General features: G+C 35.1%; 2 protein-coding genes across 3 annotated transcripts; both read left to right on the plus strand.

The window, feature by feature from the left end:
• The first annotated feature begins 15,450 nt into the window (after positions 1-15,450).
• Positions 15,451-18,514, plus strand: LOC131155600 (uncharacterized). Of its 2 annotated transcripts, none has more exons than XM_058108844.1 (2): positions 15,451-15,902; positions 18,254-18,514. In XM_058108844.1, exon 1 carries the CDS (start codon positions 15,655-15,657, stop codon positions 15,892-15,894), a length of 240 nt encoding a protein of 79 aa, XP_057964827.1. In that variant the 5' UTR covers positions 15,451-15,654; the 3' UTR covers positions 15,895-15,902; positions 18,254-18,514. The 2 variants fall into 2 exon arrangements, with proteins under 2 accessions (XP_057964827.1, XP_057964826.1); XM_058108843.1 differs by having other exon boundaries at positions 15,451-15,897.
• A 23,040-nt stretch (positions 18,515-41,554) lies between these two features.
• On the plus strand, positions 41,555-44,039 carry LOC131156413 (pentatricopeptide repeat-containing protein At2g15630, mitochondrial-like). The gene has a single exon (XM_058110084.1). It carries the CDS (start codon positions 41,796-41,798, stop codon positions 43,713-43,715), a length of 1,920 nt encoding a protein of 639 aa, XP_057966067.1. The 5' UTR covers positions 41,555-41,795; the 3' UTR covers positions 43,716-44,039.
• Positions 44,040-72,089: the final 28,050 nt, after the last annotated feature.

The raw sequence follows: 72,089 nt of genomic DNA on the forward strand, positions 1-72,089 counted from the left end.
GGTCATTAATTAAATGATTTTAGTCTTGTGATTTGCTACTGAAAGGGGGGATTATAGGATAGATCTTGGATAATTCAGCGTAGGTAAATATAGAGATAGAAAGACTTGTATGAACCTACGTAGTATTAAAAATTGAGGGTCTTATTGCGTTCTTGCGTTATTAATTTGCATACTCTTATGTTAAATAATAAACAAGAATAGGTTCTGATTGACTATCAAAAGTGGCTTTTGGAAAAATTGGGGATTTGCTAACAAATAGAGAAAACGAAATCGAATTAGCTAAATGAGTAAAGCATAGTGAGAAACTAGGTGAAATCGGTTTCCCAGAAGTTTTCACCATCATTAATTTGACACTCGGTATCCCATTAAAATTCTCTTGATTAGGTTATTTAAAGTAGCTTGTTTAAATTTCGCAGTCTAAAATTATCAATTTTTCTAAATAAAATCAAGGTTATTATAAATTCAGTACTTGGTAAAAGTAAGACATTAATCCCTAAGGACGATACTCTACACATCATTATATTATAAAACTACGATACTGTGCACTTGCAGTTTGCACCGGTCACTCTAACCTGGAATAGTTTTAAAGAAATCTTCTTCGATTGATACTTCACCGCTAACCAGAGATGCCAAGGCGAAGGAGTTTTGGAACTTGACCTAGGGGCACTTGACTGTTCAGCAGCATGCAGCCAAATTTGTTTAGTTGTCTCGCTTCACCCTATATATGGTTCTAGACGAGTCAAAGAAGGTGTGGAGGTTTGAGAAAGGCCTAAGACAAGGGATCTACCAGTAGGTAGTGACATTTCAGGTTCATAACTTCTCAGAGTTGGTGGATAAAGTCACGGTATTGGAAACGAGTCTACAAAGAAGTGTAAGGGTACATAATCAGAGAAAGAGGCCCATGACTCCTAGTTTTCACGTAGGTACAGGTCAAGGTCCATGGAGGAGAAATAGCAACAATGTGGACTAGAGACCGAAAATGGGGAATTGAGCTGAACAGGGAAATCCATTATGCCCTTCTTGTACTAGGTGTTATAAGAGACATTCAGGAGAATGTCAAATTCGTGCGTGCGCTCCTCACCACAAATTATGTCCTCTATTCAGGTAAAGAGGCTACTCCTATAGGGATGTCAGGGATACCTAACATGTGTGAAAGAAGCACTAATGAAAGAACTAAAGCTGGAGGATATCCCAGTAGTAAGGGAGTTCTCAAATGTTTTTCTAGAGGACTTACTTGGGTTGCCTCCCGACTGTGAAATCGAGTTTGCCATTGACCTACTTCCAGGGACGACACCAATACATAAGACTTCATATAGAATGGCTCCAATATAGTTGAAAGAATTAAAAGAATAGTTACAGGAGTTTCTGGATAAAGGATTCATTAGACCCAGTGTGTCACCATGGGAAGCACCGGTTCTATTTGTGAAAAAGAAAGACAGATCGATGAGAATGTGTATCGATTATCGGGAAATAAATAAGGTGATAGTTGTATTTTTGGGTTTTAATGTTTATTTTAGGGAAATAGGTTAAGGAATATTATTAGGAAGTGTTATGGGATTGAGATGATTGGTTTGAAATTTATGGATATAGGGGCTTTTGCACGGACGCCACAGAAGCGGTGTAGGGTCCCTGTGGGTTTATTTTCGAGGGTCGAGTAAGGGGGAATAAAATTATATCAATATTTTATTAAAGTGAACTGGTTATTTATGAGCATATAAAAACTAGTATTTATCTATATGATTTTTAGAATAGCCTGAGTATTGGAAAATGATGGTTTTGTTTAAGGTTATGTTTGGGATAATTGCTTATGACATTAAATTCATGTGGCATGAGAACAATTTTTCATAATAAATTGAATATGAATTTCTGTGGTGTTTGGGCTTGCATGTGGGGATGTTTGGAATGATTATGACATAATGAATGAATTATTATGTTTGACTCCTGTGTGGAAATGTATTGATCTATTGGATTCTTGAGTGGAAATGCATTTATGCGTCTGCGTGAATTAACTGGTGTGGTTATTCGTATACATCTCAATATAACGTTGGCATGAGGAGATTGTTATATTCCCTAGATATAAATCATGATATAACGTCAGCAGGTCGAGGAGCTCATCATATTGTCATTTATATGGGGTAGGACATTGACAGGTCGAGGAATTTGTTCTACTGATGTACTACGGGTAGGTTATGGGGATTAGATACTAGTGAATAGTGGTGCTTGTGTGGGCCATGTGTCGCGGAAGCCGAAGTGGTGCCTGTGTGGGCCACATTATACCCTGTGTGGATAATGGTGCCTGTGTGGGCCATGTTATGTATCCTGTGTGGATGGTGGCGCTTGTGTGGGTCATGTTATCTACCCTATGTGGATAATGGTGCATGTGTGGCCCACGTGTAAATAAGAAGTACGTAGGTGTTTGTATGGGCCACGTACTGATATGTACGCAGTTGCTCTGTGTGGGCCTAGTACTGAGGATTGAAAGACGAAGTATAAGTTGCATGATTCTTGTGTGGATGTGTTGTGCACGTGAATTTAATTAAAACATAGTAATAATGTTATATCATATTATGAATGCATGTGTGTGCATGTGGAGAGGTAAACATACCGTCGGGAGCTTACTGAGAAAGGCAAGTGCTCTGTTTCTTGGTATCAGTGTAAAGGGATGCTACTTGTATAGGTGGGTAGACATCCCGATCTTCAGAAACCTTCACCTTTAAAAAATATATAAAGATGTGTATACTAGCGGCGAGGTAATTATTCATGTAAGGGCTTACTGAGTAAGGTGAGTACGCTGGTAGGTATCTTTTAGGTACCAGAGCAGAGGAAAGCTACTTGTATGGACGGGTAATCTTCTTCATCCTTGGGGACTTATGCTTGTATAAAAATTATGTACTTGTGCATATTGGATGTGTGTATGATATCAGATATTGGTGATGTTATTAATGATGTGTTTTCTCAGCTGTTATTGATATTATATGAGAAACAGTTTAAATATATATAAATATATATATATATATATATATATATATATATATATATAATAAAACTCATTTTCTACGCACTGTTATAATTTACTTCCACCCATACTCAGAAGTGTCTCACCCTAGTGGATTAATAACTTTTCAGGTTCTTTTGGAGATCGGGCTTGAAGGCTTGGGCTGGGACTATTTTTTATAGTTTTCTTTTTTGGGTATTGTGAGATACTGGTAAATATACAGATATATTTGTACGAGATTATGTTTTTAATGCTGGTTGTAGATACAGAGATCTGGATGTTGTAGTGTTAAATTTTGGGATGTGATATAGAACTATGGTATTTATTTGAGGTTATTTATTTATATTCTGTTGCGTGTATGTTAATTACGGTATCAGAGATACGGATTGAACAGTGTGGCACTTGGGTCCCACATGGAGGGCTCGGGGCATCGCACCGGGCCCCACCGGGTTCGAGGCGCTCCACCTAGTGCAAGACATTACATGATTCAACTACTTTAATTTTTTTATAATACAATCCAAAAGATAAAGTTGACAGTTCTTCTAAAATTTGTTTCTTCCCATAAACAATAAAAATAATAAAAATACATTATTATAATTGACCATGGTAATAAAAAATATGATAGTTTATTCATTTAAATCTAAATTTTGATTACTTTATATCTTAAAATATTACATCACTATTTTCTTTTTTATTTGTATCAGCAAAATTTATTTATACTTCTTTACTATTTTCCTTTTTATTTATTGAGGCTTGGTATAGATCTACCAAGTGCCCAGGCATACGACATGTATGCAGATGGGGATCAACATGTCTTTTTCCTTTCTTTTACAGACGCTGTGACACATGGACGGCCTCCCGATGTCCACTCATTTGCTGACATGGTGACACGTGGACGACCTCTGGATGTCCACTTTAATTCATAACTATTTTTCAGGAATCCATGAATTGATGTGCAGAGTTCTCTATCAAAAACTTCCCATCTTCAAAAAGTTTGAACACAAAAGTTGTGGGAAATTTTGTTAGCTTTCTTTTGATATCAAGATTGCCCTATTTGGAGTTCTCTAATAAAAGTTATGTCCCAAATATTGAAAGGTGTTCGTGGTTGAAATTGTCCATCCATCAGTAGCTCGCAGGTTTTCTGGAGAGTCTTGACCAGGGCGCGACTAGGACACCATAAGGTGTGACCAGGTCTCCTGCACACTGAAGAATTCCAAAGAACTTCAACTATAAGTGTTACTAGGAGCCTTAGGGGTGCGACCTAGTCAAAAATACTGTCATCTGAGCACTAAAATAAGCAAGTTCGAGGCCCATGTGGACCTTACAAGCTATTGTGGACCCCATATGAATTAAGCTTCCTTTTGACTTCTATTTAATGTGTAATATTGTAAGACAACTTGCTTGCAAGCTTGTGTTTGTTCCTAGTAAGTTGTTCTTGGTAAGTTGTGTTGAAGTCTTTAATATGTCTAGTAAGTTGTTATAGTTATTAGCTTGTCTCCCATGCTTGTATGGGGAGTGTTAGCCAATTAAATTCTTGTCCCCCATGTAGCTTAGCTAGCATGGGCCCCCTTTCCCCTTGCTAAGTCTATATATGTCTTGTATCATTCTAAAAATGCAGCTAAGTTTGAATATTGATATTGAAAGGATTTTCCTTTGTTGAAACTTGTTATAACTTTGTCGAATTTTTGTGATTGTGCAGTGAGAGGCTACATCGTTCTCTCCGGAGATCAGATGGTGAAAGACCACTACCCTATCTAGCAACTCCATCTCCATATCCTCCCTTTGTAATGACCCAAAGAATAATAATATTTAAATAATAAAGAGAAAGAGAAATGGGAAATAGAAATAGAAGGAGGCAGCAGGCTAGTGTTCGTCGACGACGTGGCACTATGAGCTCGTCGACGAAGGTGCATTTCGTTGATGAGAAAATACAGAGAGATGTTTTGGTTGATTCTAAATTTCATCGACGAAGGTGAGAGTTCGTCGATGAATTGCCTCTTGACCTCGTCGACGAGATGACGTGGCTCGTCGATGAAGCCCATATTATAAATAGTCCAAACCTCGGATTTTACGTAGAAAATTGGCAGAAAATCTCTCTCTCTCCTCCCTACGGTTTCTCTCTCCTCTCTCTTCGATTTCGGTTCCTTCATTCACCAGATCGATGATCTGAGGCCACCACGACGCTCCTAGGAAATTTTTTTCCAAATCTACCGAAATGAATCGTTGGTGGGGCATAATTGAAATTCGTCCCTAGTTTTAGGTAAAGCTTTTTAACCCAAATTTGGTCTTACCGTAGTTATAGGAAATGTTATTCACGAGAAAATACTGAAGTTTAGTTATGAAAATTGTTGAATTCAGGGTGTTGAGCGAGGAACCCTATGGGTGCAGGACGAGCACATTTTAGGGGGGTTTCTTTTCAGTGTCGGGTAAGGGAATAAACTAAAGCAGCTATTTTCCATGCAAATTATCATTATTTATCAGCAGATTAATTTTTAGGAAAATATGTATTATATTTGTATATTGTTGAGAAAATGCATGTTTGGGAAAATACTGTTGTTATACATGAAATACGATTTTAGAATGAAATGTATGATTTTATTCAGCATTGTGTGGCATGAATATTAGTTTACATGATAAATATTATGTTATGGTAATTTTATGAATGAAGTATGATTTTCAAAATACATGATAAATGGATTATTTATTTAGAATGATATGTATGGAATGTTCGGCGCAAGGCCATGATTGATAGCCGGCGCGAGGCCATGTATATGTATGATTTTGGCGCAAGGCCACAGATATGAAAGTAAACGGCGCAAGGTCATATGTATTTACATTATTACAGAAAATGCTATCAATCTATTTACGTTAAACTGTATATTATCATGTATTGTGTATTATGTATTATCAGAACCCGTATGATAGTTCAATTCAGTTATAGGAGCACGGTACCGTAGCTATACAGATTAGATTACTATGTTCAGATTTGTGCTAACCGCCCCACGAGGGGGTGGGAGATGGATAGTCGATGTGGCTTTCAGTGTAGAGTTGTAGACGTCCACCTGGCAGTCCGAACCAAGGCGTGGCGGGTCCATCGAACTTACTGACATTTTTGACTCGGCAGTGGTCGGCCAGCCATTGTTGGGTCCCGCCTTCAGGCTGCACAACTCGTCATGGGGGGTAATACATGACATCAGTTAGTTATACATCTTGGGCAAATTTTCAGTATTATCAACTATATCAGACATTTTATGAACTGTATGATTTATTAGAAAATACGAAAGTATATGGTTATTCAGTATGTTATGATGAATGTTTTCAGGTATATGAAATGTATTGTATATATATATAATTGCATCAAATATTCATATCGACACACAGCTGTATTTAGTTTATTTTCCCTTACTGAGAAGTGTCTCACCCCCGAACTTAAATAATTTTTAGGAAACCCAGAAAGACTGGCGGATCGAGGCCGCTGTTGAGTCTGTTAAGTTACCCCGCTAGGAGGGTAAGTTTGAACTAGGATAAGGAGATTCTGATGTGGGATCCTAGTAATATTTTTGTATTTTTGGGAGATTGTATATAAATACAATGTTTTAGAATATAGTTGACTCTAGTATTATATATTTTGTGGTTATGAGAATGATGATTTACATTTACTGCTGCCTAGGTTTTCGCTGTGTATGACAGGTGTCCCTGTTACCCACGAGTTCGGGTTTACTATTTTATTTATTATGTTTTATTATATAATAAGTTAAGCAGGTCGTTACACCCTCCCTCACTCTCACGACCACCACTAAAGTTACATCCACATGGCCAGCACTTTCATATCACCACACGACCACCATAAATCCTTTGCATTGCTCACTACAAAAAATCAGGGTATTAGTGAAGGATCAAATCCGTCATTAATACTTATAAATTCGTCACTAATACTATTAATGACGAATTTATAAGTATTAGTGACGGTTTTAAATTAGTTGTTATATCTGCCGTTACTACTAACTATTAGTGATGAATTTAAAATCCGTCACTAAAACCCTAATACTGTCACTATAAATTCTATATCGGCTTTACTCAAATTCGTTACTTATAGTAGGGTATTAGTGACGAATTATAAATTCGTTACTAATAGTACAATGTTAGTGAAGGATAAAAATTTGTCACTAATAATGCAATATTAGTGAAGGATTTAAATTCGTCACTAATAACCTACTATTAGTGACGAATTTGAAAACTGTCACTAATACTCTACTATTAGTAACGATTTTGAATCCTTCACTAATAGTTCACTATTAGTAACGATTTTTTAATTTGTCACTAATACCCTACTATTAGTGACGAATTTGAATCCTTCACTAATAATTAAAAAATTTTAAAAAAATTTAATACTAATTTTTTTTATCATCAATTCCTGTAAAAATCTGTAATTATATTTTCGCATACATAACTTGAAACCATAATTACTACAAAATTCATAAATTATTCAAAATTTTGAATTCAAATACAAATTTAATTAAAATAAAGAAATAACATCTGTTCAAATAACAAAAAAAATTCAAAAAATTCAAAATACAAATACAGATACATTTACAAATTCAAATTAAAATACATAAATTCCATTTGTTCAAATAACAATAAAAATTACAAAGAAATAATCAAAAGTTGCATTCGACGACTGTAGTGCATGCATGACATCATGCTAATGTTATGACAACCGCGAACCCTACAAATTAAGAATCATAAAAAAAAAAATTAGTATACAAATGGAGAGCTAGCGCTCAGTATAATCAGGAAGAAAAATATAGAGTGTGTCGTACAATAATTTTCAACTCTAAACGAATAACTGAAATGAATGTGAATAATGTACGTATGAATATATACAGTTGCATGCATCAAACCACGCACGTAAACACTTTAACTTGTTCTCAAAACATAATATCCATGGTGGTGGGTACATGATAATGCTTATCCATAATTAAAAGCAAATGATATGCAGTGTATGTTAATAGATGCAAATTTAGGGTTTAATGAAATGACTTTTCGTTTAACACTTGTCCTTTCAAAAATATTTTAAAATTCATTTTATCATAATTATCTTAGTACATGGTTTTTTTTTAAAAAAATTGTAACAAATTTTAGGCAGCATGCCGTTTGTAAATTGGACATTTTTCCAAAAAACATGTACCTGAAACATGGTTGTTTTCAATAAATAAAACATTTCAAGCATGCAACAACCTAAATCCACTACTAGCATGCAATTCACAATATACTGCATCAACCATGCGGTTGGGGTTCAACACAAGCATGTATTCTAGTAATTCAACATACAACTCATATAATATAATACCATCCATCAAGAAAATATTACCAAGAAAAAGTTAAAACACAATTCAACTAACCTTGAACCTTATCAACAAAGTCGTATCATCTTCTAGGCATAAATCACCCTAGCCTCTAATTCCACAAATCGCTTCTTCCAAGCCTCAACCCTTGCCTATGCTCTAGCCTTCGTGAGAACTCCGAATCGTTCAGCTTATTCTTCACATAAGCAACAACCTCCTTCTCACCTTCACGAGTTACTTCTTCGACGAACTCTTCGCGTTCGTCGACGAGGACCTACTGTGACCCCTTTATAATTTCCTTTTTCTCCTCCTTTTATTATTTAAATACTATAATTCTTCGGGTGATAGATGAAGAAATGCAGTCTCTTCATCAGAATTAGACTTGGGAGCTAGCCTAGCTACCCAAGGGTAAGAAAGCAATTGGTTGCAAATGGGTTTATGTAAAGAAAGAAGAATTTCCAGATGCACATTAAATCAAAAGTTTGAGATGAAAGATCTTGGCAAAACAAAGAAGATACTTGGCATGGAGATTCGCAAAGACAAAATGAGAGGAAGAGTTAGTTTGTCTCAGAAACAGTATTTGAAGAAGGTAGTACAGAGTTTTGGCATGTCTGAGTAGTCAAAACCAGAAAGCACTCCTCTTGCTCCTCATTTCAAACTTAGTGCATCTTTATCTCCTAAATTAGATGAGGAACGTAAGTATATGTCACAGGTTCCTTATGCAAGTGCTGTTGGTAGTCTGATGTATGCAATGGTTTTACTAGACCTGATATTTCACAAGTTGTTAGTATGGTGAGTAGGTATATGCATGATGTCACGCCCCAAACCCGTAGGTGGGCCCCAGGTGTGAGTTTAGTAACCTAACTTGTCTCTGTATCAATTAAAATATACATGATACAACACAAAAGAGGGTTCGACCCTATGGGGTGAACAGATGCTTCATATACATACACATAAACATCCATACTCATCTAAAATATGCAGTAGAATACGGTCTTTCCATACATATACAATATCATACCAGAGTCTATACAAACTAGGATATACATTCCCATAATACCAAACGTACCCCAGGTGTCTACAAAACCATCCCGACAACCTGGGTACCAAAACTCGTACCTAATAAGTACTAGTAGTAGCTAATGACACCCCCACCTCCAGATGCAAGGATGTTAAATACGGCTACCAAAAGGACCTGAAAAACATTGTACGTACATTCGGGGTGAGACACCTCTCAGTAAGGAAGAAAGCAGGTTATATCAATGTGTGGCATACCGGTATTATTTTACATACTTCATAACACTATACAATATGATACAGTTCAAAACATTTACATACAGTTTCATACATATCCATACATTTCCATATAATTCCAGTATTTTCACAAAACCATTCTAGTACATGTGATACCCAAAACATACGGTCAGTGTCGTCACACTAATTTGCAACTACACAAGGTCACCTCGTCTCATAGCGGTTACATTGCTACATTACCAACTACGCTGCGACGACTCAGGCCCATAGTGATTACATTGCTCCATACGCAACTACACAAGGTCATCTAGTCTCATAGCGATTACATTGCCACACACGCAACTACGCTACGACGACTCAGGCCCACAATGATTACATTGCCACATACGCAACTACACAAGGTCACCTAGTCTCACAATGATTACATTGCTACATACGCAACTACGATGCGACAACTCAAGCCCACAGTGATTACATTGCTGCAAACGGTGCAGAACACACCCTTCGGTGACCAGCCGGAACATACTAGTGATATTTCACACCCTGGATATAGAGCCGGCCACTCTCGCCTATTGTAGTTAACCGATACATGGCTATTTTACAAATCCCTGGAATCATTTTGGAACTCACGTCCCTTATACATTTCAGCGTACGGTAATTAGCCATCACATAGCCATTTTACAAATACCTAGAACAAATACATACAACCATACATACCACACTTATTTGGTTTACGGCAAATCATATCGTTTACAAATTCAAGTATACAGTTTATGCAAATATGGATTACGGTCACCTCAATAATACAGTTTCAATGTAACTAACAGTTTTCCAAACCAAGTAGAGATGATACCCGAAATCTCCAATTTTCCTAAAAACTGTAACCCAAAAGTCCTACATTTTTACCCGATAGATTTTCCCAAATAAGTTACCAAAACATACATACAATCGTAGCCTACTATTGGAAGTCCCAACCCGGAGTATATAGTCTAGAGGGGGGGTGAATAGACTCTTTTCATGGAATACGTATTTTTCTACAAAATAAAAAACTCTTGGCAAGATACAAGAAATTATATCGTAATATAAATATAAATCATGCACAAGATATAAAATAAAGAGTGTAAGGGAGAGAAAGAACAACACCAGTATTTTTACGTGGTTCGGCACCAAGCCTACGTCCACGCCTTAGCACCAAGCCAAGGATTCCACAATACACTAAAGATACTTTTTCACCGGCAGAGAAGCCTTACAACTCGAAAACAAATCCCTACACTCGGGAACAAACCCCTACCGCGCTCAGCAAGAGCCTTCGCTTTGGTTCACAAAGAACCTTACAAGAGATTGGAAATACAATTTAATGCTCCTTAAATGAGCCAATATGAAACACAACCAAATCCTCACTCTATTCTCTCAAGGAATGAATCTTACAAGATAAGTGAGCAAGAGAGGATTGAGCACTTGTGAAGAATAACTAAAATGCAAAGTGCAAAGTGTTTGAATTTTGGATAAAATGATATTTTTCACAAATATGATAAACAATGCTCAAAACCATGTTAATACAAGTCTAATAGCTTGTATTTATAGCCCAAGAGCCAAAGGAGCCATTAACTAGCCGTTGGGGGGAAGAAAAACTATTTTATTTGGTAAACTAGCTGTTTTTCGCTTGTTGGAGCGGTTCTGCCCATTGAATTCGTTGACTAAGTCCTGCACTCGTCGACTAACCATACACTACACTCTTCAACGAATCCCCTGTATTCGTCAATGAGATCCCTGAATCAGAAAAAGTGATCAACATGAAAGTTGTGGAATTTTGTCTTAGCTTTCTAGGGACACCAAGATCGTCCCATTTGGAATTTTTTAGAAAAAGTTAAGCTCAAAATACCAAAAGATGTTTAGGACTCAAGGTTACACTACGATAGTGACGATTGCTTTGTTTTTTCTTGTCAAAAAGCATTTTAATGACTTCAAACATTCTTGGACAAAAGTATATGAAATATATTGAGTCTAATGAAGATTAAAACTTGTCCAAGTGAGTTTCCCTATAAATATAAGATATTTTGTTTTATGAAAACATATTTGAAAACTTGTTTCGATATCTTATATGCTTAGTATGTCCTTTATTAAAAATATGCTTGACTTTTGGGACTTTAGGACGTAGAGCTAGTTTTGTAAAACCAGGACCAAGTTTTGAAAATGTTTATAACTCATATATTACTTAACACTTGTCCCATTTTGAAAACTTAATTGAGTATAGGATTATTTTGACAAACTCTTTATTTTTACTTTGAAAACTATGAATTGTGAGTTTGTTATTTTTGTGCAAATCCTATATGCTCATGTATCCTAGTATGCTTATGCAATGGCTCAAATCTTACTCAGAAATCATGCAAGACACCCACCACAAGATTTACAATACGCACTCACTGACACAACCCTTATTACAATTAATTTATACACAATAAAAACTTCGGGATGTGCTTTAGTGCTTCTAAGTATGTGTCCTTCTGATTTTTCTATTTGATGTCTACTCGGCCCGATCTTTGCTTCTGATTTGGTACCTCCTGTACTAGATAAGATCTGCAAGGAAGTAAAATACTAGAAACAACAAATAGGTTAATATCATCAAAACATATAAACCAAGATAGTGTAACTGATAGGGCTAACACTTACAAGCTTATCGATCCTGATTTCAAAAATAAACTGATATAAATAGAATCCCCTTACCTTAACCTGAATTTCAACTACGAACTTTACGGTCCCCAAAACTATGAACCGAGACTCCAAAAACTATAAACCACAGTACATTACATACTTACAATTTGTACTACTACACATATACTGAATCAGAAATGAAAATCGAGCCTTACCTCGATTTTAGCCCGAAACCCAAAAACACTCAAAACGGAATTCTGATCCGCTAGAAACGTAAAGAATCCTTCACTGATCCTTGCAGTAACTTTGGATTCCCAATTCCATCAACGATCGGCTAAGGAATCTAGAGGGAGAGAGAGAGAGTTTAGGGAAACTTAGTCCCAAAGCAACCAAAAATATCCTTTATAGGACCTTTGACCCGGCCCAACTCATCGATGAAATGGGGTTCTCATCGATGAATCCTTCACTGCCTTCGTAGACGAATTGGTGGCCTCGTCGATGAATCTGGGATCTTCAGTTTTTCCGAGACTACTCGGCTTCTCCTCGTCGACGAGTCTCTGAATTTCGTCGATGAGAAATGCATGGCCTTCGTCGACGAACTCTGGCTTCATCGATGAAGCCTATTCAAATACCACTTTGCCCCTCTCTTATTTATTTAACCCATTTATCACGGTTCAGGTTCTTACACATGATCCGGGTAAAAAACATTGGCAAGCTGTGAAATGGATTTTGAGATATATTATGAATACGATTGATATTGGTATAGTATTTGAGAAAAATAATACTATTGATCAACGTGTTGTTGGATATGTGGATTTTGATTTTGCAGGTGATTTGGAGAAACTTCGATCAACTACTGGATATGTTTTTACGTTTGCTAATGGTTCAGTGAGTTAGAGGTCTACCTTACAGTCTACCATTGCCTTGTCGACAACAGAAGCAGAGTACATGACCGTTTTAGATGCTATTAAGGAAGCTATTTGGTTGCACGGTTTACTTGAAAATTTAGGAGTTGTTCAACAGTACATTGTTGTATTTTGTGTAGCCAGAGTGCTATTCATTTGGCAAAGAACCAAGTCTATCATGTACGAACGAAGCACATCGACGTTCAGTTTTATTTTATGCGAGATATTATTGATGGAGGCAAGATACTTCTTCAGAAGATTGCTACAACTGAAAATCCTGCAGATATGTTGACCAAGATTGTGACAACAATTAAGTTCAAACATTGTTTGGACTTGATCAATATCTTGTAAGTCTGAATATTTTTTGAAGGCACCGATGATGTGGAACTCCAGAAAATGTTGGTGACTGAAAAATTTGTTGAATTTATCGTCAAGGTGGAGATTTGTTGTTTTTTATCCTACATTGGTAGAATAGTTCCATATTAGTATAAAAAGTTGTTTTGAATTTTTTCTATTATTTGTCCCACATTGGAGAGAAGTGTTTTTTGGACTTGAAGTTAAAGTTATATAAAGAGCTCAACTCTTTATTTGTAAAACATACCTCAAAGTTATACTTTATCAATAAGTAGTGGATTGATCGTCGGCGCCCAAGGACGTAGGTAATTCTATATCGAACCGCATTAATTTCTTGTCTTATTCTTTTTACTATTTTATTATTAGTTTTTGCATTACTTTAGTTTCTTATATATTCAATAGTAATAGTTGTAGTATTGGTGTTTGACACAGGTGGGGTGTCCAACACAACAATACTTGCATAAGGAGAGTAAGAGTTAAAAATCTAGAAATTAATGAAAAAAATAAATTTTGATAAAAATAGAAAATAAGTACATTTTTTAAATTTTAAAATCTATGAGGCCCCTATTATCTTCTGAAAAGTAAAAAAGTTGCTACCATGTCTGTTAAAATTAGCAACTTTGGGAGATTGACCATCTACAAATAATAATTCTATTTAAATTTTGATTTCAATATGGTCACAAATTCATTCCTATATTAATTCAATTTACAAGACATAGGACATGCATTCATATATAAAACAAAAATTATAATCAATTTTCTCGAATAAAATGACAAGATGAGTGTTTTATTAAAAAAAGATTCACAATTTTAATATTCAACTTGTCACAAAATAAAGAGATCATAATCTTTTATCTTGAGCTCTAATTAAGACAAGGCTTCCAAACACATGCTATCCTAAGAGTAGTCAAAAGTTATTCAATCATGTCATAACCTAACAGACTATTGAGATCATAATCTTTTATCTTGAATGGATCGACATTCTCTTTTAAACCCTGAACTTATAATTAATATAAGCTCTTATTTGGAAAAAAAATTAACGAACAAAACATGCTGGAGCCCCCTCAAGGGCTTTGATTGTGTTCAACAAGATGTTAGAATTTCTAAAATGTCGTTTATATATTTCACTATTAAGTTCCACCTTTACAAATAATATGTAAATTTGACAATCTTATAATTTTACAATCAATTATTAAAATATATTTTAATAAGTTATAAATCACATTTAAGAAAATTAACAATGAGCATGCGTTCGTGTTTTTTTATATTTTTTTGTTTATTTATTTTGGAACAACAATTACAATGAAAATAATTAGTAGTTAAAGATATTTAAATTTCTTTAAAAAAGCAATTATAATTAATTATAAAGGTATTTTAGGATATTTATTGATAGTTACCGAAATATTTTGGATAGATATATGAAATTCAGTGAGGAATTTTTTTAATATTTAAATCATTGATTATTAGTTTTTAAAACAAGAAAAATTACTTATGTAAGGTAAATTTGTCATTTGTAAAAAACACATCAAAAAAAATTTCCCTTGAGAGTTTATATAATCAATATTGTGAAAATTATAAATTATATTTTAATAATTTTAATATGATTTGTATGCTTTAGTTAAATTAACAAAATATTATTCAATTAAAATAATTTGTATTTATTTGTAATTTCTTATTATTGCATTTTTTTATGCATAGACGAGGGCATGAGAGTATCATAATTTTTTCAAAAAAAAGATAAATTCAAAATTTTACTATTTATTACATTCATAAATAATTAATTTTTAATTAATTATAAATAACATTTATTTACGCACTATTTATTGTAAAAATATTTATTAAGTAATAAGTAAATAAGTATTTATTTTAAGTGTTCTGTGCTAAATATTTATTTAAAATTATTTTTCAAAACAACTCATTCGGATTTTGTTATCGACAAAACTTTCGAAACGATTCCGTCTATTCCTGCGCCGACTCATAGACGGAAAAACCGCCGCTCTCCTCTCCTCATCTGGATGCTAAATACCATAGCGTAAATGCGTCTCTGTAGATCGCGAAAAAACCCTAGCCACCGTCTTCCTTCATCGCCTGATAATTCTTTCAGTCCCAGCTCTCCAACTTGTTGACGTTGAGACCGAAGGTAGTGGCGATGTCGTACGATGACGTGGAGATCGAAGACATGGAGTGGAACGAGGAGCTCAAAGCCTACACGTACCCGTGCCCGTGCGGCGACCTCTTCCAGATCACGAAGGAGGAGCTGGCCCTCGGCGAAGAGATCGCTCGGTGCCCTAGTTGCTCTCTCTACATCACAGTCATCTACAATCTCGAAGATTTCAAGCGAGAGAACTTTCTGGACCCTTCAAAGCAACAGCCGATTGTTGTTTCCTGAAATGTCAGGTTCTTGTAAATTTCATTATAAATTTTCGTGCTCTTTCTTTTATTTGTGTTTGTCGTTGGCCTTTTGTAATTAGTAGTCTGTTGATTCTAATGGCGTGTGTAATCAGGAAATTGTGTGATTGCCTTGTGATGCTTTTTATTGTTTCAAGTTTGCCGTACGAATGTTTATTTAACACTTGAATGATTGTTACGCTATCTGTTTTGAAGTGGTTCTGTCAGATTATTGTATTTTCTTTTTACTGATAAGAGGATGGGAAATTGAGATGAATGGGAAAAGGAAACGTGAGAGGAGACGGAGAACTTTTGTGTGAATATAATCAGCGGACAAAACTAAGATATTGGCATATTTGCCTCGTGATTCTACACCAAATAGTTGCCAAATAGAATTTTGTTGTCATTGATGTGAATCCATGTATTTCAGAATGTCATTTAGGTTGTATTAAGGATACATTCCATGTTTGTTGAGGTCCTGGAAGTGGAACGAGAACCTATGTAGTTATGTGTAAATTGAAGAAAACCAAATATATATATATATATATATAAAGTCAATCACGGAGCAAATTACATTCAAAATAAATAAGGCAACAGCAGAACCCCATATTTAACATGCACAATCTCCCCTCAATCTGGAAACAAAAATACTCCATTATGCAAATAATGGAGACACAAATATTATACTCTCTACTTTGCTCAAACTTGAGGTACAGACAAGTAAACAACTAGGAAAGTACAGGCTACTAGTAAGCACATCTCACCACAAACAATATGATCCCCACAACTTGGGGGATATCCAACTCGTGGCAAAGTCTCTGTGCTAATGCCAAAATAGTGAATAGTGGTAGACTCGCAAAGCTGCAAGCTTGAAAAAATTGTGTTCTTGGAGTAGCTAGCATGCTGCAAGCAGAACAACTGTTCCTTCCTCTGTTCTCTTCTGCACTCAAGTGTGGCGCGCTTAACTCGTTGTATGTTACAACTATTCTTTTTTTCCCATGTTAAATATTTATGGTCTGGCTGTGGGTTGGCTTCTCCAACAAGGAAACAAGCCATTAACCCCCTTGTCCAACAACTCTCTCTCTTTTTGGCTTGGATTGTGCGAGCTGAATCCCACAAAAAGAGTTTACAGCAGCATTTCTGAATTTAAAAACTTTATTCAAAATTTTGCATTGTAAATCCATGTGGGACTGGTGGAATACTAGATCTTCTGTAGTGGGTTTACAAATCGTTTGTTTTATCGTGAATCCATATGCTTGTGGTAAAGATCAAGCTAGTCCTGAAAATAAATACAGCAAGGTGCTTGTTTCTTCTTACTAACAAGGAAGCTATGATGCAGTTGCTGAATACCCGTTGACATATTATTTGTAAGGGAAGAGCTTATACCAATGCAATTTCATAGTATTGGAAGTTCTTTGCTTGGAACAACTGGGGATTATTTCATTTCAACAAGTTACGTACTTGCAGTTTGCTGGAGGGTGTTTTGGATAGGGGAGCAGCTTGATTCACAAAGCCCCCCCACCTATGTGGGTCTTGGGATGGGGCAGACCATGATGGGTATATATAATGCACAACCTTACTTTGCATTTTGGTAAGAGACCGCTTCCATGACTCGAACCCGAGACCTCTAAGTCAAAAGGCAACAACTCTACCACTACGCCAAGGCTCCCCTGCAAGGGGGTGTTTTGGATGGCTAGTGGAAATAACCTATTTAACTTATATAAAAAAAAATGGCACCCTTGGGCCACAAGGCTCTTTGCTTTGTGAGGGTAGGAGGATCGTCACAGTGTACACAGCCTTACCCTTACATTTTATGTAGAGATGCTATTTCTTTGGACTTGAACCTGTGACCAATCAGTCTTAAAGGAGCAACCTTGTCATTGATCCAAAGCCTGCCCTCAGAACAACTTATTTAACTTATGGCTACTTTTCTTGAACAACTCAAATAAGAAAAAGTAACTTATTTGAGTTTGAAAGTCACTTATCACTTTAGAAGTCATACCAAACACCACCCAATTTCAAACCTTGTCTTGTTCTGCATTTTCCTTTAGCCACACCCCAGTGGTGATGATGCTCATTCATGAGAAATCAAAAGTGAGAAACTAAAGGACTAATTAATCCTTTAGGACTATTTATTTTTCCATCAGTCAATTTGTTTCACCTTTTTTTTTGGTCTGTACGGAACAATGTATTAATAAATTTAGACAGCATTCTCATTGATACAATTAGCAATCCTAACATCAGCTTGTGAAAAGAGAAGTTTATCTTTATTGGAGTTTGGTATATGAATCTATCAGCTGCATCTTATATTTGGATTTTTGCACATTTCACCTAATATCGAAACAATTTTTGCCATGCAGATGGATGGACCAGAGACGTAATGTTGAAAATGGCATTTTCAGTGTAATTTTGGAAGAAATTTTCCAAGTAGAATCAGCATTATTTGCTGTAGCATTGTAGCAGTGGTTGCTGGGGATGAATGACAAGAGTTACAGATTTAGGATGCCATTTTTGTCACAATCATAAAGGTCTATATAAGTTGGAGGAAATTTTGTGTTATGTAATCCTCCAATATCATAAACCATAACCTCAAAGCATTACCTATTTGATTTTGGGTTTTTTCCATGAACTTTTTAGGACTGTGTTGGTATGGGTTTGACGATGAGATGCGCTGTTGGCTTAAGTCGAAAGCAATTTGTGTGTGTGAGAGAGGGAGAGAGAGATGGTGAGTTCGTCAAACATGCAGTTGTTCAATAGTGAACTAGCATTAGAATTTTAACAAACAAGGCTAAACAGTAAGATGTGACATACACTACTATGAACTTGTGACATGTTTGTTCAATATTTCTTTTGCGCGCTCGCACAATCACAGTTGCAGTTTGGACTTCTAGGGCGAAGAAAATCACGAGATTGCGATGGGGGTAAAAGTCTGGTTGCATGAATTTCCATCACTTTCTTTAATATGTAACCCTGGCTGGGTTAAATATGCATCCATCACTTTCTTTAATAATGAATTTTCTATTAAGCACATAGAAAAATGTGCTTGATTGAGAATATGTGTTTTTACTAATAATATTTAAATTGAATTATTACCGAGTTTCTAAGAAAATGTAAGGAGTTTTTAATTTTTTTTTTTATTTTTTGAGAATGTGATAGCATTTAGGGCTTTTTCAATACCAAGCTGATTCATAACGAGCCACACCCTTCTATTTACCCCTATCTACTCTATGTAGTGTAAATGTGGACGAAACTGCGCCATTCTTACCAAGGGAGAACTGAGTCTAGTAATTCATCATTTGCTGTGCTTTCTTATCATTGACCTTTCCACCAAAATTTGAATGTCTTGCGTGTATAGCTTTACCTGCTGGATAATCAAGAGAAGAGTCCACGTTATAAGTAGCTACTCATTTTTCAGTTCAGGCACTTTTCATTGGCCTCATCTTTCAAAACGATAGGGTCCTTTCCCTGCTGATGAACAGAATGAATAGTGAGTTTCAAATAGCTCCCTTGCGAATGAAAGATTCATGATATGTATAAGCATACAAAGGCAGACCTTTTTGGCAGGATCTTTCTTCGGTCCTCCTCTTCTTATCGTTATTACAGTTATGGATGGAAGTATCGGTAATTTTGGTAGGTCCTTACTAGGAAGAGCAAGGGCTAACTTACATTCAGGAGCAACATATAGGAATACTCTCTAATGATGCATATATAAAACATCCCACTAAAGCAAGTATGTAGATGTGTATTTGGGACTTGGGTCATTGGTGTGTATTTCTTGCTCATCTGTTTCCATTGCAGTGCTATTTTTTCTTGATATTTGTAGACACCCTATGTTATCTGGGGCTTATAAAAATAAAATTTGGGCAAAGTTTTTATTCCATAAAATGAGAAAATACTGGAAAAACTTTTGAATGCACGGAAAATGAATATTTACATTGAAAATAAAAAAAATGGAAAAGAAAAAAAGATATAAAAAGAAGTAGGCCAGCATCTTCAACTTCAAACCTGCAAAAGAAAATCCAATATGTGAAAAATGTGAAATAAATTTGATTGATTAAATTGGATGCTAATTGATCTAATCAGTATTAAATTGAATGAATCTCCAAGCCTATAAATAAAGGATTTCTGAGAATGAAAAGGTACAGACAAACACATAGATGGACACTGAAATTGAAACACAGAGTCAGAAGCTGAGACACAGACAGTGACTGAGAGTAAAGAAAATGGATTGTTCATTGAGAATTTTGAGAAATAATTCTGAGGGTTAAGAAGAGAGGTATGAAGATTTGAAGATTCCGAGACTTGAATTTGCAGGAGTAGCGAAGAGGCAATTATGGAAGAAGACTTGGATAATAAGAAGAATTACAGAATGGGGAGTTCAAAACAGGTTAGTAGTTAATTTTGTACCGTTTTCTTTCAATTTTTAGAAAATATTGAGTTTCAAATTCTATAGTTAGTGTTTTAATAGAATAGAGAGTAATTTCTGTTCTTAGAGTGTATCAAAATAAGGTTCGGGAATTTGACCCGAATTTAAAATACTTAGACCCGAAATGTTGACCCAGATCCGAGAAACCATACTTGATTACCCAAAATTCGATTTAGGACCCGAGTAAACTTGACTAGGGTCCTAGTTAGTTGATCGAAGAACCAAGACCCTAGGTCCAACTTGGACTTGGGTCCATTGACCTTTGACCCAACCCAACCCATTTAAATTTAGATCCAACTAGTTAACTACTTAAACCAACCTAAATCTCTAAAAAAAAAGCCCAGTTCATTGTTAATTTCAATCCCACGACCCAACTAGGTTTGGTCAATTCAAGCATAGCCCAAATCTACGCTTTTGGCCCAACTCACCTAAGCCCAACTGACCAAACCCAATCGATTCAACCTAACTCTAACCTTAAACTAAACCCTAGGTCAATTAATACCCCACACCCTGTTTGGACCCTGAGAAAATGTAGGAAAATTCAAGGAAATTCATACATAATAATAAGAAAAGAACAAATGAAGGGAACTTATCTTAGGGTTTTAGGTTGATTAGATTGTTCTTTGTTTCTTTTATAGATTAAACCTGCAAATTTAAAAAAAAAAAAAAAAGAGTCAGATTCAAAAGAAAGAAAATAGAAAAAGAGAGAGAGATCTATGTGAGGAAAAAAGAAAAAGAGAGGATTTGTATGAAGAAGAAAGGAAAGAAAGAAAAAAAAATAGAGACAAAAGAAGAAGAAATCGGAGGGAGAAAGAAAGAGAAGAAACAGAAGAAGGTAGAAAGAAAAGAAGAAGAAATCAAAGAGAAAAATAAGAAACAAAAGAAGGGAGAAAGAAAAGAAGAAATTAGAGAGAGAAAGAAATAGAGAGATGGGAGAAGAGATTGAAGAGAGAAAGGAGGAGAGAGAAGAGATACGAGCGCATGAAAAAGAGAGAGAACGGAGAAGGAAAAGAAAAGAGAGAGAAAAAAAGGGTTTTATATATAAATCAGTGGGACACATGTTATAATGCGAATGTTGACACGTGGCACGATTAGGGCCGCGTATTCGGAAGGCAACGTGGCGCAATCCTGGTCGTTCAATATGTGTTTTCTCTAGACATCTGAATCGCTGTAAAAAATAAATAAATAAATATGAAAACAAAAAAATAGTGCTAGGTGTCTCCATGCTGGCTGACACGTGGCCAACCACTTTGTCCAAACAGACCGGTTGAATCAGTCTGCACAGGTTTGAACCGCGGGTTCATTTATTTACTTTAAAAATTGATTTTTAATTTTTAAAAATTGGAAAAAATAGTAAAAAATCAGAAAAAATAAATGAAAATTATTTAAGTTATCTTATCTTAGATAAAAAAAAAAATGGAAAAGGACCAAAAATAGAGAAAATGTCTTTTAAAATCTCATAAAATTGTCAAAAAATGTTGAAAAATTTTCAGAAAATTATATATATTTTTTTTGTGCATGTATTTTATTTTTTTGTGTGTGCGTTCCAATGATTAAACAAAGGGTAAAAAGGTATTTCATACCTCACCTATATTAGTTATGAGGGGGGGTTCATCTAATAAGATCCCCTCCTTTGGAGGTGTAACACCCCGAAAATTCTGTTATATTATTTTTTTCCACATAATAATAATAATAATAATAATAATAATAATAATAATAATAATAATAATAATAATAATAATAATAATGATAATGATAATAACTCTAATACCATAAAACATAAACTAAATCAACTTGGACCCCAAAGGAAATCGGAGATATACTTGTCCATACATAAATGACATCTATGCAGCAAAAACCATGATTTATTCAACCATATATATATAATACCAGAGTGTTTGTGACGACTTGCTTAATTTTCACATTTTTTTTTTCGTATTACAAAATCACAAATCTCAACTCAGAAGATCATAATCCACTTGAACTCGTGGGTACTAGGAATACATCAGAACACATAACAGAAGCCTAAGCAGCATGAAACATACAATCATATACATCTCATTATACCATACATCACAATACCAGAGTTACTACAATCACTGTATATATATATATATACACAATACTCAACCCAAAAAGATGTCTTAGGACCATTTGTACAAAATACATCCGACCCTATCAAAATACTTACCCTTCTAGAAGGACAGATCTACCGTACTAGATCAGCGTGGCTTTACCCGCTCTTCTATCAGGGGCTTTTGAGAAGTTTATAAAATTTTGGGGTGAGACACCTCTCAGTAAGAGAAATAAACTAATACCAGTGTGTGGTAACACGAGTATTCCGTGTTATACATATACCATACAGAACATATTCAGTAACTGTTTTGTCAATTATGGGAGAACATATATGTCATCAAAACATGGCAGAACATACTGCATTTCATAAGCATATTTCATATCATATAATAATAATAATACAAAAATATTCGTGGTGGGTTAATTGGCTGTTGTTATGTATTAGCCCCACATGATTGGGTTGTGTGGCCCGAAAGCGGGACCTGACAATGGTTGGCTGACCATTGCCAAGTCAAAAGTACAGTCTGTAAGTCTGATGGGTCTACTAGACCTGGTTCATACACCAGAAGCGCTCACACACTCCTTAAAAACCACATCGACCATCCAATCTCACACCACTTCGTATAGCGGCGTTAACACAAATATCATGATCAAGAAGACCATGGACGCATAGCAACGGTACCGTGCATGTGTTAGTCTAGACCAAGCCAACCAGGTGCTGATATCATATAATATATACTAAAACTGTGATACATGGATATTTCATATCATTAATTATCAAATCAATCATGTCATTTTGCATATATACGTATATCACGAAAATCATCGGCCCATATGCCGGCATTAAACATTTTACCATAGCTCGGCTCGTACGCCAGAAAATCATAGCATAACATGTACGTTGGCAAGTCACATCCATAGCTCGGTCCGTACGTCGACAAATCATATTATAGCACAGCCCGTACGCTGGCAAATCACATCCATAGCTCGCCCTGTACGCTGGCAAATCATATACATAGCTCGGCCTGTACGCCAGCAAATATATCAAAATCTCAGCCCATACGCCGGTTTTCCATTATAAAAATTTGTATCATTCACACATTCCCAGAAAGCAGTATTTCATAGCAATTTTTACTCATGCCACACTAACAAGTTTTTCGCATATTCAACATACTATCATTTTCAATAGTATTTTCCCAAATATAAATCATATATAAATATATTTATTTTCCTGAAATCAAATGCTTTAACAATATATATATTTTTCGTAAAATACAGGTTTAGTTTATCCCCTTACCTGATTCCTAAAAGCCCCTAAGAAAATCTGTCCCACACCCGCAGGATTCCCCGTTCAACACCTTGGAAATAGCATCCCCCATAACTAAAGTTCAATATTTCTACATGTATATCACTTCCTACAATTGATAATTAACCAAATATTGAGTAGAAAACCTTACGCTAGATTTGGGATGGTTTCCACCTTAGTCCCACCGACTATCCGCTCTAGTAGACTTGCAGAGAACTTTCCCAGGAACGTCGTGGTGGCTTTAGATCATCGATCCGACAACTGACGGGGTCGAAATCGAAGAGAGAAGGGGGAAGGGCCATAGGAGAGAGAGAGAGAAGAGGGTTGCGGCCGATTTTTCTGCAATTAAAATCAGTTTAGGGCTATTTATACTGCGGGATTCATCAATGAGCCACGTCATCTCGTTGACGAGTCCTTAAGTAACTTCATCGACGAACCTTACCCTTCGTCCATGAAATTCATAGTAGCCCAAATTCTTCTCTCGGTATTTTCTCGTCGACGAATCCTATCCTCGTCGATGAGCTCTTGTTATACCCTCATTGACGAGTCCCCTGTATTCATCAACGAGGAGCCGAAAATTTCTCGGGATTTTCCTTTCCAAAATGCAACGTCGTCGACAAACGCCGGCTTCCATTTTCCTTTCTTTTTATTATTTAAATACCATTATTCTTCAGGTCGTTACAGTGTTACTGTAACCAAAATACACAAATACATCCTAAAAAGGACTATAAATACCCTAAGGTCATACCCTCAAAAATCCATCCGGATTTCAACCCAACTACTTACTCTTCAGCCAGGGTAGCACAATCAACCTCCTCTATCTTGGAGCTCAGTCCGCTTGTCTATCTGGGTTTCCTGAAATGTTTGTATTGCTGGGGTGAAACATCTTTCAGTAAGGGAGATAGACTAATATCAGTGTGTGACAACATGGGTATTATTGTGTTATATACATATACTGTTCGTGATAAACTGTATGTGATAAGTAAGGAAAATTTGTACATAGTTTAACTGCATTTGACAAATATGGTAAAATTGTTCTGTATAAATATGAATAAATCGTAAATCAACATAACATACTGTATCATACTAATTTTTTGTATACATATAAATCATCTACTATATATCTATGTATTACTGAATTTATACCTTGGATGGAAGACTGATACATGAATTACCCCGCATGATCGAGTTGTGCGGCCCGAGGGTTGCACTTAACCATGGCAGGCTTACCAGGTTAAGTCAATCATAACATAACTACGCACGGTTGCCCACCCAATCTGGTTTGCCCATCCTACTCGCTGCAACACTTCTCGAGTCAGCACATAGTGGACATCCTACTCACCGCAACACTTCGGGGCTAATCGGCCTCCGACCCAACACTTTCTTAATAGTGTGGTTGCACTGTCAGCTAAACATCCAACCTGGTCTGCCCATCCTACTCGCCGCAACACTTCTCAGGTCGACACATAAGGGTTACACTGTCTGATCTAGCTAGCTAGCTATGGTACCGTGCTTATAACATACTTAGTCCATTAGGTTTCTGCTATCATATAGTATATTTCATTAATAACTGTAATAATACTATTTCATGATTCTGTGTAAAATTTATCATAATTATAATATTTCTAAATATCTGTTATAAATATATCTAGTCACAGCATCTGAACCGTTGAAATATCACGACATCTGTGCCGGCTGAATACCACGGCATCTACGCCGGCTGAATATCATAATATACTGAAAATATAATTTCTATACTGTTTATAGTTTTTCTAAAACTAACGTCAAACCATGCTTGTTTTTTGAAAATATAAAATATTTTGACATACCATTATTTACAGTAAAATTTATACTCATGCCACACACAAGTGAGTACTACTGTGTAATATATTATTTGATTTGGGAAAACATATTTTGCTGACAAAATAATATTACATCTATTTTCAAGGTTTCCTCAGTTCAATATTAGTTTCCCAAAAACTATAGTAATTCATATATACCTTTCTAAATCAAATACTGTATATTCAATGATTAATTTATTGAAAATACCTGACTTAATCTATCCCCTTTCTTGTTTCTCGAGAGGCTTACTAAAAACCCTAAATCCACGCCTACGGCATTTGGAGCTCCAAAACCTAAAATCACATTTTCCCAATTTAATCAGTTCAACCCAGAATTACAATTATCTTAATATTCCTAGGCTCACACGCTTCTATTAACCGGTTAAATTCTAAAAACGCGGGTTTGATCCACTTCTCATATTTAAATTTAATTTCTAACATATTTAAAAACACCAATATGATCAAATCCCTGCAGTTTAATCTAATTTCACGATATTCTCAGAAATCTAATTTAATCAAATCCCTAGAATTTAACGTAATTCCAAAATACTCCCCAAAAATTCTATTTAATCAAATCCCTAGAGTTTAACTTAACCCAATAATATCTCCAAAAATATAATATAATTCAATCCTACAGTTTAATTTAATCTCAGGAATATCTTCAAAAATCATGTAATCCAATACTACAATTTAATAATTAAATACTATAATTTAATCGGTTAACTTTTTTTTTTTTTTAAAAAAACAACAAACACAATTTGTACTCCTTACCTTAGCCTTGGAGTGGTGCCTAAGATCCACAAATCAAAAATTCGTTACGATTAACTTGCTCAGAATCGAAGCTGAGATCCTGTGGTGGTGTCCGATCGTCAATTTGGATGAAGATATGAGGATAAATTGAAGAGAGAGAGTGAGTTTACTTTATCCATGGAGTGGTGCTTATGACGACCCTACGACAAATCCACTCTAATTAAAATGTTTGTGGCTGAATTTAGAACTCAGGGTTACTTCCCATTTTTCAATCGGTGCACGTTTCGCCGAGAAAATTAAGGAGAAAGAGAGAGAGGTTGAGAAGAGAGAAAATGGAGAGAGAGAGAGAGAGAGGAGTGAGCGCTCAATTGGTGCTTTCCTAAATGTTAAAAGCTTCAGGAATCTTAAGTTTATATATATACACTTATATTATAATAATATTATATTATATACTTATATATATATATATATATATATCACTTATCCTTATATATTTATATATATAACCATCATATTACTTAATTTAATTAATTTAATTTAATAATGTTTAATCAATTAATTAATTAATTAATAATTAATTAATTTTTTTAACACTTCTATGCATATAATTTTCCGGGGCATTACATTCTCCACTCGTTATAAAAATTTTGTTCTCGAAATTTGCTAACTTACACTTTTACCAATAGAATCCTTTTTGTGCGTAACTCCTGTTTCTTCCAATTTAGGATCTGCACTGACACCTATTGATACGACAGAGTATCCTTAAGCTCCAGTGCCTCATAACTAATCACATGAGAGGGATCTGGGACGTATTTTCTCAACATAGAAATGTGAAATACGTCGTGGATTCGAGATAAGACCAGTGGTAAGGCTAACCTGTAGGCAAATGGACTCACTCTCTTAAGAATCTCGAATGGTCCAATATACTTAGGGCTCAGCTTAACCTTCATCCCAAATATCATAACCCCTTTCATTGGTGCCACTTTCAGGAATACATGATCTCCTACATCAAACTCTAACTCTCGTCAGCGAGTTTCTACATAGCTCTTTTGCCGACTCTATACTGCCCTTATTCTATCTCTAATAAGTCTGACTTTATCATAAGTTTGCTGTACCAGCTCTGGCCCCAAAATCTATCTTTCCCCAATCTCATTCCAGTATAATGGGGATTGGCATTTCCTGCCATATAACGCCTCATACGGTGTCATCCCAATGCTGGCATGATAGCTGTTATTATAAGCAAACTCGACCAGTGCCATAAACTGTATCCAACTGCCCCTGAAGTCCAGCACACATGCTCGTAGCATATCCTCTAGAACTTGTATCGTCCTCCCTGTCTACCCATCTGTCTGAGGATGAAAAGCTGTGTTGAACGTCAACTGAGAACCCATGGCCCTCTACAAAATCCTCTAAAACTGAGATCTAAGTTGTGGGTCTCGGTCTAAAACTATGGACATTGACATGCCATGGAGTCTAACTATCTCCTGTATATACAACTCTGTCAGTCTGCTCATGGAGTAGTTAACTCTGATAGGAAAGAAATAGACGATCTTCGTTAGTCTATCAACGACCACAAAGATGGCGTCTTGTCCATGCTATGCCGGCAGTAACCCCGATATGAAATCCATAGAAATATGCTCTTACTTCCATTCTGGAATGTGAAGTGGTTGCAATGGACCCCTGGTCTTTGATGATCAACCTTCACCTGCTAACATGTCAAACACTGCTTTAGGTATTCTAAACTGTCAGACCCATTAACTAGATTGATCAAGAAGGGATTAAGGGAGTGAAGTTCAAGTGGTCTCACAAATATGAACAGAGCTTCTAGGAGTTGAAGCAGCAACTCATCACTGTGCTTGTGTTGATGATTCCTTCAGGAGAAAAAGGATTCGTAATTTACAATGATGCGTCCTATAAAGGGCTTAGATGCGTGTTGATGCAGCGGGGGAGAGTTATAGCCTATGCCTTATAACAACTGAAAGAATATGAGAAGAACTACCCTACCCATGATCTGGAGTTAGCAGTAGTTGTCTGTGCGTTGAAGATGTTGACTTTTTGAGTCTGATCCCTATTTTGATGCTGACAAAGTACCAGTATCTTATGTGTGCATTTAGTGTATGAACATGTTTTCATTTTAGCACGAATGTAAGATACCAAAAAATAGATGCCAGCAAGAACATAAAGCTCACACTCTCCTAGCATTTTCCATGAAGATTTAAGAGCAAAGAAGATAAAGAAGACATTTGTTTTTGCTTGTATATGCATTTATTTTTATATTTGGTCTGTAATAATGCATACATCTTGCATGATATGTTTTAAATCTTCAGATGACTGTAGAATGACCATAGGGACCGAATGACCTTAGGGCTCCCTTAGACTGCCCTTAGGACCTTGAATATTGCATAAAAATGTCCGCCATAGTCTTGAAAATAAATATCATATAATTAGGGACAACATTATAAAGAGAAAATGACCGAAAATGCCCAAATTGGCATGTTCGGTTAACTGAACTCAGTTACACTGAGATCTTCGGTTGATCGAAGTCCCACCGAGTCAATAGGTTGACTTTTTGGTTGACCGACCAAATATATACATGCAAGACCTGGTTGACCGAACCTTCTCCGGTCAACAAGTTGACCTCCCGGTTGATCGACCAGAATTATATGGGCAACGCCCTAGTCGACCGAACTCCCACGTGGGAAATGCCAACCTCTCGGTTAACCGAACCTTGTAGTTCAAATTGACCTGATCGACCGAATTGCGCGAATTTGGAAAATGGCCTTTAAAACTCTCAAGTCCGGTCGACCATACTTTCAGTTCAAATTTCTCCCAGTTGACCGAACCCAGCCACTTGGTCAACCAAACCTTAAGTTCGGTCGACCGATGCTCTCGGGTTGGCGAGAATTACTGAGGTTAAAACGCAGTTAAAATTTTTTAACTTCAGTTAATCTTTTTCAAAAATGACTAATATGTCCCTAACGGTCAGATTTTCTAAAAATTCTATAAATACCCCCTCCATAACTCAGATTAGCAACTTTGATTAACTCTAAATTTCTCTCTAATCTTTTGTTAATCAAAGTTCCCCTAAACCATTTTTATTGCAAAAATTTCTTCTTTGGGGCAAAATTTTTCAAACTAAACTCTCCAACTCTCTTTCCATCCATTCATTTCAAAATCATTTTGTGAGAGAGTGTATTTATTTTGGGCAATTATTTTTGTATTCACATGTTATACTCTCACATACTATTTATTTTTGAAAATTATTTTTGAGAATATAGCTTGGGTTTCTCTTGACTATTTTCATGATAAATATTTTTCAAGAGAAATTATTTATTGCGCAAACATTTTCTTGGACTTAAAATCCTAAATTCTCCAAACACTTTTTTTGAAAAAATCTTTATTGGAGAACATATTTCTCATTATATATATATATATATATATATATATTCATATATATTATTTGTGCAAAAAATAGTGAAAGAGTAAAACCCTAGGTTCTCCTATAGTATTATTGAAATATCTTTTTGGAGAAAACTTTTTATTAGGGTTTAAATATAGTTAAGCACCCTTACTTTATTGAGCATATTTCATATCATATTAGAGTGCATGTATTTTGAGATTTATTGTGTACATTTCTGATTATATTTTAGAAGCATTATTATATGTACAAAAATGTTTTTAATGAAATGGTTGGGTTCAGCCCGGAATTAAACTGGGGAGTCTCAGTCCCGTAAGTGAGACTGGTTTAGTTTAGCCCAGAAATTGAACTGGAGAGTCTCAGCCCAGTAAGTGAGACCGGTTCGGTTCAGCCCAAAATTTAAACTGGGGTTTTCCTCACCCTGTAAGGAGAGGATGTAAAAAGTTTCTACTCCGCTCGTTTAAGTGAGCAGGGTTAGTGGAATCTTTGAGGGGTATGATCAAGGCGGGAACATAGGCAATATTGGCCGAACCTCGTTAACAAATCTGTGTGTCATTCTCTTTCCATCTTATTTAAATTCATGCACTTAAATTTCAACATGTGTATGAATGTTTGTTTAATGTCATAATTATTTGCATACACGCATTTGAATAAGATATACTGCACACGTGTATGTTTAATTTCACTGTTAAAATTATTTTACATACATGCGTGTACATTGAATGAGACATTATATGTGGTAAATTGGCGTAAATGTTTAATTTAGTCGAAAAGTTTTTAAAACCCAATTCACCTTCCTCTTGGGATCACACCAATTCCAACATAAGCTTTGGAGACACTATCTTTATGGGGGTAGGTGTGAGATTTTCACTGACCATAAGAGTTTAAAATATATTTTCACATAGAAGGAGTTAAACATGAGGCAAAGAAGATGACTGGGGCTGATAAAGGATTGCGACTGCACTATCGGCTACCACCCAGGAAAGGCTAATGTGGTCGCTGATGTTTTGAGCCAAAAATTAGTAGATTCATCTATATGTGTAGTGGAGATTCAGCATCCAATCCAGATAGATCTAGAGAGACTCAATGTGGAGCTGGTAGAGAGTAATCACCAGACATTTATTGCTAACCTGGTTTTGCAGCCAACTTTATAGGAGATAATTAAAGCAGTTCAGAGGAATGCTGCAGAACTAGTAGAGCTTATCGAGAAGGTACAGGATAGTCAGGAGATAGAGTCCAGCATCTCAGATGATGGAGCCTTGAGGTTCCATACTAGATTGTGTATTCCTATCAACCCCGAGATCAAGAGGGTTATTTTGGAGGAAGCACATCGGTTTCTGTATATTGTACATCTGGGTAGCACTAAAATGTACAGTGATCTTTGAGAGTCTTTCTGGTGGAGCAATATGAAGAGAGAGATAGCCCAGTAAGTGGATCAGTGTTTGACATGCTAGCAGGTGAAAGCTGAGCATCAAAGACTGGTGGGATCATTGCATCCACTCTCCACATTCCTGCGTGGAAGTGAGAGCATATAGTGATGGATTTCGTCACAGGATTACTGCCAGCGTTGCATGGACATGACGCTATTTGGGTAGTTGTGGATCGACTGACGAAGATTGTCCACTTTTTGCTAATCAGAATTAACTACTCCATAGACAAATTGGCTGAGTTATATGTTAAGGAGATAGTTAGGCTCCACGGCATCCCAGTGTCCATAGTTTCAGTCAGAGACCCATGGTTCACATCTCATTTTTGGAGGAGTTTGTAAGGGGCCATGGGTTCTCAGTTGCACAACTTTTCATCCTCAGATAGATGGACAGACAAAGAGGATGATACATGTTAGGTTTGATGTATTCCCATGAGGGGGGGGGGGGTGAATTGGGTATTTAAAAAATTTTCTCCTAGGTTCAACTAATCTAGCAACAGTATTACTCAACCTAGGGTCTGTTTATGCAATTGTATACCCAATCATTCACAATAGTAAAATAAAAACATTCATGTGTTGGAATTTAAAATGCTAAAATTAAAAGTACGCACAAGAAATGTTATCAGGGTTCGGCCAATTGTGCCTACATCCTCGCCTCTAAATCGCAAGTTCGAGGATTCCACTAAAGCTCACTTAACTGGTGGAGCGGCATTAGTTACAACTAGGTCAATTAACGGGGTTGACCTCAACCAACACGCCTTACCATGATGGCGCATCTAGCTTTCCTAATCGGGTCTAAGCCAGTCCGAGACTATTCAACAGGGCTAGTTTGTAATGACCTCAAAAAAATCTTAATATAAAATGTAATATAATAAATAAAAAAGTCAACTTGAACCCGTGGGTAATGGGGACACCTGTCAATCACAGCGGAAACCTAAATAGCAGTAAATATAAATCACATTCTCAAAACCATAGAATACATAATACCATAGTCTACTATAATCTTATAATACTGTGTTTATATACAATCTCCAAAAGTGCCAAAATAAACCTAGGATCCTACAACAAAAATCTCCTGATCCTAGTATAAGACTTACCCTCCTAGCGAGGTAACTCGATAAACTCAACGGTAGCCATGACCCGCCGGTTTCTTAGAATCTCCTGAAAAATTAATTAAGTTTGGGGGTGAGACACTTCTCAGTAAGGGAAAATAAACTAAATACAGTTGTGTGGCAACATGAACATTTAATGCAAATATACATATACAGTATATTCCATATATCTATAAACATTAATCATAATATACTATACTTTCATATTTGCTAATAAATCATATCGTACATAAAACATCTGTTATAACTAATAATACTGAAAACATACCCAGGATGAATAGTTAGCTGATGTCATGTGTTGCCCCCATGACGGGTTGTGCAGCCCAAAGGCGGGACTCGACAATGGCTGGCCAACCACTACTGAGTCAAAAATTTCTGTAAGTACGATGAGCCCGCCACAATCTGGTTCGGATTGTTAGGTGGACGTCCACACTCTACTGAAAGCCACATCGACGATCCATCTCCCACCCCCTCTTGGGGTGGTTAGCGTCAATCTGATTATATATATATGATCTATAAGCTACGGTACCGAGCTCCTAAACTGAACTAAACTAACATCCAGGTTCTGATAACATATAACATATGATAATATAGCATATTTCATAATTTCATAAATTCAGCCTTACGCTGAACATTTCGTAAATACGGCCTCGTGCCGATCGTTTCATAAATATGGCCTCGCGCTGAACATTTCATAAAAACAACCTCGTGCCGAAATCATACATAAATACGACCTCGCGCCGAAATCATTTCGTATATGTATATCATTCTGAAATAATCAATTTATCATGTATTTTCAACTACATAATGTACTGTATTCTTTCATAATTTCTTAAAACATACTTCATTCATATCATTGTCATATCATGATATTTTTCCACGTAAAATAATATTCATGCCACACATTTGCTGTATAAAATCATACATTGTATTCTAAAATCATAGTTTTTGACATCTCATATATACATATTCATTTCAACATATTGGCAGTATTTTCCCAAATGTGCAATTCCTTTGTAATATACAGATATAATACATGCTTTTCTGAAAATAATTTTACTCATACATAATAATAATTTGCATGAAAAATAATTGCTTTAGTTTATTCCCTTACCTGACTATTGAGAAAACCCCTAAAATATCCTGGTCTAATACCCATAGGATTTCCTGATCAATACCCTGAAAATGAAAACTCCTAGTATTAAACTTCAGTATTTTCATGTGTATATCATTTCCTATAACTACCGTAAGACCAAATTCGGCATAAAAAGTCTTACCTCAACTCACAGATGATTTTCAACGGAGTTCCACCAACGATCCACTTTGACAGATATGCAGAGAACTTCTTTAGGAGTGTCGTGGTGGCCTCAGATTGTCGATCTAGCGAGCGACGGAGCCGGAATCAAAGAGAGAGGAGAGAGAATCCAAAGGGAGGGAGAGAGAGTGAGTTTTTTTTGTCAAAATTTGATGTTTAAATCCGGATTTTTGATATTTATAGGATTGGATTCGTCGATGAGCCACGTCATCTCTTTGACGAGTCCTTTAATAATTTCATCGACAAAACCCACTCCTCGTCGACGAAATTTAGACTGCTCAAAACCTCTCTCGATATTTCCTTGTCAACGAATCTTATCTTCGTCGATGAGGCCCTCTTATACCTTCGTCGACGAATCCCCTGTGTTCGTAGACGAGGCCCTGATAATTTCCCATCCTCTTTATTTAAATTACATTATTATTATTCGGGTCGCCACATAGTCTCCTTCTTTAGGCCTATGCCTGAAATACAACAAACGTGAAATATAATTTTTGCGTACAAGGAAATGCTTCTTACCCAAGCTGATATGTACCAATATAATCAACACACTACCAAAGATATGATAAGCTCAGTGTGGAGTGTCTACTATCAAAATTAATGCCAATAATGCAATTAGTACGTGAGAGTGTAAGTGATAGGATCTTTGTGTCAAAATAATATTCTCAATCACAATGCACTAGCAAAGATTACAAGTATACTTCAAATATCTCAACAGAAGTTTTTATCAAAATAAACCACAGGAGATATTCAATAATGGTTTGTAAAATAGTTATTTGATCTTTGTATTAAAATGATAATCTCAATCAAAGGTATAGCAACAAAGATCTTTTAGCACTCAAACAAATATCTCAAAATATATATTTCTAAAATATAAGCACAAGAGATATTTTGAAAATGATTTGTAAAATATTTTAGCAATCAAAATCCAATGTGAACTCCTTGAGTATTGTAATGATAATGCAAAACTCAGAGGCTCAATGAAGTATTCCTAGGGAAGACTTATCAACAAAGTCTCTTAGGGAAACTTCAAGTTTAGCTCTCTAATAGAATAATCTCAATTAATAAGAACAAGAGAGAGCTTAAGCCTAATGAGAAGAACACTCAAACACACTTACAAAGAGATTTAAGCAATAAAATTTGGTAAGAATGAGTGTAGGAGGCTAAAAAATGAGTATAGGAGATTTTTGAATTTCAGAGGTTTTTTCCTAATTAAGATTGCTTATTGAATGCCAATCTTTTCAAATTAGGGGGTATATATAAACTATCCCATAATTATAATTGTCTAGGACACACAGGGTATTATTAGCATTGTTTTAAAACACATTAGAAAAATTAACCCTATTTAAAACTTTAATCGCGGTAAGAAATAATGTCCAACTTGAGAGCACCGATCGGCCGAACGTGAGGTTTCGTTGACCAAGTGACCAAGTTCAATCGACCGGACTTAGTGTCCTAAGGGCGATTTTCCATTTCCACGCGGTTCAGTTGACTAGGTGATTTTGAACTATGAAGTTTGGTAGACCAGGGAATTGGATTCTCCCATGTGGGGGTTCGGTCGACCAGGGCGTTGCCCATTTAAATTTGGTCAGTCAACCGAACAGTCAAAGGTTGACTCGGTGGGAGTACGGTCGACCAAGTCATATGAACTTGGTACAGTACGGTCGACCGAGCTATGGTCAAATTGTTGACCGCTTGACCTGTTCGGTCGACTGAATGATTTACACTGTGAAAGTTCGGTCAACCAAACATGCAGTTTTAATACATTTCGGTTCCAACTCTCTTATACATTCACCCTATTCATATAAGCATATATGTTTATGCATGCATGTGAATCCTATGGTCATTCTAGGTCTTTTTGAGGACACCGAAAAAGTTCGGCGTCGGTTGATCGCCCTACAGTCATTTGGTTTCCCTATGGTCATTTGAGCTTATCTATCCTATCATACATGTAAAGCATTGATTATTACATACCATTTTTCCTAATTATTATTACATACCCAAATTGAATAATAATGAATTACAACACAAAATGATCTTTAAGGTCTTCATGCTCATCTTCATGTGCCATCAAAGTATCTGTGAATATAGACTTGCACACAAACTTGATAGCCATCAATTACCAGTATTTGTCATTATCAAAACCGGGATATGACCCATAGGATCAACAATACATATTCTGGAGGATATGCTGCGAGCATGTGCGCTGGACTTTGGAGGTCGTTAGATGCAATATTTGCCATTGGTCAAGTTTGCGTATAACAACAGCTACCAGGCCAGTATTGAGATGGCACCGCATAAGGCATTATATGGCTAGAGGTGCCGATCCCCGTTATACTAGGAGGAGATTGGGAAAAGATAGATTTTGGGGCCAGAGCTGATACAATAGACTTGGGATAAAGTCAGACTCATCAGAGATAGGATCAGGACAGCATAGAGCCGATAGAAGAGTTATGCAAATACTCGTCGGCGAGAGGGAGCAATGTAGGAGATCACGTATTTCTAAAAGTAGCACCACTGAAAAGGGTTATGAGGTTCGGGAGGAAGGGTAAGCTGAGCCCTAGGTATATTGGACCATTCGAAATTCTTAAAAGAGTGGGTCCAGTTGCCTGTAGGTTGGCATTGCCATTGGTCCTATCTAGGATCCATGACGTATTACACGTTTCTATGCTGAGGAAATACGTCTCAAGCCCTTCTCATGTGATCAGTTATGAAGCACTGGAGCTGGGTGATACCTTAACTTATGAAAAGGTGCCAATACATGTTTTAGACTAGAAGGAATAGGAGTTACGCATGAAGAAGATTCCATTGGTAAAGGTGCTATGATGCAATCATGCAGTAGAAGAAGATTCGTGGGAATTAGAAGAACAGATGCGCCAGAGGTATCCACATCTATTTAGTGGAACTGAGACTTGAGTCAGTCAGAATAAAAGTGAATAATAATGTTGTATTTTGATTTGTATAGTGTAGTATAGTATAAATAGAGTTCTAGTTTTGGGGTGTAAATGACTTTGGGAGAATTTTGAATAGTTGTAATCTCCTAGAACCCTCTTTGCAACCATAGTGTTCCTCTGCCATAAGTGAGGGTAATTAATAAAATTAGAAGTGTTTTCTCTAAGGATGAGAAACATATGAATAAAGCGTATGAATAGCAAATTTCAAGAACGAAATTTGTATAAGAAGGAGAGAATGTAACGTCCTAAAAAATGATATACTTGGAAATGTAAATAATAATAATAATAATAGTAAATAAAAAAATAAATAAATTAAATAATAATAATAAATAAATAATTAAATAATTAAATAATTAATTAAAGTATATAATAAAGTAATGTATAATATTATATATATATATATATATATATTTTATATACGTTAGTAAACTTCCTCAAGAAATCAGAATCTGAGAAATAGAGAGGTAATCTGCGCTCACTCTCTCGTCTCCTCGTTCTCTCCCCCACTCTCTCCAATTTCTCAACTGATTTTCACCTGATCGAAAATCATAAAATACCATTGGACTCCATTCTCCACCACCGACATTTATACTAGAGCGGATTTGTCGTAGGAGTAACGTAGGCATATTCCTTGGGGAAAGCTAAATTCTCACTCTTACCTCAATTTTTCGTAAATCTTAAGCTTAATTGACGATCAGACACCACCATGAGAATCTATGGATGATTCTCTACAAGTCTAGTGGAGCGGATTTCTGGTGGGATCGCCTTATGCATAACCCCAAAATTAGGATAAGAAGGTTATTGAGGGGCTAATTATTATTTAATTAATGTAGATTTAGAAATGTTAGAATATTGGGCATTCTGAGGTTGAACTAGGGTTATTGAATTCAGGGTTCAAGTAAGCGCCACGGGTGTCATTTCGGGACTCTGTAGGCATAATTCAGGAAACCAGGTAAGAGTATTAAATATTAGTTTAATGTTAATTTGGAGTATATGGAGCCTAGGGAAGGTTGTATGAGTATTATTTTTGGAAATGAGTTAATTAATCTGGGGAAAACGCGAATTGTAGGATTTGAGTTTCAAGCATCGGGGGCGTAGGAGTTGGCTTTTAACGAGACTCTCAATAAGTCAGGTAAGGGGAATAAATTATAGTAGTATTTTTGATATTATTGATTGAATGAATATGTGAAAAATGAAGTTATGATATTTTTCCCTATGAAATTAGTATATTATAAATATTAGATGAAAATTGTGTGGCTTATGATGTATTTTGAAAAATGTAAAATTTGATGATGAGTATTTTCTGAGAAAATGATGAAATGAGAACTATCGATATGTTTGTTGGAAATGATGAAAATGATATATAAATACGTGTATAGAAATGATTTTTATGATAATGGGAAAGTATGAATACTGATTTGAGTATGTTGAGAAGTATTGAAATACGTGAAATGAGTTATATGCTAACATGAGAATGAAATGAATGTGAAAAGAGACATATATATATATATATATATATATATATATATATATATATATATTACTATGAAATGAATTTTGAAATATGGGAATATTGCAATGTAAATTCTGCAATATGAACATTGAAATGTGGGAGTTGAAATATGAGTATTGAAATGTAAATATTGAAATGAGTATGCTGGGAAATGTAAACATTGCAAAGTGTGAAAGTTGCAATGGGATCATTGGAAATATGATTGATGAAATGCCAATACCGCATAATTATTGTAGGTATGTGGTAATGATAACTCTAATGGATAAATATGGAAACCCTAATGATGAGTTGTGATATTGAGCATGGTACCGTTACTAGTGGTGTTAGTATAACCACACGAACTCATGGAGCGTGTGGCGTGACAGTCGACTGAGCTGTATAGTAGAGTTGTTGTGCCCCCTGAGTTCGGATTAGGGCTATAGGCTGGCCAGTTGCACTACAGATGCGGGATATGTGATATGATATTTTGATCTAACCGAGTCGGCCAACTATGGTTTTATTCAGCCTTCGGGTCGCACAACCCTGACCATGGGGGGAAGCATGGTGTAGTAAATATCCTTAGGGCAGCCATGAGTTACATACACCAGTATATTGGTTATCAGGGACACTCATGAGTTAGATGAAAATGGAAATGCAATGAAAATGGAAATGCAATGAAAGAAAATGAGGGAAGAAATAGTGAGTCAATAATATAAATAAATGAGGCGAAGTAAAACTTTCCGCTCGAGGGCTTACTGAGTAAGGTGAGTGCCCTGATAATTATCAGCTACAGCTGAACCCGAGTAATCGGGTAAGGTTACAAATGATATCAGGGCAGAGGGAAGCTGCTTGTATGGGCGAGTAAGCTTCCCTATTCTCAGGAATCTTGCTGGTAAACATGAGTTGTGTACAAATGGTTTTGGAAACGAAATTAAAAGTTTTTAAAAGCTTGTGATGTATATCTATATGAATATGAAAATGAACTTGTATACTTTCTCAGATGGAAATCATTTTAATGAGTATTTTGATATAATTGAACTCATATTGTTACGCATTGTAAATAATTTATTCCGTCTTACTGAGATGTGTCTTACCCAAATTATTTAAACTTTTTAGGGAACAGAGACAGATCAGGTCATAGGGCTCCGAGATAGTGTGGAGCGGATACCTTGATATACAGGGTGAGTGTTGGACTAGGGATGTGTAATTCTCCTAGGGTTGTGTTGTTTTTGGGTATGATAGAAATGTATATGTTTATGTATAATGATACTCTCGGTATTGTATTCTTGATAGTTTGTATTTTATGACTTCCGCTATTAGGTTAGTATAAATGAAATACTTGTTTACCCGGTGCCCAATGCGAGTCAGGCCAAGTGAGTGGTATCAGAGGTGTTGACGTGACAGATATATGATTGTTTAATATTGTTTATAAAAAAAATGGTACAAAAAATCGGGGTGTCACATGCAGAGTAAGCAGACTGAAGAAAAAAAGGGAGTTGGTTTGAAGAATAACCGTAGACTATTTTACTAGGTACATCGACAGTTTCAGTGAGAAGCCAAATTAGGAAGGGAAGAAAACCGTGGACGGTTTGATGTAGGTACATTGACGGTTTCCTCCAATGAAGGAAAACTGTCAATGGATTGATGAAACCGTTGATGGTTTTGTTCGGCACTATTTTTGAAATTTGAACTGGGAAGATCAATAGGTTGGGGATACGAAGGCAAATCCTCAGGGGATTGATACAAGGGTAATTGGAAAATTTTCTAATTCCTCTGTACGTGTAGGGTTATCATTAATACAATGTTGTAAACTTAGTTTTTATAGATAGTAAATTTTAACAGCAGCTTGCTCCCGTGGACATAGGCATTTTGTCGAACCACATTAAATCTTTGTGTCCATTGTCTGTATGTGTTTCCGTATTGTTCAACATATTTGCTGCATTGCATGATCGTCATTTATTTTCCGCAACAACAACAGATGGGATCTGAGAGGTTTGAGAGAATATATGGCTAGAGGTTGAAGAAGTGCTGTGAGGGCGACAGAGCTCAACTGGGTCTTGGAGGAAACTTCAGCAGGGGAGGAGAGGAAGCAACGACCAGCCACTGAGCTGTATAGGAGGCTAGTTCAGTCCAGTCCTTGCATTAAACTTTTATTAATACAAATTGCTTTGGGAAAAAGAGAACATGAAAATTTGAAGTCATTGATTTGGGAAGGGGCCCCTGTTGGTCGCTTCCATTGTTTTGCCAAAGTATTGGGAGAAGGGATGGGCTTAAAAACATCAGATATGAACACTTCACAAAAATTAAAGTTAGAAATTGTATCGATGCAAACCAAATATCGGCACCTGATCTGTCTGTCTTTGACTGGCTTATCAAAACAGATTCGACACACTGACTTCATGTTGGTAATTGCATAGCATAAAATAGAGTCAAATTTGTCATTCTTCATCTTCTATATCCAAAAATTTCATTTCATTTCATTCTATTCTGTTTCTTTGGACAAACAAAACACGACCTATATCATGACTCTCCTGTAATATTAGATTTGTTGTTTACAATTAAGACACAGAAATCTAATTTTCAAATGACAATAGTTCTTATAAATGTATGTGGTTGTGAACTTATAAAACTAAACAATTATAATTGTAGTTGGTTTGTTGGTCTTTTGTTTTGCTAGTCTCATTCAAGTGGCAGTCTATTGCGGCACTACTTTTAATATCAATAATTCACTTGTGATGATTAAGATTTTGCGCATTGCAATTTTTTAATAAAAAAATAAATAAAATTGTCTCTTAAATTTTCTAAATATTAAAAGAACAGCCATGAAAATAGAGATGCACTAGTTGGTTAAAATTTCAGAATTTGATAAAATAGGTTACTAGTTTTTGGTACCAAAGAGTGCTATTATAATGTGTAAATGTGGATGTAAAAATTTATGTTATTCCATCCAAATTATGAGAATAATAAATATTCTCATGGTAAATCTTAAGATGAAATATATCTCTTTTTATATGTTATTAATCATTATATTATGATTATTTTATTCTTAAAAATAGACATTTTATAAATTAATGTTACGTTTGGTTTCCAGAATGCTTATTCTTAGGAATAAATTAATTTTACTAGGCTAGTTACGATTGCTACTGTAAAACAAATAAAAATATGAAATATTTAATAAGCCATTATAAGAAATAATAAAAAATAATTAGTTTTAAATTTCATCATAGAGATGTCCATTTCATTCTTATTGCATGTTGAGTGAAATAATTAAAAATATATAAGGGATAACTATTTTTCGATTCCTAAATTTAAATTGTATTTCATCTTATTCGAATGAATAGCTATTTAAACGAGCCAAATAAGGCGTAAATGTAATTTGCTCCTAATAATTTTGCATAAATAATGAGTTCTTCTAAAAATATAATTTTTTTAATTAACAAAATAGAAATTAAGAACCAATCAAAATATACTCCTGTTAATTAGCCAATCTTGTTACCTTTGCACATGGCTACAAAATTCTTTTATGAAGGAAATTACATGTTAAATTAATCCAATATGAATTTAGAAGTCGCATCCGCTGCTAAGCGGGCGGATCCATTCTTCTAAAGTTTCAGTCTTGCATCTTCCACAATCGTTTCAACAGCGGACTAGCAGTGACGGCACCGCCGCACTGGCACCAGAGCACCACCACGCACTTCAGCGGTTCAGCCGATCGGACTCCCTCCTCTCCCGCTTTCTCTCTCTGCGAATCTGCACAACAAATCAGAGGCTTAGAGCTCCCGCCGGAACATGAGAACTCGGAGGCCCATCACTTTTCGCCCATTCAATCACACAACTTTCTCGCCCACAAACCAAGCTCACTTGTCTTGCCTTCCTTTTTCAACTTCTCCCTCAGAGCGCCTGCAACAGACCCAGAATCCACTTCCGGGTCTTCCTACAAATTCTCCACCAATCACGGAACAATTCCTTGAGAAATCAATATTGTCTTCGCAGTGGCATTTAATCGAACACGTTTCACCTAATCTCAGCCCTTCCTTAATCTCCGCCGTTCTGTTCAATCTACGGTCCACGCCAGAACCCATTGTAAGTTTCATCGATCAATGCGACTTTCACGAACTTGATATCAAGTGCTTTTGCCTTGCAATAGTTATAATCTCTCGCCTTCCATCTCCTAAACCTGCCGTGGAAGTCCTTAAGCGGGTCATCAATAGTCGTACTGCGACGAACCGTGAGGTTTTTGATGAGCTGGCACGTGCCCGTGGTTGCTTGAATGTATCGAGTTCTATTGTTTTTGATTTGCTGATAAAAGGGTATTGTGAATTGAAGAGAGCTGATGAGGCTTTCGAGTGTTTCTATATGATGAAGGATAGGGGTATTGTTCCAAAAATTGAAACTTGTAATTATATGTTGAGTTTATTTCTTAAGCTGAATCAGGCTGAGACAGCGTGGGTTTTATTCGCAGAGATGTTTAGATGGAGGATCAATTCTAGTTCTTATACTTTTAATATAATGATTAATGTGCTGTGCAAGGAAGGGAAACTGAAAAAAGCAAAGAATTTCATTGGCTTTATGGAGCGATTGGGATTTAAGCCTAATGTTGTTACTTACAATACAATAATTCACGGGTATTGCTTGAAAGGGAAAATTGAAGGGGCTCGTGAGATTTTTAATGCAATGAGACGGAAAGGCCTAGAGCCTGATTTGTACACGTATGGTTCACTCATCACTGGAATGTGCAAGGGGGGAAGACTTGAGGAAGCAACTGAACTATTTGGTAAAATGGAGGAGAATGGGTTGGTTCCTACAGCTCTAACATACAATGCTTTGATTGATGGATATTGTAACAAAGGCAGTTTAGATATGGCTTTTAGCTACAGGGATGAAATGATTAAGAAGGGCATAATGCCCACTGTTTCCACTTATAATTTGCTGATTCATGCACTTTTTATGGAAGGTAGGATGGCTGAAGCTGATGATATGATAGAAGATATGCGAGAAAAGGCCATACTACCTGATGTCATCACGTTTAACATTCTGATCAATGGGTATTGCAGGTGTGGGAATGCAAAGAAAGCCTTCATGCTTCATGATGAAATGTTATATAGAGGGATTCAGCCCACGCGGGTAACTTATACATCCCTTATTTATGTTTTGAGCAAAAAGAGTCGAATGAAAGAGGCGGACAATTTATTTGAGAGGATGCTCAGTGAAGGTGTGACCCCAGATACTGTAATGTTTAATGCATTGATTGATGGTCACTGTGCTTCTGGGAATATGGACCATGCATTTTTGCTTTTAAATGAAATGGATAGGAAGGGTGTTTCTCCAGATGAAATCACGTACAACACCCTAATGCAAGGGTATTGTAGGAAGGGGAAAGTTGAAGAAGCTCGTGAACTTCTTGACAAGATGAAGAAAAAGGGAATTAAACCTGATCACATCAGTTACAACACCCTCATTAGTGGGTATAGTAGGAGAGGTGAAATAAAGGATGCTTTTAGAGTTCGAGATGAGATGTTGAGCATAGGTTTTAATCCCACCCGTCTTACATACAATGCCCTTATACAAGGGTTATGCAAAAACCAGGAAGGAGGTCATGCAGAAGAACTTCTTAAAGAAATGGTAATTCAGGGCATTACCCCTGATGACAGCACATATATCTCGTTGATTGAAGGAATAGAGAAAGTAGATAAGTTCATGGAGCAATGATCAATAATCAACTTGTTGGCAGCAATATTTCAACCTTGAACACTAGAAGTAATTTTCAAGGAGGAGAGCTCATAGAGATTTTTGACTTTTTTTTATATACTTTAGACGCAATCTATTTTATATAGATTGAACTTAGAAATGTACATTTTGAGTAATATTGTGATAATTGATTTGCAAATTAGTTGCTGTGGGATTCATTATGAATTTTTTAGGGATATGAATATGCTTGATTGTAATATTGTACGACTTTGTTTTCTTTACCTTGTAAAGTTGATTGTTTTCATTTTGGAAAAAGTTCTTGCTCAGTTGGTCATTTTCATTTCATTTTTCACTTTTGATAGACTTAGAAGGCAGACTTGTTGTAATTATGCTTGGAACATGCTATGCAACTTAAAAATTTGCACAATCCATGTGTTAGACAAAAACAACAAATTCTTCTCTTCTCTATCGTTTGCTTTTTTATAACTTTTGTTTCCTTTTCTGATGATAAATGTACTGCTGTATCCCATATGTTTATTTGTGTTTATGTTGCATCACAATGCATTGAAGTCTTCAACTTTCCATTTTTTCTTAGAATGTAATGCTGCTTTTGAGGGTATGGATTTCAGACCTTGGATTTGGATTTAGATGGATTTGGACAAATTTCAATACAATTTTATATTATATTTTATCCAAATCCAATACAAATCCAAATCCAAGGCATCTCCAAACATAGGGTAAGTGTATTTCCTCATTGTGATTTCGTAAGCTTATTGATTAATTTTTGTTGCTGGTTAATTAATTAATTAATTAATTATTTCTAATTAGTCATTTTCAATAATGAGTGTTGTGGCATCTCTGAATTTCAACATACATGCTTGCTTTTTCAGTTTTCTCTCCCCAATTGTTTCTTACTGTCATGTATTGTATGCACTTCATGTGCAGACAGTTGATTGACTAAAGAATAAAATAAGGGATGTACAAAATTCATTATTTTTTATTACTACCACCATGATTTTTTTTTTTTTTTTTGGATTATGCACACTACCACCATGATTACTACTACTAGTGGTGGTGGTGGTGGTGTTAGTAGCAGTATTATGATTTCCATTGGGTTTGATTCTGTGAAGGTTTTATTTAGACTAGTATAATATCAATTAGTTATGCACTCTTGTCGTTTTTCCTATATTGAGGTCTTCAGCAAACCGAAGGAAGATAAATTTCGGACATGGAGGAGTGAATTCTCCAAACCAATTACAATATATATTATTTTGGGTGGCTGAACCTGTTGCACTAAATGATCCAAGTACTATACATACATTATATTTTTATCATGTGTCAGTTAATTTTTTTTTTTTTTTTGTTCGGTATAAAAGTCTTTTTTTTTTTTCCTTTTTTGTTTCATTTTCATTTTTTTTGCTGGATATTTTCATGTAAATCGTATCATATATGTAATATTACAAGTTCTTTTTTTGTATTAAAATCTATTCTAGTTATTCTTTTTTTCTAAAAATTAATGTTTTAGTCCAAGTGAATATGTGTGGCATTATACAAATAAAAATAACATCTATTTTCCTTATGTAAACATTGATGTGGGGTATCCATAGCATTCTTAACACCTTGTTTTATGCACTGTTTTTTTTTCCATGCAATAATATTGTGATACCAGTACACTTCACCTAAGAGAATTCTATGAAAACTTAAAAAATGATCATTTAAAGGCCTGTTTTGCAACACCTCAAAATAAACTTCTGTAGTATTTTTTACTTAAAAAATAAATAGTAGAATGCAAATAAGTGCAGTTGGATTGTGTCAATCAAGTGCTCCAGGAAAATCACTTAGTTAAGAAAAAAAGCAGTAGTGAACTGTCAAACATATCCATTTCTGTTTTTGGCTCTTTGCCCTCTCTTGGTCATCTTCAAAACACTGATCAGTTTTATTATTTGGATTTAAAAGTTCTCATTTTGATTTGGTCCACTATCTTCTTGAGCAACGTCTCAGGTTTCCTTGTATATGATCGGACCATCATTAATGGTCACATATGTTATTTGGTACATCTCCTGTTCTTGATTTGATCTGTGCTTAATTTTGAATGGTTCTACTTGTTCTGGTTTTCTATTTGTTTTTTATTGTGAACACTACTCTCACCGATCTGCTGCTCTCATACTATCTTAATTTCTATGAAACAACAGAGTTGGATAAAGATCAACCTTTCCTCTGACTACTAAAATAGCAATCTCATCTTCTAATTTTAGATAACTTGATTTTTTATCCTCTTTGCCTTCTGGTTTTGCTGTTACTTCTCTTTTGTACTTATTAGATGTTATTATGTTAGTCTCTAAGTGTTTGTCTATTGATGCTTAATTTCTCTGTTGTTCTTCAATAGCTATTTTCTTTGCTGTGTTGATACTATTTTATTCTTTCTGATTAAATAGAAACAATAAAACCAATTGCAACCTATTGCACACTTACCTATATTGATGCATGTTTTTACATTCTTATTCTTTTACTCTCTGCAGGTGAGTAAGGGTCATTGATGAATTCCTTAGTGACTTTGGATTATTTATCCTTGAATGTATGCTATTTTAAAACTGTCCTTCAGTATTTATCTATTTTATGCTACAATATAAAACAGGACTAAAAATGTTTGAGAAGCCTCCAAATCCCCAATTCTAAATTCTGGGATTTTAGTTTTTTCTTTCTTAATTATCATAGATTATAATTTTCCATTCCTTGATCTTATTGGCTACTCTATCATTTTAATATATTCAAATTCTAATAATGATAATAAAATCACCCAGCTATGCAGGTTCGTTCCCCTGGTCCTCCCCAGCTGTGCAGCATCATACGCCAGTTGCCAGCCATCCTGCAAGAGTAATTCTTTCATTCCCTCAACTGCTCCTATCTCCTTTCTCACCCAAATCCCCTCTCCTTCTCTCTCTGTTAATCCTCCATGCATAAACTAGGCTGCATTTAAGACCTCTGCTATGCCTGAGCTGACCTCTGCAGTCCTCTTTGCCGTCCAGCAGTCTGCCATTGACCATGACAAGCATGGCTGTTTGGAGTATGTCAACTCTGCTGCCTCTGCCATCCCTGTGCTAAAAGCACCATCTGCGATACTTTGGCAGCAAGGCAGGCTTACCTCCACCTTTTGGCACTGCCACTATTATGTTGGCAAATCATGGATCATCCATTTCTGTGTGATTGTGGTGGATTAGGCCTAACACTGATTTAGGTATTTGTGGATTTTTTGCAGTTCGTTGAATACTTGGTAACAGTTAAATAAAATTTAATACCTGCTTAATGTATATTTTTCCAGATTTGTTTCTTAATTTCAAGACTGTTTTATCTAATTCTATGATTTTTCTGTGGAGATCTATGCAGTGGATGAGGGGGATATGGAATTTTTTTGAATAACCTGCAGAAAATTCAAATGTTCTTCGTGCTAGGGTTTCTTCTTGGACAAATTGTGCAGGTTCATTCCTGATGGAGATTTTCCCAGGTCCGTATCTCCCTTTCAGTCTCTTATATTATGCTATGAAGTCTTGATTTTACTTTTTTCAATTCTTATTCATTAGCGTGCAATTGCTGATTCAAGCAATGGAAGATTAGGTAAGTTATCAGGCTGTAGTATATTTTGGTGCTGCACAGACAGATTCTGTTCTACTCTGGCTGATCATTGTAGAACTTTTATTGTCCATAGTCCAATCTTTTTTCTTGGATGTTAATATAGTGAGTTATGACAATGATCTGTGATTGCAAGCGATGATGCTGAATGTCTTGATTCGATTTAATTCTTTAGACTTGGCGATTGTGAGTGACTTGAGTGACGTCTGATCATCACAGTGACTGACCCTTCTGGGAGTGACGGTGATTGGGGCCCACCATGTTGCCTGCAATGAGACTTGTGATGGGGGCCTACAACCCCATTTGATTTTGATCCTTTCTTTTTTTTTTTTAGCTTTAGGAACATATTAGAAAATCAAATCCATGCTAAATCTCAAACAGAAAGTTGGAAAATGACCAGGAGATTCTTTTGGATTTTATTTACCTTTTTTTCATTTTTTTTAAAATTTTCATCAATTAATAACAAATAGAAACAAGCCAAAATTCAATAAATAAGTAAAATTAAATAAAAAACTTGAAAGTAATACTAAAACTTAAACTATGAAAGTGCAACAAAAAACCGTTTTTATTTAAAAGAAAACAATTTAAAATTAAGAAGAATGTGCATTTTTGTTGCAAAATAAAACCATTTTAAATGATTTTTTAAAGTTTAAAAAACAGAAATAAAAAATGAAATAAAAATAAATTTTAAAAATTATGTCGATAGGTTTAAGTGGACTGGTTGATTGGTCCAACATTACTTAAGTGTACTCATGCTGTGCGTGTGGAGATAACACACCCAAACAGCCCATGCTCCAATTATCTTCTCCGGCAGCCCTAGGGTTCTCGCAGAACCCTAGTGGCTGCAGCCACCTTGGAGCTTCCATTGTATGCCCTCTGACGCTGGAAACAGCCGGCTGCCACCTTCGTTTGCATCGTGTTAGATTCTTCTTGCTAGGAAAATCACCAGAATTGTACCTCTCTCCACTAGTTCGATTCTCTCTGGCGACAATGGCGATTTTCCGGATTCCGTCCATCCTAAAGCCTTCTGGCCATATGATGTAGGACGAGAAGCAGTTATTTGGATGGATCATTTTGACCCAATTAGGAGGCCTATGTCAAAGAATAGGGTGAATGGTTTATTGGATCCGAAACCCAAATGTGCTTAGTTAGTTGTTTATGTATGGGTGTGTAGTTTGCTTGTATTAGGATTATTTATGTTGGGGGTTTGTTTGTAGTAATTGTGTATTCTAGGGGTATGTTTGTAATGCAATGTAGTTTTAGGGGTACGTGTGTAATTTCATGTGTTTAGAGGCTTTCTTATGAATAGTGTACGAAAGCCATGATGTAGGCAGTTATTGATGAATGTGAATTAGAGTTGAATGTTTTTTCCACCCTGGTATCTCCTCTCTCCTCCCTTCCCTTTCCTTCCTCTCTTCTATTTCTTCTAAATTCTCCCCTGGCTGCAGAACCTTGATGCTGCCCCTGCATCACCATCCTAAACCATGCCCATGATCCCCAGATACTAGATTTCTTCTCCAGAACCTACAAACACAGCTGTTCTCTTTCTCTCTTCCTATTTTTCTCTTCAACCTTTCACGGCCTTGAACCCAACACTACACATTGGTATTTCATCCAGGAAAAACACCAACTTGAGCATGAATAAATGTGTATGATTCAAACAAGAAAAATTACTACTTTGAGGCATAGTTAGGATCAAATCACTATTTTGCATTAATGATGAAGTAAAGACGCTAGCCTAAACCGTAACATGATATGGAGATGGTTACTCCAAAGCTGCAATCTTGAAACAAATATCAAAGTTCAAACCCTATCACCAAATCAAAGAAGTGTCAAAGTGATTCATTCGTAACATGCCGTCAATTCAAGGAAGCATTCATGAAAACATGCACAAGCAATACATGTGACGGAGAGACATACCTTGTTCTTCTTGAAGACTTGAAGATCAAGAAACCCAAGAATCCAAGAAATCCTAGAGAAAATCAGCAAATCTTCAATCTTCCTTTTCAAACTTGAGTTCTTCAATGGAGTTTGCCACAATAACCAAGGTTGGAAGAAGTTTTCCTCCTAAGACTGGAATGTAGCTTCTCTTCTATCTCTCTCTCTCTCTCTCTCGCCTCCCCCTAAATGAACATGTTCTCCCAGAAATTTTTGTGTCCCCCCACAAAGGGAGCCCTTGCTTCCATTTTATAGATTTTTGGGAAGCAATATGTGTTGCCTTTAACCTCTATTTCCAAAAAACACCCTTTAGAGACAAGGAAATCCCTTCCTTGTCCCATAAAGGTGTTTGGAAGCGAGCTCCAACTTAATCTTAAGGGAAAATTCTTAATTAAATTAAGGATAACCCTCTAGTTGTCAAGGTTAAAGCAATTAAATCCCAAACAAGTGAAATTGAGAGTCCCAATTTAACCAAACTTGAATTATCCTCTATTGTCCAATAATTGAGAAATTCCTATCCCGGACAAATTTGGGTGTCTACACCTTTGTGCCAAGATAAAGAACACTAAAAAGGCCCTTAAGGTGTGGAATAGGAGCACTTTGGGAACTGCACTTATATGATTAAAATCCTCAGAGACAAGATAAATTCAGTCCAAAACCAGCTAGCAACAGATCAAAATTTGAATAGGGAAGCTAAATTATGTGCAGAACTAGAGGAGCAGCTAATAAGAGAAGAATTGCTATGGAGACAAAATCCAAGAGTCAAATGGATTTTGGATGGGGACTCAACACACTACATTTTTCATCCTTCAACCATCACGAGAAGAAGGAAGAATGCCATTGAAATGCTAAGAAAAGGAGATGCGTCCTGGATTGAAGATAGACTGGAGATAGAGAATGGATTTATACATTATTTCACAAATCTTTTCATCAGGTCTAACCCTCACATTCTGCCCCAACTAGAACATTTGACGAAGCGCACAATAACTCAAGATGAAAATGACTTGCTGTGTGAAATACCTTCTGAGCTGGAGATCAGGAATGCCATTTTTGAAATGAATCAACTAAAACCACCAGGCCCTGATCGCATGTAGCAATTTTCTACAAAACATACTGGCCTATGGTAGCTAAAGATGCGATAGAGATGACTCAAGAGTTTTTTAGACGTGGGAGGATGTTGAGAGAGATAAATCACACCATTATAGTACTCATTCCTAATGGTCAGGATTGTAGGACTGTTAATCTTTTTCAGCCTATCAGTCTTTGCAATGTAGTGTAAAAAATTATCTCTAAAATACAAGCATCCAGACTGAGACCTTTAATGGGGAAACTCATTGCTCAATACCAAGCTGCATTCTTGAAAAGTAGGGCAGTTGGAGATAAAATTTAATCATTGGCCAGGAGATTTTTCCACTGCTTCAAGAAAAAGAAAGCATAGGCGCCTTAATGGGATTTAAAGTTGATCTTAGTGAGGCTTACGATCGCATAGAATGACCTTTTATCCTAACAGTGCTAAGATGTTTGGCTTTCAAAAGTTTGTGAACATGATAGAGCAGTGTCTTTCCACAGTAACCTACTCCATTCTCATAAATGGAAGTCCACTTGGCTACTTCAAACCTAAGAGGGGTCTAAGGCAGGGGGACCCCTTATCCCTTTTTCTATTCACAATGGGAATGGAAGTTCTCTCCAGGCTGATCGAAAGAGAAGAAGAACATGGAGATCTGCAGGGTATTAAAATTGCTAGAAACTGTCACTCTATCAATCATCTTCTGTTTGCTGACAATCTGTTCATTTTTAGCAGAGCAAATGAGAAGAATGCAAGATCCATATCTGAAATACTTGAAGTGTTTGGCAATTGGTCTGTTCAGGAGACTAACAAGGAAAAATCAGTAGTCATCTTTTGCAAAAATGTGGACAGAAGGAGCATCAATAATATCGAGAAATACCTTGGCATTCCCATTTTTCAGGAAAACCAATCAGAGCAGAACTGTTTGAGATAACAGAAAATTTAAAAATGAAGTTGAATGGGTGGAAATCAAGAGCCTTGTCTTTTGCAGGAAGAACTACATTGATGGAATCGGTTGTTATGGAAATTCCAACTTACGCTATGTATGTAGCAACCGAAGTCATTGTGCAAATGATTGCGACCAATTAACAAGGAATTTCTGGTGGAGGAATCACTCTGCTAACAGAAATCCTATTCATCTGAGAAGCTGGGATTACCCTTGCAGGCTGAAAGAAGTAGAGGGGATGGGGTTTAGGCATATGAATGACATAAACAATTGATGCTGGCCAAACTTAGCTGGCAGATGGCCTCCAGGGACAAAGTGTGCTAGATTAATATTTTGAGCCAGAAATATTGTAGAAGAAGTTCATTTCTGAAACTAGCGGACGAAAAGGCTGATTCACATATATGGAAAACAATCCTAAGAGGGAGGGATCTTATAAACAAGGCAACCTGTTACTCTGTCCGGAATGGAGACAATTAAAATGGTTGGACAGATCCATGGATTACTCTCTTACCTGGATTCACCCCTAAACCTTTTGTTGAAGGGGATCAGAGACTATTTACAGTCAAAGATCTTCTTACTGAACAAGGAGGAGAATGGAAGGAAGAGTTGAGTAGACAAACCTTTGATACACAATCATGTGAAAAAAATCTCCAAATCCCTTTAACCAGGTGCAATGTTAATGATGAGCTAATCTGGCTTCCGAATGGCAATGGTTGGTTCTCTGTGAAATCTGATTACTGGAAGGATCAATCTAGAAGATTCTTAATTCATCAGAACTCATATTTCCCTGGAAAAAGTTGTGGAAGTTGAATATCCATGAGAGACATAAGATGCTTCTATGGAGAATCAGTTTAGAATCTCTTCTGACGGAAGCAAACCTGGGAAAGAGGTTTGAGATTCAGGATTCAACTTGCCACATCTGTGAATCTCAAGAGGAATCCTTTGTCCATCTTTTCTTTGATTGCAGCCTAGCTAACAAGCTATGGTTTTTCTTCTGGGGGTTGAAGACTGAATACCTTTCTTTTACTACTATTCAGCAATAGATTGAATGGATTTTAGATCTGGAAAGCCTTGCTGGGCTTTCACATTCCCATGGAAAACTCATTCCCTTATTTGCAGCAATCCTCTTTAATAAAATTTGGTGTACCAGAACATAAAATTATTCCATAATTTGTCTGTAAATTCCCAGAAAATCAGAGAGGAAATCTGGCTTTCTTTCCCAGAATCTGCAGATCATTTCTTGCATCATTTGTCATATTCAATCATCAGATCTCAGGTCATATGGAAGCCTCCGTTGTTCCCTTTTCTCAAATTTAATTTCGATGTGGCTTCAGACACTACAACTTTTGTGGCCTGCATTGTGAGGAACAACAGAGGTTGGGTTGTGGGGTCCTGGTCGAAAGCTTTCTACACAATGGATCCTGTGGTGGGGGAAGCCTTCATAGTCCTGCTGGCTATTCTGAAGGCGAATCAGGCTCAAGTTGAAGGGGATGCAAAGATGGTTATTGATGAAATAAATAATCATTGCAATGAAGGAGCATGAAAGATTCGTCCAATTTTAAAAGACATTAACAACCTAAAAGCTTCCCTCCTAGTTCAATTCGCTTTTGCCTTCAGAGAGGCAAATTCTTCAGTTCACACCCTTGCTGTGTGGGTAGCAGGTAGGGATATCAAACAGGAAATTTCCTTCCTTCCTCACCTCCTGTGGAAGCTAAGGATAAGATCGTAAGCCTCACCAAAAAAATTCTCTGCAGTGTGTTTGAATTTGTAAATATTAATTGAGGATTTCAGTGGATCAAGGGTTATGGAGACAGAAAAAAAGGTTGCTACCGTATAGATTTAATCCCCTTTATGCTTAACTACTTTTCTGCTCTTTTCTTTTGGGCCTTTTACTCATTTCCCCTTTATGTTCAAAATCTTAGCTGTCTTGGGCGTTGACATGGCTTTTTAGGTTAGAAACAAATATCTGGGTGTTGGGTGAGGAAGAGATGTATTTCTTTGTTAATGTCTTCAACAACTATTTTTACGTGGCCTATTTTTATCCAAGATGCCTTTTTAACTAAGGAATTGATGGATATTTTGTTACCTTTATACTCTTGAAAAATGCAAACACCTATCTTATATTTTTCTCCTGCCATTTTTTATATTGTGATTTTGATCTCATTGATTGGTTTCATTCTCCAGTTCACTCTTTGTTAAACAAAATGTAGCCTGCCTTCTTGTTTTCTGGGTGTGTCCTGGCGATATCATTTTAACTGTTTGCTTCTTATGCCTTCAACCATTCTGTGAATTTGATGCTCTCTTTTCTGCATATTCTGCTCACAAGGTTCAGATAATTTCTTGAAACTATTATCTGTATACTAATATATTAAGAGTGCATTTCATCGTGTCTCTTTTTTAGGGTTTTTTTTTCCCCCTTTATCTAATTTTCATTCTCCTTTTCCCTTTTCCTTTTATCTATTTAGGATGTATTTCTCCTTTTCTTTACATCCAAGCTGTTGTATTCCAGTCTTCCAGAAGCTCGAGGGCTTTTGTTGGTGATTTTTCTCTTTATCCCTGATTTATGTTGTCTTTTATGTGTTTGTTCACACATATATATATATATATATATATATATATATATATATATATATAACAATCTTTGTTTAATGTGCCGTTCTACCTTCACTTGCAAGCATGAACAGGCCTGTACTGTAGATGTTTACTGCACTATTGTGTACTTTGTGATTTGATTGCGGATCTGTTATTCGTGCTAACTTAAAATGAGTTAAAGATTATTGCAAGAAACTTAAAGCGAGCTTATGTGCTGGGTGGGGCGAGGGGATAATTTGAAAGAATATATATTCATGTCCAAGGATTTAAGGGAACAACTTCAGCCCGTTCAAGCAGCTTTGTTTTTGGCCCTATAAGCACCTTATTCCCTCAGGATATATCCAAACCCACAGACCACGCTCAGACATGACACATATAGACATTGATTTCTTTTTTCATTTTTTCCCCTGTACAATGTCAATTGATGAGGATCCCTTCACGTGCAAGATCTGCCACCATGCATCATTATTGGAGCATCGAAAGTTCATTCCAACTAGGTTAAAATTAATTTAGTTAGCACACATACTAGAAAAAATTCAAGATTTAAAGGTATGCCTCAAAGATATCCAGAAATTCAGCAACATTTTATTCCACTTTTTTTGACTCCAGTTGCTGCTATCTATCATTTCTCTATGGTAATGGGATTTCAATGTTCTTATATTTGTAATCATACATGTTATCCCTAATTAATCTTTCTCCTCATCTCCATTGGTCTCTTTGTCCTAGGAAGCTATGGTAGATTAGGCAGAAGATGGCATTTTTTTCATAAATTTAAAAAGCTATCATAACATTATACATCACAACTGTTAAAAAATGCAGAAACCCCTGGCTTGTTATTGGTGATTTTTCTCTGTGTCCCTAACTTATCTTGTGTCTGATGTGTGTAGTTCAGACATATGTAATAGTCTGCATTTAAATGCCCTGTTCTAACTTCACCTGCAAGCATGCACAAGCCTGCATTGTGCATGTTTAATGCACTGCTCTGTACTTTATAATTTGATTGCAAATCTATTATTCATGTTAACATACGATGAGTTAGAGATAATTAAAGAAAATTTCAAGCAAGCTTATGTGTTGAGTGGGAGGGGAGGGGGTGATTTAAAGCATAAATATTCATTTATGCAGATTTAAGGGAACAACTTTAGCCCATTCCAGTATCTACTAAAGTTATGATAAGTATAGCAGTTATCAAGACTACAGAGAATAGCTGGTACTTCTTCTCCCTATCTTGAAAAGATGTTGGTCATGTTAATATGATTCATCATTCTATACTTTACTCCATTTTGTATCTTCAAAATGTTTCATAATAGTTTTTGTGGTTTTAGGCTATAGTCATATCCTTCAGATGACTTTCTGATCCAAACTTCATTTAACTAATTCTGTACTGCTGCAAATATGACTATCAGGTACTAATATATTATGACATATTATAACATTTATATATACACACACACACACACCCCAAAAAAAAACTAGCAATTCGCTTGAAATTAATGTTAGCTAATGTTGGAATTGATAATCAATAGGTACCAGTTATGCTTTTGTGATTTTTGTCATGGATGTGGAGTTCTCTGTACTCATCCAAGGAAATACTCTAGTGTCCAACCTAGTGGTCAAGTTATCTATTAACCTTTTGAAAGTTGAGTAAGGGTAGTACAGATGCCGATTTCTTGGCTGGCCACTTCGGTGCTCCTCATCACATAAACATTTTTTCCACTCATTTTCCCCCTGTTTGGTCAATGGGCTGCTAGCATCTGCTGTGTTGCCATTTCAGGGGGACGCCCAGCGGGGTGGTGGGGTGGTGCTTGAGGTTTGGTAGCTCGTGGTCATTTAGGTATACACTTATCAAAGCAACCATGAGTTTATTGTACATTCATAAGCTCTTCATTGACGATTGAATAGATATTGTGCTTTCATAACATTGGCTTTTACTATCTATGGTTCATTTTAACATTTTTATCCAAGTATTAGACCTTACTAATTTTTCTTTTAGGTATATGCTTTACAGATGCATTATAGATGGCCGTGGCGTTAATGAATGTGAGACTGCTTATTTATTTTATTTACTTTTATCATTTTAAACTAATTGTGGAATTGATTTACTGAAATATATTGTTGTCATCATATTTTATGTTTTTTGACATTCAAAACTGTCATTCATTGGATTCTATAGTAGAATTGTACATATTCTTCAAATCATGGAACATATTATGTCACATGTTTACGTTTTTTGAAGTTAAAAAAATGTCATTGATTGGATTTTTCCTGTTCCATTGTGTTGATTGTTCAATACTCAAATTCTAATGAAACATTTACAGTTTTATACTTTCAATCATGCAACATGTTTCTCTGCATTCAGATTGTTCTTATTTCTACCCGCCGCATAGTTCAGGTCTTTTAACATTGAAGCCATAGCTTCTCTGACCTCTATTTCATTGGTGAGTTTATTTTCCTGAATTCAGCTGAGGTTCTGTGATTTTTTTTTTTGTATTTTCTTTTCAGAGGTTTAGATTGTCTTTTGTAGTGTAATTAGGTTTGTAATAGAATTACCTCTGCTAATGAAATTTTACTCCTTTCTTATTGACTGTTTACAGCTGACCTCTATTTTATCTAGTGAAAATTATCTGGGTACCTATGTACAGCAGTATGCATGGGTTGAAAATTACTCTTAGCAGCTCAACTATGTTTATTCAGACAGCTTATTAGGGAGTTAGATTATTGCACATTCAGGGTTAGGAAAAAATAGTTTTACAAAGTGAAGCCTTGCTCTATAAAGCAAGAGTTTAAAACTTCGATTGCACGAACACTGTTCTTTGGCATCTTAGAATTAAATATCTTGTGCATAGGCTTTACAGAAAGAGACAATGATACTTTCACATTTATTATACTTAGGGGTCGATTTCTAATTTGCAAGAACAAGTTGGGAGAATCACAAGAAGAGAGATTTGTGCCTACACCCCAAGTCAATCCTTGGTGTGTATTTAAAGCACAAGGAAGGAGAAAGAGCTCTAAACACTTGATTTTTGGGAGAACATTGGAGTTTGGGAGCAAGACTTGAGTGCTGGGAGTTGATAGGAGTATAGGGTGGAAAACATTAGGATTTCTCTTGAACTATTACTTGGATTTGCATTTTAGAAAGGTATAATTCTTTCGAGTTCATTCTTTTGGTTGCATGGATTCATTGATGTGCTGTTTTTTTTTCTCTAGCGATTCATTGATGTATACGATGGGTTTGTTTTAAAGATGTGAGGGTTTTTTTTTCCTAATAATTCATGTGAAAATAGTATGCTTGACATTAGCTGTGAATTAATTTCTTTTTCTTTTTTCATGACCTTCCTTATCTCCTTAAATGTTGCATGGACTTTGAGAGAGAGAGAGAGAGAGATTTATTTTATTTTGGTCGCTGAGTTGCCGGTTGACTTGGGATTTTTATTTTATTTCAAATATTAGAGGAGATTTAGAAAAATTAAAAGGTAATAATTAACTTTCCACAAGAATTGCAGTATGCATTAGACGTGCAAATGAGTCGAAACATTTGCGAGTTTCTCAATATTCAACTCAATCATATTTGTTTGATATCATTTCCTAAAATAAATGACTAAAATTCATTGAAGCATACAAAATAAACGAACAAATCCTAAACTCGATGACACTCAATTTGCCAAGCTTGCAAGGTGACTCACTTAATTAGTGTGTAAGTTAATTTACTATAAGATAATAATAAACTTATTTGAAAAGCTAATTGCATAAATTGTTAAAAAAATGCAAATAAATCTTGTATTAGAAAGTCCAGAGAATAAAAAAAGGAGATAAATAAAAGACACAAAAAACATGCTTAAAAAATCAAAGCAAAAAGGTAGTGGAAGCTTTCTTTTTGAAGAAGGTAAGAAACTTTATTATAAAAAGGGAACAATACATCAAGATAGTTCTTAGGTTTTGCATTCATGCTTTCTTACATGTGCTTTTTAAATCGATTTCTTTCTTTATTGTTTGCTGATGATGTTATAGATTTTAATTCAAAAATTACGTCTCTTCCAAATGTACGTATACAATTTTTTGAAATTAGTATGCAAACATGTTGTTTTCATTTAAAACACTTTTATCTTTTTCAAGCAAGTCTACGCTCAAATCGGTACTCAAATTCAATTATTTTTTACTTATTATTTTTAAATAGCCAAGGCATTTCACTTTTCATTTTTCAAAAGTTTCAAAGGTGTTTTTTGAAGCTGCTTTCTTTCTTTTTTCATATTTTCCTTTCAAAAGCCCAAGGGCTTTATGGTAATGGGCATCCTTAGCTTTCCCTTCTGTCTTAAAAACTCATACTATTGTTAGTGTTTTGAGTAGGGCACACAAGGGAAGCAACGAATAACAGTGTGAAATTGAGGGTCAAATTGGTTCATTAAATGGAAATGAGTCGAAATTGGGATGAGATGCAAGTGTGATATTGTAGTTGTTTGGGTTTGATTTGAAAGTTTGGGGGTTAAAATTGAGTTCTAGTTTGGCAATTGGGGTTCTAATTATGCTTGTTGTGACCATTAGGGTTACAATCGAGTTGGGTATGGGGTTAGGTTTTCAATTTGGCTTGATGTAATGTGTTAGCCTTAGAGGTTATGTGAGCTTATTTGCATTGTTTTGATGATAACAAATCATTAGTGGTTTTAGGTAAGCTTATCTTTGCATATCAAGCCATGATTAGTATAAATATAAATGTAAAGATTAAGTATATTAGTAATAGGTTAGACATCGTCAAAAATGGGGAGAATGTTAGCTTTAGTGGCTACACCATCATTGTTTAATGTGTTTTGATGATATTAACCTATATGTTGTTTCTAGTGTTTTTCTATCTTTGCAGATCATGTTTAGTACAGGTACTCGTACATGAATTATTGGATCAAAGGCAAAGATCGGACCGAGTAGACGTTAAGAAGGAAAGATCAAATGAACACGTACTCGGAATGACCCAAGCACAACCAAAGAAAGCTTAATTGTAGAATTATTTGTAATAAGAGTTGTGTGAGGTAGTATGTTTTGTAACTCTTGCGAGTGTGTTTCTTGCATGATTTCTGAGCAAGAGTTGAGTAAAGCACATGCATACTAGGACACATAAGTTTATAGGATTGCACTAAAGACATAAACACAAACTCACCTTACATAACTTTCTAAGTTAAAACAAGAGTTTGTCAAATGAATCTTAAAACTTAAATATGTTTTCAAAATGACAAGTTTTTAACATCCTAGTTTTAAGAATATTTTTATACTTAGTTCCGATTGTGTTAAAACAAGTTTAATGTCCTAAAGGTTCAAAGAAAGTCAAGTATATTTACAAAAGGACATACTAAACATATAAGATATCAAAATGAGTTTTCAAAGGTGTTTTATTAATTAAAATATCTTATATTCAAAAGGAAACTCATTTAGACAAGTTTTAATCTTCATTAGACTTAATATATTTGATATAATGTTGTCCAAGAATGATTTGAGTCATTAAAACATTTTGACAAAGAAAAACAAAGTAATCGTCACTGCTGTAGTGCAATCTTGAGTCCTGAATACCTTACGGTATTTTGGGCATAACTTTTTCTAAAAAAGTCCAAATGGGATGATCTTGGTGTCCCTGGAAAGTTAAGACAAAATGCCACAACTTTTATTTTGGTGACTTTTTCTGATTCAGGGACCTCGTAGATGAAATTTAGATTTCATCGACGAATTCTGGGCAGAAGAGCTCCAACGGGTAGAAAATGGTTAGTTTGCTAAATAAAATATTTTTTCTTCCCCCCGACGACTAGTTAGCGGCTCCTAAGTTTCTTGGGTTATAAATACAAGCTATTAGACTTGTATTAACATGGTTTTGAATGTCTTTGATTATTGTTAGTAAAAAACATCATTTTATACAAAACCTAACACATTGCATATTAGTTCTTCATTACATGTGCTCATTCTCTCTTACTCATTTATTGTGTTTGATTTAATTTTTGAGAGAATAGTGTGAATTTTGAGTTGTAAATCATATTTGCTTATTGTGAGGAGCATTCTTTGTAATCTTACATCTTCTTGTGAAAGGTTCTTTGTGAACCAAGTTGTAAGGTTCTTTGTGAACCGAATCGGTAAAGGCTCTTTGTGAGCGGTAGGGATTTGTTCCCAAGTTTGTAAGGCTTGCTCTGCTGTAGAAGGAGCGATTATAGTGGATTGTGGAATCCTTGACTTGGTGCTAAGGCGTGGACGTAGGGTTGGTGCCGAACCGCGTAAAAATACCGGTGTTATTCTTTCTCTTCCTTACACTCTTTATTTTATATCTTGTGTATGATTTATATTTATATTGTAATATAATTTCTTGTATCTTGTCAAGAGTTTTTATTTTGTAGAAAAATATGTATTTCTCGAAAAGAGTCTATTCACCCCCCCTCTAGACTATATACTCTTGGGTTGGGATTTCCAACATAATGTTTAGGCGTCTTGATGATGTTTAATCTTGGTTCATTGTGACTGTTTTTGGTGGGTTCAATATGGCCATTTTAGAGTTTTGGTGAGTTTGGAGTGGGAAGTTAAGGTTTTAATGGTCTTGGTGTGGCATTTTAATGTCCCAATGGGTTTAGTGTGGTAACTTAGGATCTCAGTGGGCTCGATGTGGCAACATAGGGTTTTGATGGATTTAATGTGGTAGTTTAGAGTTTCCATTTGGCACAATTTAGGGTCTTAGTAGGTTTGATGTGGCAATTTAGGGTTTGAGTGAGTTGGACTTGATCTAAAATGGCCATTAAGGATTATGTTTGATTTGTTCTGGGGTGGAAATTTAAGGTTTCAATTTGGTTCAGTTAGGTTTCATGTGAGAATTAGGTTAATGTGGAAGGGTTTAACAGTCTTATTGGGATAGAGGACAAACACCAGAGAGAGAGAGAGAAGTGTTAGGTAAAGCAGAATGAGAAATAGGGAAGGGGTTAGGCCTTAAGGGGTGTAGGAAAGGGAATTTTGCTCATTCGAACAAAATGGCTTTCGGCATTCAACCTATGGCATAACCATTGCCCGAGAGGCGCTTGTATTTAGTTACAAGATGTGCACTTTGTGCGTTTTGCATTTAAGCCTTCTGCCATTTTCATATACAAAAGTGGAAAATAAATTGTTTTTGCATCATCAAAATAGCAAAGGAACTTTGATGATTTTGAAAAAAAAAATAGACCTTCAATGCATACTTCTAACTGCCGACAAGCATTTACAAGATAGCCTAGTTCTTAAGCATCTTAAAAACTGGATCATTCTTGAATTTCATCAAGCAACTTTCAATGTGTGAAAAGAAAAGTGGAAGCTTGTCCCCTCAAAAAACAAGATTGGGCATTAAGATATACCTCGAGGGTGTGGAAGAAGCCTTTATTTCAACCAAAGAAACATTTTATTTTCCCTTATCGATCTTAAGAAATTCAACCTTTGCATTGTACCTTGTGAATATTGATGGCAGCAGGGCTCCTAGTGGGAGGAGCAACAATGCCTGATATATGGAGACATGCCATGGATGTTACTGAAAGAATATTGAAATTTTGCATTGGGAAACTGACGGGGGACCATGCTACCATATTTGCCAAATTTTTAAGTAACATTGTTAATTTTTAAATATTTTTTTTCTGTTTTAATAAATAAATAATTCGTCATTGTAAATTATTTTATTATTAAAAATAATATAATAATGTGCCATTAGACATTAATATAGTCCCCTAATAAGTAATTTATATTTTAATTAATTTTTTATTTAATATAATCATTTTTTATTATCTTTTTACTACTATAGTAGATTGTAAAACATAAAAATAACCTATGATTCTTATTAATGTTAATAATATTATTGATTATATTAGCACTAGTTATTGCACTTTAAAAAATCCATTAGTATAAATGATAGTAATGATTCTAAATTTTTGGATTAGTTGAAATTATGGAGAATTTGAATTTTTATATAATTATTGGGAGTGCAATATTATTTTTAATTAAATACTAAATTCAGTTTGAACATAAAAACATCAATTTACTATATTATCAATTTATGTTAATATTACAAATTAGATTTATAGTTTTAGTTAGGTTTCCCCCCAAAAAAAAAAAAAATGTAACTAAATTTTTCGGTTCGATTTCAACTTGATTTTAAATTTTAGTTTTAGTATGATTTTGGTTTGACCCATTTAATAACTATGGCTAATCAATAAGAACCGACATATTAAAATATATGTGAAAATACAATATATATATATATATATATATATATATATAATTTTAATAATCTAAACTAAATAATAATAATTTCTCTAAAATTGATGCTTAAATTTTATTAATGAATAAATTAAAATTCACAAGTTGATTATTGTAATAATCCCAAAAAGGGCTATACAAGATTAGTGGAGTGATTTTCAAAAAATAAAAATAAAAAAATTACTAAATTAATTAAAATTTTAAAAATGATTAAAATTTATTTTTATTTTTATTAATAAAATATATTACTATTATTATTATTATTATTATTATTATTATTACTATTATTATTATTATTATTATTATTATTATTATTATCCACCTGAAGCTTCTTAAGAAGCTTTAGGATCTTATAAAGAAACAGAGAGGCATCTCTACGCCAACCCTGTAATCTCTCTCTCTCCTCTTGTTCTCTCTCCTTCTCTTCTAAGTTTCATGACGGATTTTCGTCCAATTGAAAATCGGAAGATAGCACTGGGCTCTATTATCTGCTATCGTCATTTCTACCGGAGCGGATCGGTGGTAGGAGCAGCGTAGACGTATCTCCTAGGGTAAGCCAAATCTCCATTTTTACCTCATTTCTTGCAAATTATAAACCCGATTGACGAACGGATACCACCATGAGAATTTAAGGATGATTCTCTATAAGTCTAGTAAGACGGAATTCTCATGGGGTCGTCGTGGGTATAACCCTAAATTTGGGATATGGGGGTTATTAAGAGACTTATTTTTAATTAATTAGTATTAATTTAGAAATGCTAAAATATTGAACATCTTGGATTGAAGTAGGATTTATAAAATTTAGGATTCGGGTGAGCTCCGCGGGTGTAATTTCGAGACCCATAGGCATAATTTAGGAAATTAAGTGGGGCTGTTAAATGTTAGTTTAAATGTTAATTTGAGATATATGGAATCTAGGGAAGGTTAGATGAGTATTATTTTGGGAAAATAAGTTAATTAATCTGGGAAAAATGTAAATTGTAGGAGTTGAATTTTGGACGCTAAGGGTGTAGGATTTGAGTCCTAATGAGACTCTCAGTAAGTCAGGTAAGAGTAATAAATTATAACAATATTTTTAGAATTATTGTGTTAATTAATATGTGAAAATGAGCATACGGTATTTTGCATGAAAGTTATTATGATATAAATATTAGATAAATTGTGTGACATTTGAGTAATATTAAATTGTGATGTTTTGAAAATATGAAATTAATATATTATGAATATTAGATGAAAACTGTGTGACACATGACATGTATTGAAAAATGTAAAATATAACGATGGGTATTTTTTGAAAAAATATTAAAACGAGAATGATTGATGTGATTAGTGGAAAATAATGAAATATGATATTTATATGTGAGTAGAAATTATTTGCATGAAATATGAGATTTTACAAATTATTGATATGGGTATTTTGGGAAATGTTGAAATACGTGAAACATGATATATATTATTATGAGATGATGAAATGTGCACAAAAAATGATGAGAACATTTATGTAAAAATGAATTGAGATATACTGATATGAGATTAATGATATATATTGATATGAAAATATTGAAATGTGAAAATGAGAATGTGAATTCTGAAACGTATATACTGAAATATGATTAAGAATATGCCAATACCGCATAATAATTGCAGGTAGGTGGTATTCCATTCCTACTGATGCCGTTGGAGAGGTATGCTCAGTAGGGAGATTGTATGTGTGTGACATTCCTACTGATGCCGTTAGGGAGGTATGCTTAGTATGGAAATTGTGTGTGTGAAATTCCTACCGATGCCGTTGAGGAGGTATGCTCAGTACAGAGATTGTGTGTATGAAATTCCTACTGATGCCGTTGGGGAGGTATGCTCAGTATGGAGATTGTGTGCGTTAAGTTCCTACTGATGCTATTGGGGAGGTATGTTCAGTACGGAGATTGTGTGTGTTAAATTCCTATTGATGCTGTTGGGGAGGTATGCTCAGTATGGAAATTGTGTGCGTGAAATTCCTACTGATGTCGTTCGGGAGAAATGCTCAGTATGGAAATTGTGTGGTGAAATTTCTACTAATGCCATTGGGGAGGTATGCTCAGTATGAAAATCGTGAATGGGCTGAGAGTTGGAATTATGTGATCTATTGTATTATGTAAAGTACCTAAATGTGAATTTATGTATACATAAATATGTAATGAGTTAGAATATTAAATGATTATGAGATATGAAAGAGTGTGTGTTGTATAACATAAATAATGGAAGCGAAGTAAAACTCTCCGCCTGAGGGCTTACTGAGTATGGTGAGTGCCCTGATAGGTATTAGATATGGCCATTCCTGACAGCATGACGTGTTAAGGCAGAGGGAAGTTACCTGTATGGGCGGGTAATCTTCCCTATTCTCAGGAACTTCGCGGGTAAATATGTGTTGGAAATCATTGAATTTGAGAAATGATTTTAAAACTTATAAAAGTTTGTGTTGTATATCTATATAATTATGAGAATATATTTATCAGTATATTTTTCTCAGATGAGATGTTGATTTGAAAAGTAAGTGTATTATAACTGAACTCATATGACCACACACTATAAATAATTTATTCCTTCTTATTGAGATGTGTCTCACCCAAATTATCTAAATTTTTTAGGGAACAGGGATAGACCAGGTGTTAGAGCTCCGAGACCATAGGTAGCTGGGACCCTGACACACATGATGAGTTTTTGGACTAGGGGAGGTGTAATTCCCCTAGAGCTGAGTTGTTTTTGAGTCTGTGATGGTGATGTATAAATATATGTTTGTTGATACCCTAGGTATTGTATTCTGACTGTTGTGTATATACTGTCTTTTGCTGTTAGGTTGTATAAATGAGATAACTTTTTACTTGGTATCCAATGCGGGTCGGGTCGTATGAATGGTAGTAGGATTATTGACGTGGCTGATTTATGCATGTTATTGAGGACGGGTGAGTATTTATTTATTATTGAAATTTTTTTTTTTTTTTTTACGAAAATCAGGGTGTCACAATTATTATGGAAGAAATTAAAAATATTAATTTCTTGTGCATTAAAATTTTAAACTAGATGCAATGATTTAGTTTGATTAACCATTAGATATCGATCTAAAAATCGATTGACAGAATGTCAGTTAATTGTTTGAAAAGGTTTGATTTTTGTCCACATTTTCTAACAAATGAAACTTCAATTTGGTCAATGGTTTGGGAGATTTGGTTTGGTTAAATGATTTAATCGCATTATATATGTGGCTACTAAGGAGCAAAGATTGGTGTGCTAACCCTTGTTTTAATTAGTGGACGTTGCTTCCTTTCCATTGATCCGTTACAGTTCGTTTGGATCAAAAAAGTATTTCTTTTGCTAATTTCACCCCATCACAAAAGAAATATTTCTTTCGCTAATTTACTCCATATTAGGCTGCTTTTTTATATATCCATCTCCTACATCTTTTTCTTTTAGTATAATTCTTTTTATTGACTTAAAAAAAAAAAAAACTTTTCTTATGCATCCAATGAGTCTCTACTAGTATATAAACATATTTAAAAGTAAGAAGTTTATTGTTTTAAAAGTAAGAAGTTTATTGTTTAGTGGCACATGCATGGTGGTTAAAAAAAAAAAGTAATTTAAGGAAACAATAATATCAAGATTTGTTATGGGACCAAAAAATAGAATAGTTTGAGGAATATATTGTACATTGTTTAAGAAAGAAATTGTATATCATAATTTAGAATGAACTGAAATTTAGGATTCTAAATTTTCTCTAATGTCTATTAGAATTATTGTAAAATGTCTAATATTTTTCAAATAAATTATAATATAATTTCTAGAAGATAAGTTTTAGAAATCAAACTGTAAACCTTAAAGTACTCTCCAAATGATAAATTTTAAATTTATTTAAAATTTAAAAAACTCACTAATTAATTGTTAAGTAAACAAAAAAATAACAATAACTATTTACCATGAAGGATGCATGGTGTAGGGTTTCAATATTTTTTTAATAAAAAAGTACTTTATCTAAAACAAAAATGTATGTATTTAAATATGCACTTATGTGTACACATAAAAATATAAGAATGTATGTTTAATGCATGTAGAACTTAAAAGATAAAGCCTTCCTAGTAAATTCGCGACAAGTTCATGATGGGCGAATCTTCAATAAGTTGTGGAGTATTGTGAGTTGAATCTCCCATCATATATACGATGTAAACCTGTAAAATATAAGTAAAAATTAATAAAATTATACAAGTTTACTATTGTTGGATATGTGACTCATATTGAGTGTAATACTTGCACTGAGAAACCATGGTGAAGCAAAAAACAAAAAAGTATGCTGTAGGAAGAAACTGTCGACTATTTGGTCAACGGTATGATCGACGGTTTACCTTGAGAGATAACCATTGACAGTTTCCTTGAAACCATCAACAGTTTCAATCTGCAGATTAAGTATCAATATTAAATGGTTGACAGTTGTGTTGAAACCGCCGACGATACTGTTCAATGCTAAACATGGATTTTGAATCGGGAAGATCAGTAGATTGAGGGATTTGGATGATTTTTCTCTAGGATTTGCTACAAGAGTATTTTAGATAGTTTTAAACCTTTTGTACGCATAGGGTTAATATATAAACAATATTTGTAACACTTGATTGTAACTTTTGACGATTGATAGTGAAAAATCAATAGCTTGCTCCTGTGGACGTAGGCACATTGCCGAATCATGTAAATTCTTGTGTCATGTGATTTTGTTGATTTCCTTTATTTTCTTTGTGATTGATTATTTACGTATTGTTCATCGTTGGTTGCTGCATTACATATTCTAATTCAATTTGTGTTTCTGTTGCACATTGGTGAATACTTTTTGCACAACAACTATCAAACTTGACACTAAAAGACAAACATCACATACTTTGCTCTGTTGAGCGAGTAGGACAGATAGTTGCTGTAAAGCAAGAACGAGAAATATGGTGCTATGCATTCTTAAAGAAGTCATGTGCATGTGGACGTAGGCACATTGCCGAACCACGTAAATTCTTGTGTCGTGTGATTTTGTTGATTTCTTTATTCTCTTTGTAATTGATTATTTGCGTATTGTTCATCTTTGATTGCTGCATTGCATATTCTAATTCAATTTGTGTTTCTGATGCACATTAGTGCATACTTTTTGCACAACAACTATCAAGCTTGATACTAAAAGAAAAACATCACATACTCTGCTCTGTTGAGCCAGTAGGACTGTTGCTATAAAGCAAGAACGAGAAATATTGTGCTATGCATTCTTAAAGAAGCCATGTGCATGAGGTGTTGGCACTGGAGGAGTCCATAAGTGTGTATGATACACATGAGTGAGCACCAACTTGACCCAAAAGTTTAAACCTATTGGATCTTGAGCCCAACCATGTATATAAGCATCCATCATTTACTCACTTTTTTTTAATGTGAGACAAATTCACAAGTGGAATTCCCAACATAAGAGATATATAGGAAAAGATTGAAAGAAGACGAGGATATCTATATTCATGATCTTGAACCCCATTTATAGCGATAGCAATAGGTGGAGATCACAAGTTATAATTTGGGAATTACGAGCAATAGTTAATTTTAAAAATTATAGGGTCATATTTTTTATGACATAATGGGATAGTTTATGTTAAACGAATTTTGCCACTCAAAATTTTTTTCCTAAGCAATAAGCTTTTTGAGTACAAGCAATTTTCATCCCATAAACAATAACCAATATTTTTCAAAAAGAAACCAATTGATAATGACATATACACAATTAAAGCATCACATTGGTTTTATAATTTCAATATTGGCATAATTTTTCAAGAATTTCTAGCAAAATAATTTAAACAAATTAAAATACAAAAACTGAAATTTTCTCATTTTGAGCTCTATCCACAAAATAAGTGTTTTTAATTTAGCACAATATAAATTCACTTGGACAAAACTTATTTCATTTCTACTAGGTTTGGTCAAATCCACCTAAATCCTATTTCCTATTTCTAGATTCTAAGGAAACAATTCAAAGAATTCATGTGTTTCCTTTTGGTACCTATTCTTCCTTGGTTCCCAAGAGGTTTTTCTTCACTACCCACTCAAGCTTCCTTTCTTCACTACCCACTCTATCTCCTCTATGAGGGCAAAAATATAGTATATGACCCTTTCTTTTACAATATAAACAAGTTTTATTTGTTGGTTAAGATATAGAGCTAGTGTGTACTTAGTGTACCCTAGAACGGTGCTTTGCACCATCCGCCCACACACATGCACACGCATGCGCGCGTGTGGTGTGGGCTGCAGGGTGCTAGTGGCGCATTTAGTCGGCGCACAAGCACATAGCACGCTTGCATCGTTGCGAGATTGTGATTATTGATAATGATTGGATGACTTAAAATTAATTTTATATTTTTTATAAGATCAAGTGGTGCGATCTGAACCATATAAATAATCTAATGGTCGTATTTTAATCTTGCAAGTGACAGTTAATAAAATAATCATTTAATTGATTGTTTAAATTTGAACAAATGTAGCAGTTTATTCAAATAACTACCTTTATAACTATTGGGAATAGACATAATTTAAAGACATAATTAACTCCAAGAATCCTACAAAAATATTCAATCATTCTCTCATTCTCTTTTCATAAATTATATCTTCTTCAATTCTGGGTTCTGTTTTTTGCAAAACGGAATTCCAGAAATTTGTTCATATTCTTCTAAGGGTGTTTGTGATCAGTTTTATATTTGTGTATAACACAAATTGATATCAGATTATATTCTGAGCTTTATCGTATCCTGAAAACATATTTGCTGGCTCAATACACATCGATCTGATGGAAGCAAATAACGTTTTAAGGAAAACGACATTGTAACGTGCCTTGAAACATTTTCTATTTTGCATCATTTTCTCTATTTTTTCTTACAGTGCATAGGTTTATGAACACAGTTTCTATGCTACGAGTTCTTGAGCTTTTTTATTTTATTTTATTTTTAAAAGAAGGATGACACCTCTATTTATTTATTAATATACTCTCACTTTTGGCGGGGGAATACCGTGGTTACAAGACAAGCACTGGGAGATTATATGTAGAAAAAAATTTAAAGGCCTCCCAAAAACAACACAAACATGCAACTACAACAAGACTACAAGTCCAAACAAATCAAAACAAGGACCTACTAACCAATAAAATATCTCACGCATCAAACCAAACAAAAGAAAGAAAACAAACATATATCAATACAAAAATAAAATCAGCTAAACATACCTCATATAAGTCGTACCCATCTTATTTAGTTTATACAAAACATTGATAATTCTAGGAAATTGACTACTATTTGTAAACAAATTATTCCTCCTCATAGCACCTTGTCGAGCCAATGCATCTGCCACTTTATTCCCTTCTCTATACAAATGATTTATAGAAAAGTCTACTCCCTCCAATAAACCAATAAGCTGCTCCCAAAAATCTCAAAAATATCACAAGGAACACTTACTGGATCTTATCCAATTTACTACAATATTCGAATCACATTCGATATCAATACTGGTATGTCCTAAATGTTAGCAAATCTTTATTGCTTTCACCACAGCTCTCAATTCAGCTTCATTATTTGAATAAGAATCAAAATATTTTGAAAAATCAAAAATTAAAGAACTTGTACAATCTCTAAGGATGCACCCCCACCTGCCGGTCTTGGGTTTCCCAAGCCGTTCCCATCCAAATTTAGTTTTAACCTCCCTTACCTCAGTTTTAGCCATCTCACACCTTGCATAGTTTTATTTCTTTTATTCATAATTTGCATTTCTAGATTCTGCAATATCCAAGCATCAATATCCTTTAACTGAGCCATTCATGCCATGTTCTTACTCAAAACCCCCATCCAATACTTAATGGACAACCACACATCTGTACTACTCTCCAATTTCCCCTCCATTCTAACCACACATCTTCTTCTCTATAACCTCCAAACTACTAAACAAGGAATCAAACTCATCAATGTTCCCAATTGAGAGTCTATTAAACCACATTTGAACTCTTTCTTTCAACTTTGTTGTCTAAGGAAAGGTACATCTACCTCCACCGAAACCTTTTTTATACATCAGCAGTCAGATCTTCCTTAAAAACGTGCTTCATATCTTCTGATTGTCTTATCTCACAACAATTACACGCCGAAGCAAGTGATACCGCCACCTTTCTCACCTTTTCATCAACGCTTAAGCACTCAAAAACAGTCTTCCACATATAGATAACAATTTTCTTCGGTAACCATTTGTTCCAAATCCACTTTGTCCAATCAAATTTTGGAGCTCTAATTCTGATAACATCCCAAACCGACTTTGTATTAAAGCAACCATCCTTTTCCGAGGGCCATAGCAGTATGTCCGAAGAGTTTCTAAGTTTTCCAACTCTTTCCATCACTTATTCTGCTTTATTAAATCCCATGATCCTTTGCAAATTTTCCACATCCCACGCATTATTAATAACCAAATCTTTTAATCTGATATGTGAATGTGCACCATCTGGACATTTTGAAAACAAAGGTCTCGAATCCAAAAACTTATCATACCACAATTTTACATCTCCTTCTCTAACCTTTCACTTAGATTTACTTAACAGCTCAGAGATACACTGCAAAAATTTCCTCTAGAAAGAAGAATCTGATCCATGTGGCCTGCAAAGAGCAATATGTCTTCCTTTAACGTATTTAACTTTAAAAAATCTAACCCATAAAGAATTTTGTGTTAATAATTGCCAACCAAACTTCATAAACAAAGGCCGTTGCACTTCCAAAATGTCCCTTACTCCTATGTCCCCCTCCTTCATAGGAACACACAATTTCTTCCAAGCCCTCTATTTCATTTTTTCTTTTCTATCCTTAAATCCCTAGAAAAAAAAAAAAAACCAAACATATCTTGTATCTTTTTTATCACCAATTTCGAGACATTTAGAACAGCTAACAGATGCAATAACGTGCTCGAAAGCACACATCTCAACAAAACTAGACGACCTCCTTGAGTCAACAGTTTACTTTTCTAACCCTCAACTCTTTTACTATTTTTTTGAATTAAAGGGTTAAAATGACAGCCCTTCAATTTACCATCCATTATCGGCACACCCATATATGTAAAAGGAAATTTACCTTCAATAAAACTAGTCTCTTGAAGAATTTCTCCCTTCCTCTGAGCACCCAACTTCTTTGAGAAAAAAATAACTGATTTATCTTTATTCACCCTTTGGTCAATCCAGTTTTCATACTCCTTAATCACCTCCATTAATTTCCTAATAGATTTTTTACCAGCATTAGCAAATATAATAACATCATTCGCGTGCATTGAATGCTATATAATAGGTGCACCACTCGAATGTGCAAACGGTAAAATCTGCTTCTTAGTCAACTTTTTTTAGATTAATTTAGAAAGAACTTCTTCCATGATGATGAAAATATATGGCAACAAGTCCCCTTACCTCAAGCCCCTTTTTGACTTGAAAAAATCCCTGTAAGTGCCATACGTCATAATAGAAAACCATGAAATAGAAATACAATTCTAAATCAACTTACAAAACCAATCTGAAAAACCAAAAGCATGGAAAATCTGATTTACTACCTGCCACTCCACTCGATTACGCTTTGCTCATGTTAAGCTTTAGTGTCATATTACCTCCTCTCACCCACTTATGTAATAATTTTGTCATCTTTTGAGCAAGTGTTATATTTTCAAAAATATTCATTCTTTGGACAAAAGCACCTTACTCTAAAGATATTAAATCACTCATCACCAATGATAGCTTATCAACAAAAACTTTGAAGAAAATTTTATAGATTACGTTACAAAGGCTTATCGGTCAAAATTTATCAAAAGATTGAGGATTCTTTACTTTTGGAATAAGAACTATGTAAGAGGAACAAAAATACCGAGGCAACATATTACCTTTGAAGAACTCCCTTAGCGCATCCATCACATCATTTTTAATAATCTTCCAGCAAATAATATAGAAAGAAGA

The sequence above is a fragment of the Malania oleifera genome, chromosome 5, assembly GCF_029873635.1.
Source record: "Malania oleifera isolate guangnan ecotype guangnan chromosome 5, ASM2987363v1, whole genome shotgun sequence".
NCBI lineage: Eukaryota > Viridiplantae > Streptophyta > Magnoliopsida > Santalales > Ximeniaceae > Malania > Malania oleifera.

Coding starts and splice junctions, on each gene's coding strand:
- LOC131155600 (XM_058108844.1), top strand. CDS start 15,655: ATGTCGTACGATGACGTGGAGATCGAAGACATGGAGTGGAACGAGGAG.
- LOC131156413 (XM_058110084.1), top strand. CDS start 41,796: ATGAGAACTCGGAGGCCCATCACTTTTCGCCCATTCAATCACACAACT.